The 72,089-nt window shown below is 35.3% G+C and overlaps 1 protein-coding gene and 2 long non-coding RNA genes across 3 annotated transcripts; all 3 read right to left on the reverse strand.

Moving 5' to 3' along the window:
- Positions 1 to 11,080: 11,080 nt before the first annotated feature.
- Positions 11,081 to 15,138, reverse strand: LOC145813554 (uncharacterized). Its single transcript, XR_014356701.1, has 3 exons — positions 12,677 to 15,138; positions 11,932 to 12,292; positions 11,081 to 11,845 (listed from the first exon to the last, which is right to left on the reverse strand). It is a non-coding gene; the product is annotated as an uncharacterized LOC145813554 (long non-coding RNA).
- A 4,222-nt stretch (positions 15,139 to 19,360) lies between these two features.
- LOC145813416 (uncharacterized) lies at positions 19,361 to 21,757 on the reverse strand. Its single transcript, XR_014356452.1, has 3 exons — positions 21,313 to 21,757; positions 20,338 to 20,390; positions 19,361 to 19,571 (listed from the first exon to the last, which is right to left on the reverse strand). It is a non-coding gene; the product is annotated as an uncharacterized LOC145813416 (long non-coding RNA).
- Positions 21,758 to 38,579: 16,822 nt separating this feature from the next.
- On the reverse strand, positions 38,580 to 42,169 carry LOC114320015 (ninja-family protein AFP3). The gene is made up of 3 exons (XM_028267104.2): positions 41,975 to 42,169; positions 41,172 to 41,686; positions 38,580 to 39,679 (listed from the first exon to the last, which is right to left on the reverse strand). The coding sequence occupies exons 2-3, from the start codon at positions 41,680 to 41,682 to the stop codon at positions 39,174 to 39,176; spliced, it is 1,017 nt and encodes a 338-aa protein (XP_028122905.2). The 5' UTR covers positions 41,683 to 41,686; positions 41,975 to 42,169; the 3' UTR covers positions 38,580 to 39,173.
- Between the last annotated feature and the right edge of the window lie 29,920 nt (positions 42,170 to 72,089).

Consider the following 72,089-nt stretch of genomic DNA (forward strand, 5'->3'; position numbering starts at 1 on the left):
GCAAGGAAAAGAACAAGATCAAACCGAACCCCTCTTTATAAGATGCAATCTGAGACTGAGAACACAAATCAAACCATACATACATATATATATATATATATACAGATAAGAAATGAAAGAAAAGAGGGATTTGAAGATGGAGTTTTGAATCACAAATCCAAGAACTCAAATGTTATACATGCAGCAAAATTCGAAAGAAATAGAGCGAGCGAGCGAGAGAGAGTACCGATTAAAGTTCAGAGTTCAGATCTGAGCTTCTGGAAGACGAGAAGAGAGAGTTTTAAAGAGAGAAAGTGTAAGTATATATATATATAGAGAGAGAGAGAGACACGGTGGAGCTCACCTTAGTGAAATCAAAATCGCAGGTGCAGATGATGGTGGCGCTGGAGCTTCGAAATCGAAATCGCTCTGAAATCACCGAAAATATATAAAATAGACATTACGTAGAGGGCATAGTTTCTGGTTACCATTGAAGCATTGTAGCATTAGTATCTTTAGAATTTTTTGTCATCAAGACAAAGTCGAAATTCTGTTAAAAGACATCATATGAGTCAGGATATATCGTAAGAAATAATTCCAAAAACCAAAAACCATGTCAGCAAAAAATGCCTTGCCAACTTGCCGCAATGCAGTGAAGAAGCTTTCCTCCTCTTGACGTGTCCAAGCAGCCCATTACAGTGTTTGTTTTTTCGCTGCACTACAAACTGCATTCCAGAGGTACAATCAATATTCTCAATTCAGTAACAAAAATGACAAAACACCTCAATTGAGACAAATGATTAGAAACTTCGAAATGACAAGCACAAAATATTACCTAGCTGCTATAATCTCTTCATGATTTTGAAGAACCAAACTATGTTTGTTGATTTTGAAGTTTTAGATCAGTGTCATATCAATTTACAAAATTGGCTTTACTACTTAATATAGGGAAGACAATTTTTTTTTTTTTTGGGAGGGTTCTTGCTTGGCTTTATGTTTATGGATCTATACACAAAAGAACATGAAAAATCTCATAGAACTCATTTATTCAAATCTTTAAGCATAAATACTAGTATGGTTTTAAGTAGTTTTAATGGGCATTGAAAGACCTCATAGGAAGATGTAGCAAGATTTAGATTTCACGGTAGCCACCTCAAACCCACAGATCTGCTTCATAAATCCACCACCGTTGTAGCCTCAAATCCACCAAATCTGCTCAGTAAACCCACGACTGCTGCCTCGAATCCATTTGGGTTTAATTTCAAAAATCAATTATAGTTAGATAAAGAAATGGGGTTTTATTGGAGAGAGAGAGAAGTAGCAACCATAGGTACTGCTTGCTGTTGCTGCAAAGGTGAAAAAAATAGAGGGAGAGAGCTTCTTGTAGCCATGAGAAATGGAGGACGAAGATGAAAAAAATAAGAAAAGAAAAGGAAAGAAAAAAAGAAAAAGAAAAAAAAAAACCTAGAGAATCCCAGCAGGTGGAGAGGAAGGCACATCACCGAGGATGTGAATTGCAAAGGTAGACATAGCCATACTTGGTTTAACACAATGGAGACATACGTAATTCACCGAACCCTGCAACAGTGAATGTATAGAATTTTATTACTAAGTTTAACCAAACTTTTCAGTCGTTAACATAATGGGGAAAAAAATCAATAATACAAATCTTATTTCCATTAGATGTAGGGTGCACTACATCTAATAATACAAATCTTATTTCCAATATCAAAGAACAACCCTGCACTTAAAAAAAAAAATGGTGATTAGTAAATGAAACAGAATTACCTTATGGAAAAAAACAGAGATCTTCAGCCATTAAAAAAAGGGAGGAAAAGAGCTTTTTATGCAGAGCTCAAATTCTTACCTACTCCAATCCCAAAAATAAGATAAAATAAATTAACAAAAACTAGATGCAGAACTTTCATTTGTGAAGAAAAAGATGTCAAAAATGTGCAGCCACCAATTTTTCTATAGGATTAAACAATTACTATTTACAAACCCATGAGGCCTATGCTATCTCCTCCATAGACCTCATCAATGTTCCTTGAAACCTTCAAGAGACCAAAGTCAAATTAGGCAAAAAACATTTTGTAACAAAGTCTATGCAAGAAAATAGATAAATCCATTTGAAATAAATAGACCATAAAAATCGAAGAAAAACAAGGCCATTAAAGTTTCATGAAAACAATACCAATTCCTTGCTAAGTTCGACATCAGCTGGGTAGCTGCTCTGCTTGCCGTGGCTGCTCCCACAAAAGACACAAATACTCTTGAACACACAAAGATATATACACACATAGCTAATACACACAAACTTAACTTAACAAGATATCATAACATTAAAAACAAAACTTAACTTACATCATTTCTTATTGCACTTTGTATATTGTTCATGTTGGATATGATGTACAAAAAATTCACACCAATTTATATTTATGTTATGTGATTTGTCTAAATAAGCATAAACTGTTATTAACTCATTGCCTGTAGTGTATATTAACCATAACCTGATAGGTGTTATTACAATGAAGACTCAAAATTTTAAAAAAAACTAGTCCCTATAAATTAAACTATGTACAAAAAGCATACACCATAAAATAAAAGCAAATATAGATGAGGGAAAAGGGGTATATGAAGATGGATACCATACATAAAGATGAACAGCTGGAACAAAGAAAAATCATAAAGGTAAAGGCCCCTGTTTCACAAAGAATAAATTCTGCATCCACTAATAGCAAAAACACAGAATGAGCAATATAAACTGCTATGAAAATCTGTCTACATTGTTTTGGTCAAGAATAGGAAGCCTTGCAATATAAACTTAGAGCAAACATCAAAGGTAGTTAAAGTTGAACAATGCTAAAATGCTAATATTGTATCAACAAATTCATGAGGAAGCAATCACTCAAGTTCAACATCATAGCATTACAGATTGAATTCACGATGTGATAACTATAAATTCATATTCGAATGAACACATGGATTCAAATTCAAATCTCTCACAACAAATTTATAATTAAATATGAACTTCATGAGCAGAGAGAGAATTTACTGCATTAAATCGCAAGGGGCAAGTCAGGCAAGAGGAGAGTTGATCCAAACCCTAGGAGGAGATTCAAGATTGTAAACCCTAGGAGAAGAATCGACCGAAGGAAGAGAGAGAGAGAGAGAGAGAGAGAGAGAGAGAAGAATCGATGAAACTGAGATTGGATTGAAATCGAAATTGTGCAAATGGTTAGTAGACGATGCAGATGGTGGTGGCGGTGGCGGTGGAGCTTCGAAATCAAAATCATTCTGAGATTGGATCGACCGAATGATGAATCATCGAGCTGAAGAAGGTTGAATCGAGTTGAAGGAGCTGAAGGACCTAGAGAGAGAGAGAGAGAGCGAGTGAGTCAGATTTGGGGGATCGGTTTCTATGAGACTGCAGAGTTTCTCAGGTTGAAATAAGTTGGTGAGAGATTTGAGGGTTTGGAGAGAGCAGCAGTGTTAAAACATTCCAAGGCGCTTTTTAAACGACTTCTATTACTTAAAACGGTGCCGTTTTAATTAAAACAAAATGCGACGTTGAGAAAACGTCGTTAAATATTATAAATAGTGGCGTTTTAAAAAACGCCGTTAAATAAACGCCGTTAAATCATATATTTCCTGTAGTGCACCCAAAAGTTCTTTGATTGCAACATCTTCTTCTTTTTTTCCTTCTCTCTAACCCTCTCCCGTGGCTGCTGTTGTTGCCCTATGTGGTGAACAAATAATAGAGTAGGGTTTGTGTTTATTTTATTTTATATTAGTGGTGGGCACACATAGGTCAAATAAATAGATAAATATACAAAACATATGTATAAGTTACATGCAACTCAAATGGTAGGAGTCTTACATATTAACCTTGTGGTCTAGAGTTCAAGTCACACCCTCTTCTCTATTTTTTTTTTTTATAATAAATCTTGCTTCTCAATCAATGACTTTCATCATAAATTTATTTTAGGTTTAAAATTAATTAAAAGATCCTCTAATAATATTTAATTTGCACTTAAAGATTCATAATAAAATATTTGAGATTTGTAAAATTATTATTTAATTATTTACTTAATTTTTATATTCGGGTTCTCACATTCTCCCCCACTAAAAAAAAAGTTTCGTCCTCGAAACTAGCCTGAGTAAATCATGAGAATAGATGTGGGTACTTCTCGCGCATCTCGTCCTCGCATTCCCAAGTCGCCTCTTCAATTAGATGATTACGCAACAGTACCTTAACCAATTTAATGACCTTTGTATGCAACCTTTTCTCTTTCGAATCCAAAATCTGAATAGGTATCTCCTCATACGAAAAATCCTCTCTAATCTAAAGCGGCTCATAATCTATCACATGCGACGGACTGTGCACATATTTCCTCAGCATAGACACGTGAAACACATTATGCACTCCTGCCAACCTAGGGGGTAAAACAACACGGTACACAACCTTACTAACCTTCTCTAATACCTCAAATGGTCCAATGTATCTAGAACTCAACTTTCATTTATTTCCAACCCTGATGACTCCTTTCCATGGTGATCCTTTCAAGAATACCATATCCCCCACATGAAACTCTAAGTCTCTCCCACGATGATCAGCATAACTTTTTTTTTTTTTTTCTACTCTGAGCAGTCAATAATCTCTCTCTGATGGTGATAATTTTCTGTGTAGCATCCTCCACCAAATCAGGTCCCAACATTTGCCTTTCACCAACCTCATACCAACACAAAGGAGACCTACACTTCCTTCCATACAAAGCCTCATAAGGGGCTACTCCCAAACTAGAATGACAACTATTATTATGTGCAAACTCCATAAGCGGCAAATAATCATCCCAATTACCTCTCCACTCCAAAGCATAAGCCCTCAACATATCCTCAAGGGTTTGAATAGTCCTCTTTGATTGCCCATCTGTCTGAGGGTGAAATTTAACCGAGTACCTATAGCTGACTGTAACGCAACCCAAAACTTAGACACAAAACGAGGGTACCAATCTGACACTATTGACACTGGTGCACCATGCAATCTAATAATCTCCTTCACATACAACTGTGCAAATCAAGCTAGAGAATAGGTCATCCGTACTGCAATAAAATGTGCTGACTTGGTTAATCTATCAACATCTACCCAAACTGCATCGTGATTACTACTAGTACGAGGTAATCCGCACACGAAATCCATGGTAATATGGTCTCACTTCCACTCTGATATAGGTAAGGGTTGTAGTTTCCCCGCAGGTTTCTGATGTTCTACTTTAACCTGTTGACACACCAAACACTGAGCCACAAATTCTGCAATATCTCCCTTCATACCATTCCACCAAAAATGTTCATGAAGATCCCGATTCATCTTAGTGCTTCCTGGATGAATGCTGTAACTAGAACTATGTGCCTCTGCCATAATCTCCTTTCTCAAATCACCACTAGTAGGAATACAAATTTGGTTACGGAATCTAAGCAACCTATCATCACTAACCACAAACTCTACATGCTTACCCTCTGCCATCTCTCCTTTAATACGCTCACACGAGAGGTCAATCTTCTGGGCTAAACGAATCTATTCTCTCAAGGCCGGCTGAACTGTCAATTGACTACAATAAGCTCTATCACCAGGCGTAACAACCTCAAGCCTCAAACGTCTCATGTCTTCCACCAAACAACTCTCAATAGACAAAGCAGCTATATCTCCAACTGCGACCTTCCTACTCAAGGCATCTGCAACCACATTTGCCTTCCCCGGATGATATAAAACATTCACATCGAAATCTTTTAGTAACTCAAGCCATCTTCTTTGCCTCAAATTTAGTTCCTTCTGTGTGAAAATATACTTCAAACTCTTATGATCAGTGTAAATCTCACATGACTCTCCATACAAATAATGTCGCTAGATCTTAAAAGCGAAACTCATTGTTGCTAACTCCAAGTCGTGCGTAGGATAATTTCTCTCATGTACTTTCAACTGTTGTGACGTATAAGTAATCTCCTTCCTATGCTGCATGGGCACACATCCTAAACGTTGTCGTGAAGCATCACTATAAATCACAAAACCACCACCATCAGTAGATAAGGCAAGGATTGGAGCTAATATCAACCTTTGTTTAAACTCTTAGAAGCTACACTCACAATCATCATTCCACTCAAACTTTACCTCTTTCCTAATGAGGTTTATAAATGGCAAAGCAATACAGCAGAATCCTTCCACAAACTGTCTACAATATCCAGCAAGCCCTAGAAAGCTACGTACCTCTGTCACAGAAATAGGTCGCGGCCAATCAATAATTGCTATCACCTTCGTGCTATCCATAGATACCCCATCTTTACTCACTACATAGCTCAAAAATGATACACTGCTCAACCAGAATTCACACTTCTTAAATTTTGCATACAGTCTCTTCTCCCTAAGGATCTAAAATACTACCCTCAAATACTGCTCATGCTCCTCTTTACTCCTCGAATAAATTAGGATATCATCAATAAACACTACCACAAATTTTATCCAGTTGGGTCTTAAATACTCTATTCATTAAATCCATGAATGCGGCGGTACATTTGTGAGACCAAAAGGTGGCACCAAGAACTCATAATGCCTATAACGGGTTCTAAAAGCAGTCTTAAGAACATCCTTATCCCTCACCTTCAACTAGTGATAACCTGACCTCAAGTCAATCTTAGAGAATATCTGAGCTCCCTACAATTGGTCAAATAGGTCATCAATACATGGCAAAGGACACTTATTCTTCACTGTGACTTTGTTCGGTTCTCAACAATCAATACACAACCTCATAGACCTATCATTCTTCTTCACAAACAACACAGGTGCTCCCCAAGGTGAAACACTAGGCTTAATAAAACATTTCTCTAACAACTTCTATAACTAAGTTTGTAACTCCCTTAACTCTAACGATGCCATTCTATAGGGCGCTTTAGAAATAAGTGCTGTGTCAGGGACCAAGTTAATGGAAAATTCTACCTCACGATCTAGAGGAAGTCCAGGTAGATCCTTTGAAAAAAAAACATCAACACAAACACTCACAACAGGCAACTCCTCTAATTTCTATTCTGGCAGTTCAATACTCACCACACAAGCTAAATAATCATGACACCCTTTTTCTCAACATTCGATTAGCCTAAAAGGAAGAAGTAAAACAGATAGAAGACCCTTTCCTATCCCCCTGGAAGAAAAACTCAAGTTGTCCCAGCATAGCAAAAACTACTCCCATTCAAAAACAATCAATAGAAGCATGATGCTTCGTCAACAAATCCATCTCCAAAATCACATCAAAATCCTTCATCTCTAAAGAAAACAAATCCACTAGAAAAATCCTACCATCCATCTTTATCTGACAAGATCTACAGACATCTCCCAATATTACTATTTCTCCAAATGGATTACACACAATAATACAAACATCAAAGGCTCTTAAAGAATAGACAATCCGTGTAAATATCTAGGTGTCAACTATTAACCATCAAAACGAAATCAAGAACGATTCAACACAAGTTTAAACAAAACTAACTTAACCAAACACTACTAAGTACTATAGGGACTCGGACCTCGTCTAAATGATGAAATGCAAGGTATGTAACTTGATAAATCTATAGCTCTGATACCACAATTGTCACACCCCAAATCCGGGCATGACCGGCCGTAGCCCACAGGGACTTAGCCCAAGGCACACGTAAGCCTAAACATGAACCCAAACACCACAAAGAATAAATGTGATGATAGCCCAGAAATAAATAAATCAAAACTCAATCCAGACATGTCACAATTATAAACGGCAAAATCAACCGTAATCAAAAACCATCCAAACTTATGGGATATAAACAACCCACAAATCAAAAATAATCCTAAATGAACTTCTATAAGAATAAATATAAATATGCACAAACTTGACATAACACTCTAAACTAAATGAATGCCCTAGAGGTCCATGCAATTGAGTCCCCGCTACGCCATGAGTCCACTCTAAGTCCTTCTAACACCTGGAAGTGATAAAAACTAAGTCAGCTGATAGCTCAGTGAGTAGCAACATGGATAGTAAATACAGTTTTGAAAACAGGGTTCAATTCCAAAATAAGATATATATCACAGAAACTAGATTGGCATACAGTTTGGTAAATACAATCTGTTTCAAAAAGATGGTTCCACAGTTCAACACTTAAAATACTCATGTCTCGCAAGAACATGATAAACAACATTTTCCACTTAAAACAGATTATAACATGAACACCAATAATTTTCTGGGTACCAATAAAAATAAATAATCTGCCACACATTTCTCAGGCTATAAGCCCCGTTGGATCCAATACCGAACTAAGAGTCATCCTCAGGGTGGCACCTGGGCCTTTTCTCAAAGACGATCCGATTGAAGGTCACCTAGTTGTTTTTAAAGGTCTGTTCCTTACAATCGTTGAGCACTAGAGTCATCACGGCCCAACCTGGATCTATTCCCTAGTGGCCAGAGTCACCACACACAGTGGAATAATTTCCCTGGACTAAATACACACATGGTCCCAATAATCAATACACATCAGTTTTCGCAAAACATGGTGGTTCATCATTATAAACATGAGACCAAAACAAATAGTTTACAGTATGCCAAGTTCACACGTGTTTCAGAAATAATTTGATTCAATTGATAATATAATAATTTATCAAAACAGTTTAATCATGAAACAACAATTTAATTTTTCCAACAGTTCAGGGTAAGGGAACATTTATAAAAATACGTAGCATGAAACTACTCACATGAAACGCAATAATATAATCCTCGAATAGAGTGTAAAAGTCCAACTAGTGGCCTGAACCAATATGAAAACTACACGTCACTACTAATTTAAAAATACTAAAGAATACGAACTAAGTAACCCCAAACTAAAGCGCACTAACACGGCTCAACCCAACTCACCGTTACTCTTAAATATTACCTAAGTTCATGTTCTTCAAGGTCTAAAATCACCCAAGACATAGATTCCGATCGAAACTTAACTAAAAATAACTTTAAGATGAAACAGTGTTTTAAACAAGTTTTCCCAATCTATTCGCTAACTTTGAAAATTACAAAACCCACTCCACGCTATTCGAAAAATTCCAATAACCTCCAGATATAATCTAATATATCTTAAGTTTCAAACCCAATTGGTTTCACTTGATTTGCTTATCAAAATAATTTTCTACAATTTATTATATCCAAACAGGTTGTTTTCTGCAGCACTTTAAAGAAATTGACGGTTCTCTTAATATACACGAGCAATCAATGCAAGGCCAAAAACGTATGAAACTAGACTCGTAACCGGTTCTAATGACACTAATTTGATAATTTTTGGATTTATACCCAAAGAGAACAACAATCCCGAATTTACTGTTTCGGACTGGTTTCCTGGACAGATTTGAATACCTCAATTTATATGGATTTCGACTCCCAAAAATTATGAAAAAATTCAGATATGCAATTCAATGTGTAATTGATCTACTGTAAAAATTTCAGATTAAAATTCATCCATTTGATATGGTTTCTTGATTTTTAAAATTTGTGACTTTGTACAGAATTTTTGGACTAAAAATTACACCCAATCTTTACACATAAATTTAGCTCCTCAAGTTTCTTAATAGGATATCTATATACACAATACATAAACCTACAACCTCTCCATCAATGAACAAAATAATTATAGAATAAGGATGAAGAACAAAAAGAAGAGAAGAAAACCAAGGAGGGCTAACCTTTGATGATCACACACAACACAACACACCACTGCTGGAAATGAGGGTTTTAGCGGCGTTTAAAAAACGCCGCTATAGGTCCAAAAAACGCCATAAAATCCTTTCGTGACGTTTAGCACCAAACGCCGAAGATGCGGCCGTCACTATAACTTTGTGGCGCTTCAAAAACGTCGCTATATGACTATAGGCGGCGTTTTCTAAAAACGCCGCTAAAAGTTCTACTAATAGTTCCGTGACGTCACCATGCTATCTAGAACCCTGCAACTTTAACCAAACATCTCTACAAGTTGCCTGAGACAATCTACAACTTTTTAGAGTTTTCCACAAAGAGAAGCCAACTAAGTTGTCTACATTAATTGTTTCAAGCTTTCTTTGAGTCCACAATTCTCTTCCACTATTCTAAAGAATGACTTTTGACTTGGAAGTTGTAAATCAAGATCATATCCTACTTTGTTACTTGTAAGTGCAAAAACAACTTGATCAGAGTCTTCAATCTACTACAGAAATCTTTAAAAAAACCAAGCTAAAGTTCTTTCTTCCGTGATGCATCTAACTGCATCCAAGATCTCTAATTTACTTGTCTCTCTAATAACCATAAGATATCATATTCTCGCCATCTTCTTCCTTACAGAGATTTCTAATGCATGCTTCCTGCCCATTATCTTCATTCACTTCTTTCTGATCAGAGTGCAATGCATATTTAAATAAACGGCAGCAATCCCCGCCACATAGAAAGAAAAGCAATGTTACAGTGAAAGAGCTCTCATAGCCAAAAGTGTTCCTCATTAGAACCACAGAAGTACTTCCCAAATAAATAAATAATAATTAAATACCTGTCCCATTTTTATTCCTTGACTAAAATGAACAAATTCATTCACTGTCCCATTTTTTTCTAAAATCAAGTGCAAGAGATTAATTCATAAAATACTTGAAATTATTGTGTTGTAATAGAAACTGTCAGTTTCAGTTTGTTGATAATTGTTATAGACCAAAGAAGGAATGAACTTCAAAACTTACAAAAGAAGTTTGTTGATAACACCCATTTACATGTGTTTAAATTAAGCTATGAATGGTTATATAAGAAATACTTACATATTCAGGAGAGATGTACTCATTTGGGCAGGAAGGGTACCGGCTAATTTGTTATTCCCAAGAAACCTGAGCATAAAGAAATTAATTCAAGGAATAAAGAGTACACCATAATCACCAAATTTCATCTCAACCCAATTTCTACAAAAGGCATAATCAATTGCATTAAATTGTAACATGGTAAGAAATTCAATTTTTTAGTGTTGAAATCATCAAGAAAGTAGTCATAATGAGGCTCATATTTCTGCCCAACTTCATAGCGGAGAACAAACGCTGAAGGCTTTATATGATTTCAAAAGCAGTAGGAAGAGAACAATACAGTTGTTCATTTAGAATCAGAAGACAGACATGAATACAAAAATAAAGATAAGAAATTTCAATTTGTAATTTCAAAAAAATTGTACGCAATTAAAGCAATTATAGTCCATTTCATTCCATGAAACACCAAACATAAGAAAAATTATGAAAATTAGATTCCAAAGTAGCAAAATCAAACAATACCAAACAATGTCATTGAAATCTCAAGTTCATTTTATTTGATACAAGACACCAAAAACACCGGTCGAAATTGTAAAATGAAGATCTCTCTTTTATGACCAAACTTGTGGAACAAAAGTAAAATATAAACAAATAGCATAACAGAGCCAGCAAAGTAAATCAAATAATGAAAAACCCAAATCTACAGTAGTAAATTAAATCTAAATCAAGTTCCATCAATCAGAACAATAAGGCTTTTACCACAGCCAATTTTTCTTGACCTGGATTGAAATTGCAAGGAAAAGAACAAGATCAAACCGAACCCCTCTTTATAAGATGCAATCTGAGACTGAGAACACAAATCAAACCATACATACATATATATATATATATATATATACAGATAAGAAATGAAAGAAAAGAGGGATTTGAAGATGGAGTTTTGAATCACAAATCCAAGAACTCAAATGTTATACATGCAGCAAAATTCGAAAGAAATAGAGCGAGCGAGCGAGAGAGAGTACCGATTAAAGTTCAGAGTTCAGATCTGAGCTTCTGGAAGACGAGAAGAGAGAGTTTTAAAGAGAGAAAGTGTAGGTATATATATATATAGAGAGAGAGAGAGACACGGTGGAGCTCACCTTAGTGAAATCAAAATCGCAGGTGCAGATGATGGTGGCGCTGGAGCTTCGAAATCGAAATCGCTCTGAAATCACCGAAAATATATAAAATAGACATTACGTAGAGGGCATAGTTTCTGGTTACCATTGAAGCATTGTAGCATTAGTATCTTTAGAATTTTTTGTCATCAAGACAAAGTCGAAATTCTGTTAAAAGACATCATATGAGTCAGGATATATCGTAAGAAATAATTCCAAAAACCAAAAACCATGTCAGCAAAAAATGCCTTGCCAACTTGCCGCAATGCAGTGAAGAAGCTTTCCTCCTCTTGACGTGTCCAAGCAGCCCATTACAGTGTTTGTTTTTTCGCTGCACTACAAACTGCATTCCAGAGGTACAATCAATATTCTCAATTCAGTAACAAAAATGACAAAACACCTCAATTGAGACAAATGATTAGAAACTTCGAAATGACAAGCACAAAATATTACCTAGCTGCTATAATCTCTTCATGATTTTGAAGAACCAAACTATGTTTGTTGATTTTGAAGTTTTAGATCAGTGTCATATCAATTTACAAAATTGGCTTTACTACTTAATATAGGGAAGACAATTTTTTTTTTTTTTGGGAGGGTTCTTGCTTGGCTTTATGTTTATGGATCTATACACAAAAGAACATGAAAAATCTCATAGAACTCATTTATTCAAATCTTTAAGCATAAATACTAGTATGGTTTTAAGTAGTTTTAATGGGCATTGAAAGACCTCATAGGAAGATGTAGCAAGATTTAGATTTCACGGTAGCCACCTCAAACCCACAGATCTGCTTCATAAATCCACCACCGTTGTAGCCTCAAATCCACCAAATCTGCTCAGTAAACCCACGACTGCTGCCTCGAATCCATTTGGGTTTGATTTCAAAAATCAATTATAGTTAGATAAAGAAATGGGGTTTTATTGGAGAGAGAGAGAAGTAGCAACCATAGGTACTGCTTGCTGTTGCTGCAAAGGTGAAAAAAATAGAGGGAGAGAGCTTCTTGTAGCCATGAGAAATGGAGGACGAAGATGAAAAAAATAAGAAAAGAAAAGGAAAGAAAAAAAGAAAAAGAAAAAAAAAAACCTAGAGAATCCCAGCAGGTGGAGAGGAAGGCACATCACCGAGGATGTGAATTGCAAAGGTAGACATAGCCATACTTGGTTTAACACAATGGAGACATACGTAATTCACCGAACCCTGCAACAGTGAATGTATAGAATTTTATTACTAAGTTTAACCAAACTTTTCAGTCGTTAACATAATGGGGAAAAAAATCAATAATACAAATCTTATTTCCATTAGATGTAGGGTGCACTACATCTAATAATACAAATCTTATTTCCAATATCAAAGAACAACCCTGCACTTAAAAAAAAAAATGGTGATTAGTAAATGAAACAGAATTACCTTATGGAAAAAAACAGAGATCTTCAGCCATTAAAAAAAGGGAGGAAAAGAGCTTTTTATGCAGAGCTCAAATTCTTACCTACTCCAATCCCAAAAATAAGATAAAATAAATTAACAAAAACTAGATGCAGAACTTTCATTTGTGAAGAAAAAGATGTCAAAAATGTGCAGCCACCAATTTTTCTATAGGATTAAACAATTACTATTTACAAACCCATGAGGCCTATGCTATCTCCTCCATAGACCTCATCAATGTTCCTTGAAACCTTCAAGAGACCAAAGTCAAATTAGGCAAAAAACATTTTGTAACAAAGTCTATGCAAGAAAATAGATAAATCCATTTGAAATAAATAGACCATAAAAATCGAAGAAAAACAAGGCCATTAAAGTTTCATGAAAACAATACCAATTCCTTGCTAAGTTCGACATCAGCTGGGTAGCTGCTCTGCTTGCCGTGGCTGCTCCCACAAAAGACACAAATACTCTTGAACACACAAAGATATATACACACATAGCTAATACACACAAACTTAACTTAACAAGATATCATAACATTAAAAACAAAACTTAACTTACATCATTTCTTATTGCACTTTGTATATTGTTCATGTTGGATATGATGTACAAAAAATTCACACCAATTTATATTTATGTTATGTGATTTGTCTAAATAAGCATAAACTGTTATTAACTCATTGCCTGTAGTGTATATTAACCATAACCTGATAGGTGTTATTACAATGAAGACTCAAAATTTTAAAAAAAACTAGTCCCTATAAATTAAACTATGTACAAAAAGCATACACCATAAAATAAAAGCAAATATAGATGAGGGAAAAGGGGTATATGAAGATGGATACCATACATAAAGATGAACAGCTGGAACAAAGAAAAATCATAAAGGTAAAGGCCCCTGTTTCACAAAGAATAAATTCTGCATCCACTAATAGCAAAAACACAGAATGAGCAATATAAACTGCTATGAAAATCTGTCTACATTGTTTTGGTCAAGAATAGGAAGCCTTGCAATATAAACTTAGAGCAAACATCAAAGGTAGTTAAAGTTGAACAATGCTAAAATGCTAATATTGTATCAACAAATTCATGAGGAAGCAATCACTCAAGTTCAACATCATAGCATTACAGATTGAATTCACGATGTGATAACTATAAATTCATATTCGAATGAACACATGGATTCAAATTCAAATCTCTCACAACAAATTTATAATTAAATATGAACTTCATGAGCAGAGAGAGAATTTACTGCATTAAATCGCAAGGGGCAAGTCAGGCAAGAGGAGAGTTGATCCAAACCCTAGGAGGAGATTCAAGATTGTAAACCCTAGGAGAAGAATCGACCGAAGGAAGAGAGAGAGAGAGAGAGAGAGAGAGAGAGAGAAGAATCGATGAAACTGAGATTGGATTGAAATCGAAATTGTGCAAATGGTTAGTAGACGATGCAGATGGTGGTGGCGGTGGCGGTGGAGCTTCGAAATCAAAATCATTCTGAGATTGGATCGACCGAATGATGAATCATCGAGCTGAAGAAGGTTGAATCGAGTTGAAGGAGCTGAAGGACCTAGAGAGAGAGAGAGAGAGCGAGTGAGTCAGATTTGGGGGATCGGTTTCTATGAGACTGCAGAGTTTCTCAGGTTGAAATAAGTTGGTGAGAGATTTGAGGGTTTGGAGAGAGCAGCAGTGTTAAAACATTCCAAGGCGCTTTTTAAACGACTTCTATTACTTAAAACGGTGCCGTTTTAATTAAAACAAAATGCGACGTTGAGAAAACGTCGTTAAATATTATAAATAGTGGCGTTTTAAAAAACGCCGTTAAATAAACGCCGTTAAATCATATATTTCCTGTAGTGCACCCAAAAGTTCTTTGATTGCAACATCTTCTTCTTTTTTTCCTTCTCTCTAACCCTCTCCCGTGGCTGCTGTTGTTGCCCTATGTGGTGAACAAATAATAGAGTAGGGTTTGTGTTTATTTTATTTTATATTAGTGGTGGGCACACATAGGTCAAATAAATAGATAAATATACAAAACATATGTATAAGTTACATGCAACTCAAATGGTAGGAGTCTTACATATTAACCTTGTGGTCTAGAGTTCAAGTCACACCCTCTTCTCTATTTTTTTTTTTTATAATAAATCTTGCTTCTCAATCAATGACTTTCATCATAAATTTATTTTAGGTTTAAAATTAATTAAAAGATCCTCTAATAATATTTAATTTGCACTTAAAGATTCATAATAAAATATTTGAGATTTGTAAAATTATTATTTAATTATTTACTTAATTTTTATATTCGGGTTCTCACATTCTCCCCCACTAAAAAAAAAGTTTCGTCCTCGAAACTAGCCTGAGTAAATCATGAGAATAGATGTGGGTACTTCTCGCGCATCTCGTCCTCGCATTCCCAAGTCGCCTCTTCAATTAGATGATTACGCAACAGTACCTTAACCAATTTAATGACCTTTGTATGCAACCTTTTCTCTTTCGAATCCAAAATCTGAATAGGTATCTCCTCATACGAAAAATCCTCTCTAATCTAAAGCGGCTCATAATCTATCACATGCGACGGACTGTGCACATATTTCCTCAGCATAGACACGTGAAACACATTATGCACTCCTGCCAACCTAGGGGGTAAAACAACACGGTACACAACCTTACTAACCTTCTCTAATACCTCAAATGGTCCAATGTATCTAGAACTCAACTTTCATTTATTTCCAACCCTGATGACTCCTTTCCATGGTGATCCTTTCAAGAATACCATATCCCCCACATGAAACTCTAAGTCTCTCCCACGATGATCAGCATAACTTTTTTTTTTTTTTTCTACTCTGAGCAGTCAATAATCTCTCTCTGATGGTGATAATTTTCTGTGTAGCATCCTCCACCAAATCAGGTCCCAACATTTGCCTTTCACCAACCTCATACCAACACAAAGGAGACCTACACTTCCTTCCATACAAAGCCTCATAAGGGGCTACTCCCAAACTAGAATGACAACTATTATTATGTGCAAACTCCATAAGCGGCAAATAATCATCCCAATTACCTCTCCACTCCAAAGCATAAGCCCTCAACATATCCTCAAGGGTTTGAATAGTCCTCTTTGATTGCCCATCTGTCTGAGGGTGAAATTTAACCGAGTACCTATAGCTGACTGTAACGCAACCCAAAACTTAGACACAAAACGAGGGTACCAATCTGACACTATTGACACTGGTGCACCATGCAATCTAATAATCTCCTTCACATACAACTGTGCAAATCAAGCTAGAGAATAGGTCATCCGTACTGCAATAAAATGTGCTGACTTGGTTAATCTATCAACATCTACCCAAACTGCATCGTGATTACTACTAGTACGAGGTAATCCGCACACGAAATCCATGGTAATATGGTCTCACTTCCACTCTGATATAGGTAAGGGTTGTAGTTTCCCCGCAGGTTTCTGATGTTCTACTTTAACCTGTTGACACACCAAACACTGAGCCACAAATTCTGCAATATCTCCCTTCATACCATTCCACCAAAAATGTTCATGAAGATCCCGATTCATCTTAGTGCTTCCTGGATGAATGCTGTAACTAGAACTATGTGCCTCTGCCATAATCTCCTTCCTCAAATCACCACTAGTAGGAATACAAATTTGGTTACGGAATCTAAGCAACCTATCATCACTAACCACAAACTCTACATGCTTACCCTCTGCCATCTCTCCTTTAATACGCTCACACGAGAGGTTAATCTTCTGGGCTAAACGAATCTATTCTCTCAAGGCCGGCTGAACTGTCAATTGACTACAATAAGCTCTATCACCAGGCGTAACAACCTCAAGCCTCAAACGTCTCATGTCTTCCACCAAACAACTCTCAATAGACAAAGCAGCTATATCTCCAACTGCGACCTTCCTACTCAAGGCATCTGCAACCACATTTGCCTTCCCCGGATGATATAAAACATTCACATCGAAATCTTTTAGTAACTCAAGCCATCTTCTTTGCCTCAAATTTAGTTCCTTCTGTGTGAAAATATACTTCAAACTCTTATGATCAGTGTAAATCTCACATGACTCTCCATACAAATAATGTCGCTAGATCTTAAAAGCGAAACTCATTGTTGCTAACTCCAAGTCGTGCGTAGGATAATTTCTCTCATGTACTTTCAACTGTTGTGACGTATAAGTAATCTCCTTCCTATGCTGCATGGGCACACATCCTAAACGTTGTCGTGAAGCATCACTATAAATCACAAAACCACCACCATCAGTAGATAAGGCAAGGATTGGAGCTAATATCAACCTTTGTTTAAACTCTTAGAAGCTACACTCACAATCATCATTCCACTCAAACTTTACCTCTTTCCTAATGAGGTTTATAAATGGCAAAGCAATACAGCAGAATCCTTCCACAAACTGTCTACAATATCCAGCAAGCCCTAGAAAGCTACGTACCTCTGTCACAGAAATAGGTCGCGGCCAATCAATAATTGCTATCACCTTCGTGCTATCCATAGATACCCCATCTTTACTCACTACATAGCTCAAAAATGATACACTGCTCAACCAGAATTCACACTTCTTAAATTTTGCATACAGTCTCTTCTCCCTAAGGATCTAAAATACTACCCTCAAATACTGCTCATGCTCCTCTTTACTCCTCGAATAAATTAGGATATCATCAATAAACACTACCACAAATTTTATCCAGTTGGGTCTTAAATACTCTATTCATTAAATCCATGAATGCGGCGGTACATTTGTGAGACCAAAAGGTGGCACCAAGAACTCATAATGCCTATAACGGGTTCTAAAAGCAGTCTTAAGAACATCCTTATCCCTCACCTTCAACTAGTGATAACCTGACCTCAAGTCAATCTTAGAGAATATCTGAGCTCCCTACAATTGGTCAAATAGGTCATCAATACATGGCAAAGGACACTTATTCTTCACTGTGACTTTGTTCGGTTCTCAACAATCAATACACAACCTCATAGACCTATCATTCTTCTTCACAAACAACACAGGTGCTCCCCAAGGTGAAACACTAGGCTTAATAAAACATTTCTCTAACAACTTCTATAACTAAGTTTGTAACTCCCTTAACTCTAACGATGCCATTCTATAGGGCGCTTTAGAAATAAGTGCTGTGTCAGGGACCAAGTTAATGGAAAATTCTACCTCACGATCTAGAGGAAGTCCAGGTAGATCCTTTGAAAAAAAAACATCAACACAAACACTCACAACAGGCAACTCCTCTAATTTCTATTCTGGCAGTTCAATACTCACCACACAAGCTAAATAATCATGACACCCTTTTTCTCAACATTCGATTAGCCTAAAAGGAAGAAGTAAAACAGATAGAAGACCCTTTCCTATCCCCCTGGAAGAAAAACTCAAGTTGTCCCAGCATAGCAAAAACTACTCCCATTCAAAAACAATCAATAGAAGCATGATGCTTCGTCAACAAATCCATCTCCAAAATCACATCAAAATCCTTCATCTCTAAAGAAAACAAATCCACTAGAAAAATCCTACCATCCATCTTTATCTGACAAGATCTACAGACATCTCCCAATATTACTATTTCTCCAAATGGATTACACACAATAATACAAACATCAAAGGCTCTTAAAGAATAGACAATCCGTGTAAATATCTAGGTGTCAACTATTAACCATCAAAACGAAATCAAGAACGATTCAACACAAGTTTAAACAAAACTAACTTAACCAAACACTACTAAGTACTATAGGGACTCGGACCTCGTCTAAATGATGAAATGCAAGGTATGTAACTTGATAAATCTATAGCTCTGATACCACAATTGTCACACCCCAAATCCGGGCATGACCGGCCGTAGCCCACAGGGACTTAGCCCAAGGCACACGTAAGCCTAAACATGAACCCAAACACCACAAAGAATAAATGTGATGATAGCCCAGAAATAAATAAATCAAAACTCAATCCAGACATGTCACAATTATAAACGGCAAAATCAACCGTAATCAAAAACCATCCAAACTTATGGGATATAAACAACCCACAAATCAAAAATAATCCTAAATGAACTTCTATAAGAATAAATATAAATATGCACAAACTTGACATAACACTCTAAACTAAATGAATGCCCTAGAGGTCCATGCAATTGAGTCCCCGCTACGCCATGAGTCCACTCTAAGTCCTTCTAACACCTGGAAGTGATAAAAACTAAGTCAGCTGATAGCTCAGTGAGTAGCAACATGGATAGTAAATACAGTTTTGAAAACAGGGTTCAATTCCAAAATAAGATATATATCACAGAAACTAGATTGGCATACAGTTTGGTAAATACAATCTGTTTCAAAAAGATGGTTCCACAGTTCAACACTTAAAATACTCATGTCTCGCAAGAACATGATAAACAACATTTTCCACTTAAAACAGATTATAACATGAACACCAATAATTTTCTGGGTACCAATAAAAATAAATAATCTGCCACACATTTCTCAGGCTATAAGCCCCGTTGGATCCAATACCGAACTAAGAGTCATCCTCAGGGTGGCACCTGGGCCTTTTCTCAAAGACGATCCGATTGAAGGTCACCTAGTTGTTTTTAAAGGTCTGTTCCTTACAATCGTTGAGCACTAGAGTCATCACGGCCCAACCTGGATCTATTCCCTAGTGGCCAGAGTCACCACACACAGTGGAATAATTTCCCTGGACTAAATACACACATGGTCCCAATAATCAATACACATCAGTTTTCGCAAAACATGGTGGTTCATCATTATAAACATGAGACCAAAACAAATAGTTTACAGTATGCCAAGTTCACACGTGTTTCAGAAATAATTTGATTCAATTGATAATATAATAATTTATCAAAACAGTTTAATCATGAAACAACAATTTAATTTTTCCAACAGTTCAGGGTAAGGGAACATTTATAAAAATACGTAGCATGAAACTACTCACATGAAACGCAATAATATAATCCTCGAATAGAGTGTAAAAGTCCAACTAGTGGCCTGAACCAATATGAAAACTACACGTCACTACTAATTTAAAAATACTAAAGAATACGAACTAAGTAACCCCAAACTAAAGCGCACTAACACGGCTCAACCCAACTCACCGTTACTCTTAAATATTACCTAAGTTCATGTTCTTCAAGGTCTAAAATCACCCAAGACATAGATTCCGATCGAAACTTAACTAAAAATAACTTTAAGATGAAACAGTGTTTTAAACAAGTTTTCCCAATCTATTCGCTAACTTTGAAAATTACAAAACCCACTCCACGCTATTCGAAAAATTCCAATAACCTCCAGATATAATCTAATATATCTTAAGTTTCAAACCCAATTGGTTTCACTTGATTTGCTTATCAAAATAATTTTCTACAATTTATTATATCCAAACAGGTTGTTTTCTGCAGCACTTTAAAGAAATTGACGGTTCTCTTAATATACACGAGCAATCAATGCAAGGCCAAAAACGTATGAAACTAGACTCGTAACCGGTTCTAATGACACTAATTTGATAATTTTTGGATTTATACCCAAAGAGAACAACAATCCCGAATTTACTGTTTCGGACTGGTTTCCTGGACAGATTTGAATACCTCAATTTATATGGATTTCGACTCCCAAAAATTATGAAAAAATTCAGATATGCAATTCAATGTGTAATTGATCTACTGTAAAAATTTCAGATTAAAATTCATCCATTTGATATGGTTTCTTGATTTTTAAAATTTGTGACTTTGTACAGAATTTTTGGACTAAAAATTACACCCAATCTTTACACATAAATTTAGCTCCTCAAGTTTCTTAATAGGATATCTATATACACAATACATAAACCTACAACCTCTCCATCAATGAACAAAATAATTATAGAATAAGGATGAAGAACAAAAAGAAGAGAAGAAAACCAAGGAGGGCTAACCTTTGATGATCACACACAACACAACACACCCAAAAGTTCTTTGATTGCAACATCTTCTTCTTTTTTTCCTTCTCTCTAACCCTCTCCCGTGGCTGCTGTTGTTGCCCTATGTGGTGAACAAATAATAGAGTAGGGTTTGTGTTTATTTTATTTTATATTAGTGGTGGGCACACATAGGTCAAATAAATAGATAAATATACAAAACATATGTATAAGTTACATGCAACTCAAATGGTAGGAGTCTTATATATTAACCTTGTGGTCTAGAGTTCAAGTCACACCCTCTTCTCTATTTTTTTTTTTTATAATAAATCTTGCTTCTCAATCAATGACTTTCACCATAAATTTATTTTAGGTTTAAAATTAATTAAAAGATCCTCTAATAATATTTAATTTGCACTTAAAGATTCATAATAAAATATTTGAGATTTGTAAAATTATTATTTAATTATTTACTTAATTTTTATATTCGGGTTCTCACATGGTTTCTTCAATATGTAACTGCAACAGTTCTTCCTCTGGATGTTTTAATCTTGTGATATTCTGTTGACTGCTTCTGCATAGTCTTGTACTTAGAAAAAAATTTTGCATGCTTCTTCGTGTTGCTTCCTTTGTGCAATCTTCTCGGGGTTACATACCTCGGGTATAACCATAAAAACTTTTATTTCGGCAAGATACTGTCCTGCAATCTTTTCAGAAATTTCAACAAGTATAGAACATATATTTCGGAATGTAAACTTTGCATGCTTCTTCTTAAGTTTCAACAAGCATTAAATGGAAATCTTAGTCTTACCTACTTATAAATTGCTACAAATTTCAACAAGTAGTGAGTAATATACTTAGCCTTTACTTTAACCTGTAATTTTCTGTATACCTCAGTGGGTGATCATATGTCGGCTTAACATAAACTTGTAAATTGCTACAAATTTCAACAAGTGTTAAGCATCTTCTCTGGGTTTTAAACAACCCACATATTGCCATGAGAATTTAAGCAATAATCTCGGCCAATCTTCGACTTGTAAAAAACAAGTGAAGATAAGGAATCAGCTTAATTCCAACTTGTAAATTGCTACAAATTTCAACAAGTGAATTAAGGAATAATCTCGGCTTAACTTCAACTTGTAAATTGCTACAAATTTCAACAAGTGAAGATAAGGAATCAGCTTAATTCCAACTTGTAAATTGCTACAAATTTCAACAAGTGAATTAAGGAATAATCTCGGCTTAACTTCAACTTGTAAATTGCTACAAATTTCAACAAGTGAAGATAAGGAATCAGCTTAATTCCAACTTGTAAATTGCTACAAATTTCAACAAGTGAATTAAGGAATAATCTCGGCTTAACTTCAACTTGTAAATTGCTACAAATTTCAACAAGTGAATTAAGGAATAATCTCGGCTTAACTTCAACTTGTAAATTGCTACAAATTTCAACAAGTGAAGATAAGGAATCAGCTTAATTCCAACTTGTAAATTGCTACAAATTTCAACAAGTGAATTAAGGAATAATCTCGGCTTAACTTCAACTTGTAAATTGCTACAAATTTCAACAAGTGAAGATAAGGAATCAGCTTAATTCCAACTTGTAAATTGCTACAAATTTCAACAAGTGAATTAAGGAATAATCTCGGCCTAGCTTTGCCTGAGTTTGATATGTCTTCAGTAAACATCCATGCATAACTTAGTCAATCATGCATGTTGAAAGGATTCTTGAAAAGACTTTATTGATGATATCGGCCAAACAATGATGTTTTATCTAATGATAGAAAAATTTCAAATTACAAGTATTCCAAGGTCTGGGCAATGCTTTGCCCTCATTATCCTCAAGCCAATAAGCTCCATTGCCTAATACTGAAGTAACTCTGTAGGGTCCTTCCCAATTTGGGCCAAGCTTGCCCTCCCTGGGATCCTTCTTGTTCCCGACGACTTTTCTTAGGACTAGGTCGCCAACTTGAAAATCTCTTGGATTAACCTTCTTGTTGTAAGCTCTGGCAAGCTGTTGCTGGTATACTGCGAGCTGAATTGCAGCTTTCCTCTTCGTTCTTCCAACAAATCCAAGTCTCGGGCTAAGAGTATGTCATTGGTGCCATTCTCTACTCCCTGGGTTCTGATCCCTGGGATGCCGATCTCTAATGGGATGACTGCTTCTGTGCCATAGGCCATGGCAAAGGGGGATTCTCCTGTTGATCTTCTCGGTGTAGTCCGATATGCCCAAAGTACGTTGGGCAACTCGTCCACCCACTTTCCTTTTGCTGCCTGCAGCCTCTTCTTTATTCCATCCAGGATTACTTTGTTGGATGCTTCTGCTTGCCCATTGCTTTGAGGAAAACTTGGTGTTGAGAAATAATTCTTGATCTTGAATTTTGCACAAAAGTTTTTGATAAGTTTGCTAAGTTTGCTGTCGAACTGTGTTCCGTTGTCGGCAACAATTGCTCTTGAAATCCCGAATCTGGTGATAATGTTTCTCCATATAAAATTCTTGACGTCCACATCTCGGATTTTGGCAAGAGGTTCTGCCTCTATCCATTTTGTAAAGTAGTCTGTTGCTACCAGTAAGTATTTTCTTTGCCCAGTTGCTTGGGGAAGTTGTCCAACCAGATCCATGCCCCATTGGGCAAACGGCCAAGGGCTGGATACTGGGTTTAGGTCGGCAGCTGGCTGATGTATCAAAGGTGCAAACCTTTGACATTGTTCACACTTCTTTACATAGGCTTCGGCATCCTTTTGCATGTAGGGCCACCAATACCCCTGGGTAATGGCCCTGTGGGCTAGCGATCTGCCCCCAGCATGGCTTCCACAAATTCCTTCATGAATCTCGTAAAGAAAATCTTCAACCTGCAAAGGGTGTACGCACCTTAAAAGTGGTCCAGTGAAGGACCTCCTGTAGAGATGGCCTTCCGCTGTTAGACTGAATCTGGCCGATTTCAGCCTAATTTTATGTGCTTCTTTATGGTCTTCTGGCAGTTTCCCCTCTTTTAGGAATGCAATGATTGCATCCATCCAACTTGGTCCAAAGCCCACGCACATTGCTTCTTGTTCGGTGCTCTGTTTATCTATGCTCGGGGCCGACATGTAGTCGATCATAATTGTCCTTGTTTTTCCAGTTTGAATTGAACTGGCCAGGTTGGCTAACGCGTCGGCGTGGGTGTTGTCATCTCGGCTAACTTGGAGTAATCTGCAGTTCTGGAATAGGGCTGCCAATCGGATGACTTCCTTTGCGTATGCCGACATTCTTTCGTCTCTGGCTGCAAATTCTCTTGTTGACTGGTTAACAATCAGTTGTGAATCACAAAAAACAATTACCTCGTCTGCCTCTGCTGCTGCTGCTAGCTTTAGCCCTGCAATTAATGCTTCATATTCTGCTTCATTGTTGGAGGCTTTGAACCCCAGACGGATGGACTGTTCCACAATTTCTCCATCTGGAGATATCAGCAGTACTCCTGCTCCTGCTCCCTGGCGGTTTGAACTTCCATCGACGAATAGTCTGAATGAATCGCCGATGTAGATGCTGCATGGTCTGAGCTTTTCTTTCTCTTGCTTTTTTGTCTTTGACTGGGATTCTTTTTGCTTGTTGGGGTGATGCTCATCTTGGCTCGACGGAGCCCGAGGTGTGATGGCTTCAGGTGTGAGTTCTGCGACGAAGTCGGCCAAAACTTGGCCCTTTATTGCTGTTCTCAGCCTAAATTCTAGGTCGAACTGGCCCAGTGTTACTGCCCATTTTGCTATCCTTCCTGTTAAGTCTCCTTGATGTAACAAGGACTTCAGTGGGTGCTCTGTTAGGACCACAATCTTGTGTGCCTGAAAGTAATGACTCAATTTTTTTGAAGCCATTACCAAGGCTAGCATTAATTTTTCCAGTGGTAGGTATCTTGTTTCTGCGTCAGCCAAAGTCTTACTTACATAATAGACAGCCTTCTGCTCCCCTTTTTCCTCTCGGATTAGCACTGCACTGACTGCGTGTTCAGAGACTGCTAAGTACAAAAACAATTCCTCCCCTGGAACTGGGTTAGAAAGGACCGGGGTTGTGGTCAAGTACTTTTTTAGGTCGGCTAAGGCAGCTTCACATTCTTCTGTCCATAGGAAGTCTGTGGCTTTTTTCACCAGGTTAAAGAAGGGTCTGCACTTGTCTGAGCTTCTGCTGATGAATCGGTTTAGGGCTGCGGCCCTTCCAGTGAGCACTTGAACTTGCTTTGCCGATGTCGGACTCTGTAGTTCCAGGATGGCCTTGATTTGGTCTGGGCTGGCCTCAATGCCCTTTCTTGTTACCAGATATCCTAGAAATTTACCTGACCCAACTCCGAAGGCACACTTCGAGGCGTTGAGTCGGAGCCGATATCTTTTGAGTATGTCAAAGACCTCTTTTAGGTCGGCAAGATGACCTCTTGATTCCTTGGTCTTTACGACCATGTCATCGATGTAAACTTCTACTGTTTTGCCAATCAGGTGTTTAAACATCTTTGTTACTAACCTCTGATAGGTTGCTCCTGCGTTTTTCAGCCCAAAATGCATTACCTTGTAACAGTACAGGCCTTTCGGGGTGATGAACGCGGTCTTCTCCTCATCTGGAGGGTACATAGCAATCTGGTGGTACCCTCTGTATGCATCTAAAAAACTCATCCTTTCATGTCCCGAAGTGGCGTCTACCAGTTGGTCGATTTTGGGCAGTGGAAAGCTGTCTTTGGGGCAAGCTTTGTTGAGGCTGGTGAAGTCTACACAAACCCTCCACTTGCCATTCTTCTTTTTTACTACTACTGTGTTGGACAGCCATGTTGGGTACTGAACTTCTCGGATGGCCCTGGCTTCAAGGAGTCTGTCTACCTCTTCCTCTACTGCTTCGACGTGCATCAACGTCGGCCTTCTGGCTCGTTGAATCACAGGCTTTGCCGATCTATCGACATTCAGACTGTGGCAAGTGACCCCGGGGTCAATGTCAGGCATTTCATAAGGTGTCCAGGCGAACGCCTCGATGTTTGTCCTTAAAAAATCTTTCAGTTCCTTTTCCTCTTCTCTAGCTAAGCCTGAGCCGAGAAGAAAAAATCGTTCTTCGTCGCCCTCCTGGACGAGGATTTTCTTTAGTGCCTCTTCGCTTTTCTCGGCTGGTTCTTTCCCGACGTCTTCTAGGACTTCTATGTCCTCATCTTCAACTTCTGCTTTCTTTGGCTCCCGTATACTACAGGTGGACTTTATTGCTGCCATGGAGCAATTTTTGGCTTGTAGTTGATCCCCTCTGACTTCTTCAATCCCATGCTCTGTTGGGAATCGGAGCAGTTGATGCAACGTCGAGGGAACTGCCCCCATTGCATGCAACCACGGTCTTCCCAAGATGACGTTGTATGGTGAGGGTGTGTCAATTACCAGGAATTCCGTCCTGATCTTTTTAGTGCCGGCTTGTACTTCTAAGCTTGTTGCACCCAGTGGCCATGTCGGTGTTCCATTAAAGCCGACCATCAGGCCGCTTGATTGTTCTAGGTCATCGGGGTGAAGGCCTAGCTCTTTGTAACATCTGACATACATGATGTCACAGGAGCTGCCTTGATCTATTAGGATGCGTTTTACTTGGCACTCCCCAACCTGGAGGGATTCTACCAAGGCATCATTATGTGGATGTTGGACCAGTTCTAGGTCGGCTTCAGTAAAGGCTATCATTGGCCCTTGGCATTCTTCTGGCCGATGTCTCTTTTCCCCGACTTGGTAGATATGCTGTAAATATCTTACCCTCTGGGTTTCTCCTCTGACTTCGTTTTTGTTGACCCTTGAGTGAATCACATTAACCACCCTCGGTTCTCCTGCTTGTGGTAGCTGTGCTAGGGGAGGGGGTGCTGCTGGTGCTTGAGGCAACCTTGCCTGTTCTTCCCTTGTTCTGGCCTCATCGACCAGGTCCCTCAGAAGGCCTTGTCTTACTAAGTCCTCCAAGTGTGCTTTTAAGGCTCTGCAACCTTGAGTTGGATGCCCTTCTTCATTGTGGTAGGCACAACGTCTACCAACGTTCCTTCCCATGAATTCCCCCGGTGCTCTTGCCGGAGCCCTGAAATAAGGTTGATTTCGAATCCGATCTAAGATTTTATGGATTGGGATCCGGAATACCGTTGTTACCGCCTGTTTATTCCTTAATTCTATTTCTTGTTTGGTCGGCCCATTGTTAACTCGGCCTCGCTTTGGCGAGCCGTTTCCCTTTTCTTGTTTTACCTCTTTGTTTCCCGATGTGTCTTCCTCGGCCCTGGCGTATTTCTCAATTCTTGCCATGAGTTCTTCCATGCTTTTTGGCAATGTTTTTGCCAAAGACTTCCGTAGTGGGCAGTCATCTTTCAGGCCGTTTTTGAAAGACACGACTGCTACTTCCTGGTTGCATGCGGGTATTCGGTTGAACACCTCGTAGTACCTCTTCGCATAGGCCCTAAGGCCTTCTTCCTTGGTGATTCTTAGAGCCATCAAAGCATCAACCCTCAGGGGTTGCAGCTTGTTGGTCACGAACCTGGCCACAAACATCTCGGCCAAGCCTTCCCATGTCTTTATGCTTCCTTTTGGTAACTTATGGAACCAATCAGATGCGATTTCCCCAAAGGATGAGGGGAATACCTTGCAGAGCAACGGCTCGTTCCCGCTATATAATGCCATTGAATTTAGGTATAGTCCAACATGAAAGTTTGGATCTGACTTACCATCATAGATTTGAAACCTCGGCATACTGAATCTCTTGGGCGGTTCGAATTTGTCCAGTTCCACCGAGAAAGCTGTCTTCGGTTTTATTGGGGAGTTTACCTCGGCTTCTGCATTCTGCTGCCTCCTTTTGAGGTAGTCCCTTAGGTCTTCTTTGCTCCTCCCTGGAGCTCGGCTGTCTTTGGATTTTAATCTTTTTGGCACACTGCTTTCGGCCTCGATGTGGGTCCGTTTGGGTCTTTCTTCATGGGTTGTGTCAAAGTGGAGTATTTTCCCCTGAACATGTCGATGTTCTTTGGGGTCTGGATTCTTCATGTGTTGCGTCCTTCGGGACTCTTCTTGCCTCGGCTTTTCCCGCCCGACTTCCCTGGAAGGCCAGTGAGAATGCCTTCCGCTCCTGGTATGCTGAGGGACCTCGGGGATTGTTTTTCTTCCACCCTTCTGGGTGTTGGTCGCTGGTATCGGCGTATCTTGCAGCGGGTATGGTGGCTGCATTACATTATTTTGCATCATGAAGTTGACGACTGACTGAAGGTCTGCCAACTTGTTTGCCAATTCTTTTACTTCCTCATCCCTCCGTAGGCACCTGTCCCTCTATACCTGGAGGTTATCTTCATTGTAGTACTTTCCTTGGTTTGTTCTTTTTGACGTGTCGCCTTCCAGGTTTACGTCGTTCTCTCTGTGACCCTGGTCACGGGCTTCTGTATTGTGGTTGTTTCCTTCAATGTCAAGATCAATTGGTCCGTTACTCCCAGAAGGAGCGTCATCCCCAATATTTTCCTGCTGTCCGTTACTGGCCATCTATTCTTCCTTCGTTCCCACAGACGGCGCCAAATTGTGTGGGTGAAAATCTGACCACACTGCCCGCTTAGTGATCAGCTGGTGAGCACAGGCAGAATAGATGGTTTCAGCAACCAGTAACAGAAAGAAAAGGCTCCGGCGGTGGTTCTTCCACCCGGGGGCACTCCGACGATCAAGTCAGTATATCTCTCAAAGATAAATCAAGTGTTAAACTGAATACTCAGAATATAAATTGCATACCTTAGACCCACGAGGGTGCCTCTCTTTTATAATATACCCAATCCAAGTCCCACTAGAAGTATGACTTCTATGAACTCCAATTTACTGTTTACTCTGGACTCTTTAAGAGATAAAGATAAACTCCCTAAGAGCTTTATCCTTATCTTGGTTAAGTCCCCTCCTTGCCTTAGGACTCTTGTCCCTTATCTCGGATTCCGATATCTTCGGAGATAACCTCGGCTTCTTCGAGATTATCTCGGCTTAACTACCAGGACACGTGGCACCTCGGCTGACACGTCGGCGTCACCATGCCACGTGCTGGTATTCAGAAAATACATCCCCACAGATAGGATTAGGGATACAAAAAAAAAAAATTAAAAAGGAAGAAATAAGAAATAAAGAAAAATGAAAATATTGGAGAAGAATAAGATAAATAAAAAATCAATAAAAAGAGATAATGAGTCTTCGATAATAAAAAGATTTTAAAATTTTAAAATTTAAAATAAAAACAATAGTAAGAGAAAAAAAATATTTCTTATTGGAGAAAAATAAGGATGAAAAATTAAACACATAACTCTGAGAGAGCAACATGTAAGAAATAGAATCTTAACTCTACTTAAGAATTGAGTATAGAGACTTTAAAATTTTTAGAAAACACATTATATTTACTTATATATATAGTATTGATATATACATAGGTAAAAAGATAGATATCAAATCTAATTTGAAAAATAAAGATAAAAGTAAAATAAACATCCTACAAAAAAAAGAAGAGAGAAATGTGGGAATTCGGTTGTTGATAATCAAAATTTTAAAAAGATAAAATATTTATGAGAGATTACGTATGAGTAAAAGATAATTCAATTTTGTTTGTTATATCAAAATAAAGGCATATATATTTTATTGAATAGTAGCAAAATAAATTTACTTTTTTAATAAAGTTGTAATAGAATAAAATATATTTAATTTTTAAATTGCATGCTTGATGATGATATTTTCAAAAAAAAAAAAAAAAAACATTGATAGAAAATTTTAAAATTGATGGTAGTCAATTGTTATCATTATAGCCTACAAAAAGAACTTTGGATAAAATCATGGATAGCCAATAAAAAATCAACACTTAGCATTAAATTTTGCAAAAATTAAAAAAATAAAAAATTCAAAGCAAAGTATTGGAATTCCTCTAATCATATAATTAGACATTTTAGTTAATTTTAAAATTTAAATGTTAAATCCAGTAAGATTATGCCATATGAGTTAATTCAAAATTTAGATAATACACTAATAGATTTGAACCATGTTTTTTAATATTATTAAAAAAAATTCAAAAATTTAAATTAGGTATGTTTAGATAGAATTTAAACATTTTAAAATTTTAAAATTAAATATTGTTAGATGTACCTATCACTTTAAGCCAAATATATTTTTATTTTTAAAAATTTTAAAATTGAGAAATTGTGTTTAAGGTTTTGAAGCTGTTTTTGTGTGTGTATTTAACTGGATGTATATTGCTTGTAGACGATTGAGAGAGCTTGAAGGAGCAAATGATCTGCTTGATTTCGAGAGTTTATCTGAAACTATTAATGGGTGTGATGGTGTGATAGATATGAGATAAAATAAAATAAATTAAATTCAAGATTTGATGAGTTTCAAATCTGATTAAATTGAAGAACAAACGCAATTCACAATTTTTTATTTTTTATTTTAAAAAAAAAAGCAAGCCCAAATCATGTAAAATATAATAATGAAAATGATGAAAAGATGTGTAAATGAATTGAAAAATATTAGGGAAAAAATATACACACATAAAAGTAATAAACATTGGAAAAATATATATAAAGTAGGAAATAATATTAGGATCATAAAAATGGAGAAAATGAAAAGATGTGTAGATGAATTGAAAAATATTAGAAAAAATATATATGCACACAAAGTAATAAATACTAAAAAAATACATAAAAAGTAAAAAATAATATTGCACTGACCTTGTAATGATTTTCACAGATAATCAAACTTGCAAAATATAACAATCGAGAAGATGAGTTATTTTGAGAAAAGATAGGTAGATGAGAGAATGATTGAATGTAATAATGGAGAAGATGAAAAGATATGTAGATAAACTGAAAAATATTGACAATATATATATATATATATACATACAAAAGTAATAAACACTAAAAAAATATATATAAAATAAGAAATAATATTAGGAGCATAAAAATGGAGAATATGAAAAGATGTGTAGATGAATTGAAAAATATTAAGAAAGAGAAATATATACACACAAAGTAACAAACACTAAAAAAATACATATAAAATAAGAAATAATATTACACTGACCTTGTAATAATTTTTTTTAGATCATCAAACTTGCAAAATGTAACAATGGAGAAGATGAGTTATTCTGAGAAATAAAATATGAATAGATGAGAAAATGATTGAATTTGATTGGAATAAATTGAATAGAGGTGTGTATGTGAAAGTTATAGGAGTTCCGTTTTTTTTTTTTTTTTATTAAATTGAGATTGAGAGTGAGATAGATATTATTGTAGGTGATGGATATGGATGAATATTTTATTATTTGGGAATAAATATTATTGTTGGTGATGGATATGGATGAATATTTTAATATTTTATATTTTATATAGGGAGAGAGAGTGTGAAAAGGCTTGAAGAGGGAAAAGAGAGGTGAAAGACAGTGTCACGTAATTTTTTTTTTCTTTCAAAATTATGAGAATTTAGGATTCAATGAAATTTTTTTACTTAACAACTACATTTGGTTATATATATAAATATAGATATAGATTCCAAGCCTTGAATTCATAGTGATCCAAAATCATATTCTGACTCCCATGAAAATTCAGGGAACAAATGCAAACTGACAAGCACATTTGAACAGAAGTCAAAATTGACAAGCATACTATACCCTACTTTATATTTTATTTGATCTTCATTTGCACATTATTCACATTTTATTATAATTTTTTTTTTAATCGAGCACATTCTAAGCCAGGAATGACAATGGCACCTTTAAACTCTACCATAAAGAAGCACACCGTGAATCAGTTCTGATTATGCAAAGAAAAGCGATGGCCAACCAAAGAAACAACGATAAATGAGAATAAACAAATGCAAACAATAAACAAAATAACACAAAATTATTTTTCACATTACTCACCACTTCCTTAGAAGATGGGACATCATCTGATGCTTTGTGCTTGGAATGATCACCATGCAGTCTAACACCTGATGTGTTTCTTCTGGTAAATGCTTCCACCGCACCTGAGAATCTATCCCGAATCTCTTGTCCCACTAAACTCATCACAGAGCAAGCATTTGAATCTATGAGATATTGAACAAATTTCTTTCTCCTATATTTAAAAAAGATACAAGCTGCACTGCAACACCCAAGAGTCTATCATAGTGACGTGTTTCTGAAAGTGCGTTTGTTATCAATTTCAAAAACTCTTTTCTTATCTGAAAACTCTCACAATCAAATCAGTGGCATCTATGAAAACATAGTTGTCAGAATCTTATGATTCACGATTCATGTATAGATCGATGCAAATGAATAGATAAATCTATTTTGTCGGAGATGAATGTTATCATTTGCAGTTCACTTCACAATTTATGATTTATACGACTATCGGGTCTTATAGATCTGAACCGTTTTACTACTTTTTTTTATTATTTTTCTGTTTTTTGTGGAAATGCCATAATACCACTTCTAAGTGTTTTATGTGATAACGACTAATACTCATGTGTAATTTATTATTCGTTTGATGATTACAGGATTTAATAGGAACTAGTCAGACTCATTATGTTCTTAACCCTTTCTCTTATTTTTTTTCCAGAGAAAAAAAGAAGTCAAAATAAATCTTCTATGGATGTTGTTGGTACCATAAATTTGCAATTTTTATTATTTATATAAATTGCAGAACACGTGGCATTCTCCTACTCGTTTGGAAGTTATGAATCATTAAACATATGTGAAAAAATAATGGAGAAATGTAGAAGATCATGGAGCATAATGTAGAAGAACATGGAGGACAAAGTGGAGAACATGAAGCATGAATTTGAGGTTAAAGGAAGTTACGAAGACATGGAGGGATATGTGGTATTTTGTGGGAATGAAGATGGAAGAGTGAATAGTTTTAGGTGGTTATTGGGTAGTTTTAGGTAATTTTTCCTACAAATGTTTACTTATAAATAGCCATTCATGGCTATATTGTAAAAGATCCAAAACTTAAATAAAAAATAATTGATTTCAATATTTCTTGTCATTTTCCTTATCTTAAGAGTAATTTAACATAGATTTATATTTCGAAGCATTTATTTTCAGCATTTTCTTCAAAGCATTTTATGCACTTTCTTTTCAAAGCATAAGAGTAGAGATAAGTAATTATTGGCTTCGTTTGGGAAGTGGCTATTTTTTAGGCTTTTTGGCTATTTAACTATTTTAGTAGGCTATTTTAGTTTTTATGTTTGGAAAGATATGATGAATTTTAATTTGAATTGTTGTATAGAAAAATGTGTTTGAAATGATGTTTAAATTAAAATGACAAATTTGTCCCTCACTTTATTTTTTTCGAAATTACTATGTAGGGGTAATATTGTAATTGCACCTGTTTGCAGCCTACACTGTTGGTGGCAATGTAGGCTACGTGCTGCAGCAGCCGAATCATTTGACTTTTTTTTTTTTTTTTTTTTTTTTTTTTTTTTTTTTTTTTTGTAAAAATCATGCACAGGTGAGTTTTTTGGCTATTTTCTTAAATGTGGCTAAAATAGCCTAACCCAAGCCTTCCCAAACACCCCCATTATTTTGATTGTTCACTCAATCATCTTTCTCCGTCCCTCATTCTTCTTTTAATTTTTTTGTTCTCTACACTTGGCAATTTTGAAGTTCTCTTTGTTGAGGCAAAAGAACCGTCAACGCAATCGCTTGATAATTAGCTTGAATTTAATCTGTAAGGGTTTTTCAATCTTTGCTGGCACGCTCGCATTTATGATATTTTCCTTCGTAGGAAAAATAAGCCAACATATGTTAAAGACTAAGATAACTTCAACCCATAAATTATCTATTGCTATTTTGGTAAAATAGTCATATTTTAATATGATATGGGTCAGAGCAATTGGAATCAACAGTCCTACAACATTTTTAAAATTTTTCTGAACAGCAAGTATAGAAGACACATTTTCAGGTGTGTTAGACCATCTCCAACGGTTCACCAAACTTGATATCAAATTTAAATTTGATGAAAAAGTTACTATTTGGTGCTCCAACGGTTGCACCAAATCGATATCAATATGAGATTTTACCAAACGATTCATCAAACTGAGGACAGGCTTCGCATTTCACCAAAACACTGTACATGACTATTAGGGGAGACGAACCGGTCGACCAGCCGGTTGACCAACTGGTTGTCCATGAAAAAGTTCAAACAGTTCAACATTTCTGGTTTAAACAATTCAAAAAAAAAAAAAAAATATAATTGGCTTACCGGTCGACCAGCCGGTCGACCAACCGGTTGTCTCGAAAAGAGTTCAAACAATTCAACATTTCTGGTTCAAACAATTCAAAAAAAAAAAAAATTCCGCTCTGGTCGACCAACCGGTTGTCCTGGGACAGATTTGGTGAAAGGTGAACCGTTGGAGCATCTGGTACCAAATTGGGAAAATGGTGATTTTTTTACTCAAATTTGGTGAAAAGTTTGGTGAACCGTTGGAGATGCTCTTATGTTTAAACTAGTGATGTCCACCGGCTCTCTCTTATTATTTTATCGACTTTAAGGTTTCTAGGTTCATTTTTCCAATGTCAAGAGGGAACATATTAAGGTTTGTAAAGAATCATATGGTTAGTAGGATTTAGGCCCATATCTCCTACATTGAGGGCAAATGTCTTTCCAATTATACAACATAACCATTTACTTATAAGAATACTGAAATAATGATTCTCTAGAATGTCTGGAAAGCTTGTTTCCATATGACATCTGTTTGTCCATTTTTCAATATAACTCCTTAAACATGATACCAAACAAGGCCCAACAGGAAATACTTTACGAGCTATAAGCTCAACCTAAAGATCAGAACTTCGTAAACACATGAAAACTTGATCAAGTCTGATAGTCAGTAGTTCAAACTTGACAATACTATCGGAAACCTTGCTTTGTCCGCGAAAATAAGCTACGCTACAAAAGCACCCACACCTATACGGCACAATCTCCGAGACAGACAACTTTTATACATGTGTGTATGGCCACCTTAGGTAGCATTTGCTAATGCTGCCAATTTTCTATTTTCTGTTTATAAAAAATAAGAAACATGATTTTGTTTCTTTTCTTGTTTGATAAACACATGTTTTCAAATCACAAAAAAAAAAAATAAGAAAGCATGTTTCATGAGTTTCTGGAAAGGGGAGGATGGCCAGAGGTGGTTGCCGAAGGGGGGGAGGGGGCTGGAGCCTGGAGGGAGGGGTGAACGGAGGTGGCTGTCAGGTTCCTAGACGGGCCTTTTTTCTTCTTTTTTCCCCAAACTGGAACAAGTCTAAAAATGGCAAGAATTTATTTAATGACAAAGCAGAATGACAAAAAAATATTCATGTAGCCGACCCCACCTTATTGGGACACAAGACTTAGTTTAGTTCGGTTTGGCACAAGTATGTAGATTGCACACCACTGGCATATCTTTTTCAATTGTTCTCTTTAACAAATTTGGAAATCAACTAATGGTTGTTGTCTATTCATTATGCATCCAATATATGTCAGATTGGAGACAGCTAATATCAAAAAAAACGTCAGCATCATATTGAAGAATAGACAGTCATGGGTGGAGCCACACGTGACAAAGCACAGCAAGTGAACCATCTAAAAGTTCTAAAAGAAATATGAAAAATAATTTAGAAAATAAGAAGTGATATGACACATGCATGGTAGTGCTCATGCTGATTAGAGTAGAACACACCTGAAGGCCTTTCCACTCTTTCACCAGATGGTCCAGCATTTAAAGCTGGTTTGGCCGCTGCTTGCTGAAGTAGACACGAGCAATAGACTTAATAAATAAACAGAATTTGAAGTCAAACATTACAACATACAAGCACTGACCCTTTGTGTTGAATTGGCACCAATCTGAGGATACTTCAAAATTGTTCAATCAAATACATAATCAAATTGATAGTCTGCACTAGTACATCAAGGAATTAAATTTTAGGACAACACTCTTGAAGAATATCAACAAATGAAACAACCGATACAATTCCTTGTTCGTGATGTATGAATTTTCCCCCTTGGTTTCAAAATTTCAATCCAATTTCCAATCCATTCAATTTAAAATGTTGGCAATCTGAATCCAACAAAATAATTGAAATGGCCTTCTTTTTCTTTTAGAAACAAAGCCCATTAATTATAAGGCACATAGTTTAAACTAAGTATTGAAATATTAGTTGGCAATTGATTTAGTAGCTTGCCTATGTTGATTCCTAAAACTGGCAAGACATCTGTGGCAATTGTTTATCAGTAAATCTCAACAATCCAAAATTTCAGTTCGCCTAATAATGAAAATAAGTGAGAGTTTTGCATGGATCTTAATGATGAGCCCAATGCATGCCCACTGAATTAACTTGTATAGAACTCTGAATTGGTAAAGTAGGAAAAAGGTTTTGAAATTTGAAAGCCAGAATCATTTTACTGCTTGTTGAATCAGCAACCCTTTTGATTTGTTAACCAGATCAATTTCCATTCTTTCACGACAGGCAAGTCAGGTTATCAGCTTGAACACTTGAAACTTAAAGACCCACATATGGCAACTGCTTTTTCTTTCCCGTCACCTTTAAAGGCTCAAATCCATCCAATTCAAATTTTGTTTCAGGGCATCGTTTCAGCGGTGTTTGTACTACCAATGTTGATCGGCAAGTCAAAGTACTACCACATTGTCCATTTTACCTAGTTATATATATATATATATATATTGTTGGTGAATTGGTTGTATCCATCGGAGTGCTCCACGGAAAGGTAGGTAATAAAAATTAGTTCCCAATAAATAACACTATGCAACAATATAGATTTTTTAGAGAGTGTCAAGACCCAATTGCAGATCTACTACTTTTGTCTTGTTGTCCAACTTTCCAGAACAAAAATTGATATTCATTCCACAAAATCTATGAGCAAATATATAGACATACACATACATATACATATATAAAAGTTGAACTTGAATAATAAAAAACGTAATCAATAAAGGGGAGAAGACAAAGACCCAGCTGTGGATAGTACACTGGTCCGAGCTCCTTAAGGGTGGTGTTTCCTTTGCTCTTCATTGAATTCTTTTAGACGTTTTTCACAGACGACACCAGTTGTGAGACCAGAAAAATCTTCTTACATGGATTATAGAAATCTAACAAAGAGATGAGCTTTGCCTTTGTAAATCTTCAAAGATGAACATAGTCGGGTCACCTAACCGGGATTGCTGGCGGGAGACACTCCGATGATAAAGTTAGTCACTGCATTAAGAGAAAGAAGATGAAGAAAATGAAGAGCGTTTTTACTCCTTGGGATTCCCTCCATTTATATAGATGAGAGATGTGATATTTATTTGGTGGGCTTGCTTGTTTGGGTAAGCCCATTGCCAGACCTTATTTGAGTTCGTCCCAATAAGTTGATATATATTTTTTTCGAACTCTCATACTAAGTATAATATGGAGATTCTAAATAAATTGAACATAAATTCCATACTTTAAACTTTAATTTTAACAATTAGAATTGATTTGCCTTTAGTCTCTTATTCTTCTTCCAATTTCCAACACAAATGTAAATTTCTTTTTCTAAGATGAGCTCTCCATCTCTCACTCAACTCTCTCTCTCTCTCTCTCTCTGTGTAAGCTCTCCAGCACACTCAGCAAACTTAACCCACTCTTGACTTAACAAAATCTCAGTACAATATACATGTACACACACCCTCGCTTCTTTGACTATGCAACACGTGCACACACACTACACAAGGGTACATTCCTCTACACATTACTTAACAATTAATCACATGAATAAAATTAGCTTACCTCTTAATTGCACAATTAGCTTGATTAAATCACACTTAACCACACTAGTCTTAATTAATCAATTCTCACATAACTCAATTAGTCTAATTAATCTCAATTAAATCCCAATTTATCATATTTAATTTTACCAATCTAAATCAAATTTTTAATTAAACTCTCAAAAGGCTCCCGATATTCAACTAAACTTATTAAGCTCATCAATTTTGATTTCTCAAATCATTTAAGTTTTCAATTTTTGATTTGAAGCAAAATTTCTATTAATAAATTACACATACAAATTAGACACATTACAAATAAATTTAATTCAAAATAATCACTATTCTCAATCTCATAACTTAATTAATTCCAATTAGGACTCAATTTAATCAAATTTTAATTTTACTAAACCGAATCGAATATTTACTTAAACTCTCATATGATTCAATATATGAAATTAAATTGATTCAACTTATCAATTATACTTTCTTAAACTATTTAGGCCTTTAATTTCTGATTCACAAATAAATCCTTAACAAAATCATATACGAATCAGACACAATAATGCTATTAAATTCCATAATCAACTAAAATTCAAATCTCCATCACGAATTAAGTGTAGAATAATAGGCATGGTGGGGTTGTTACATTACTACAACAAAAAAATATGAGAGAGAGGAGAGAGAAACCTTTACAAAATTGCATGGGATTGCATGGGAAGGATTCACATTTTGACAAGAGTTTCCTTGCAACCTAGAAAAGAAGAAGAAAGAACCCTAGGTTTCTCCTTTTCTACCTTAATATATTCTAATAGGTAGGAAAAAGGGAAAAAATAAACCTTCGCAAAATTGCTTGTGAAGGATCGACACTTACAACTGTTTCTTTACAGCCAAGAAAACAAACAAACAAGAAACTTATAGAAAGATGACATAGCTTCCTCATTTCCTACCTAACAACAACATTCCACAAAGGTGTGAAAAGCCACCACTACTGCTTAAACTTAGGGTTATGTTTGGATCATAAATTTAAGTAAGAATTTGAGGAAAGAAAGTAAAAAGAGACAAAAAATTTGTTTATATTTTTGTCACTTTCTATTTTTATTTTTTTCTTTTCTTTTTCCTCCACAAATTACTATTTAAATTTATGATTCAAACACAGTCTAAAATGTAGCAGGTAAGACATTAATATGCTTCATGGGGTTCACCACTTCAGTCCCACCGGCGTGCTTCACAAACTCCGCCGGAGAGAGAAAGTTGCCATGACAAACACAAACTATACTCACTTCTGCTTTCGTGTACCGGTACAAAAACCCTTCTATTTTCTTCCCATTGGGCCCGTCACCAGTAGTCGTTACGCTAGGCATTAGTCTCATCATTTCCGCCATCGTGATGTCTGGAATGCCATTGGATGAAACTTTAGCCTTCTTAGATGGTCTCTCATGCTCGGTTTTCGCATGTTCAACTGGTTTTCCATTTGATATTGTCCTGAAGGAGACCATAGAATCCTGGTGAGAATTAGCGGTATTGACTTGTTTTTTATTTATCATGTTTTCAAATATGACTGCCGGTGTGGAGCGATAGGCTGATTTTCCATTTTCCATCGTTCTGGAGGCGACTGGAGGGTGAGAAAGGGTAGGAACTTTATCAGCAGCTGAATTTTCAAGACCTGAAATGAATTTGTAGTTAATTGATAAAGTACTAATCGAAAGTAATCAATAATAAAAAGTTAAAACACAGGACTATTTTAAACTAACCATTTGATTGAGCTAAACTAAGGTTGTATTTGATTGGGAGATTTGGGAAGAGATTTGAAAAAGAAAAAGGAAAAGGTATGTAAAATGTGAATAAAATATACTTACATTTCACCTAATTTCACACACTTTTCCTTTTCCCTTTCCCTTTTGAAATTCCTCACTAAATCCCCTAACCAAACACTGTCTAAGTAAAATAGTAGGAAAATCTTCTATCAAATGTGAAAAAAAAAAGAAAAAAAAAGTGCATCCACTTACATTTGTTGTTGTTGATGTTAAATATCTGTATTAAGAAGATGGAAATTATGGGTTGCTTAAATTTTCTTCTTAATAGATGTAGGACTAGAATTGCGTTGTTGACAAACTCGTACTGTTGTTTTAAATTTTCTTCTTAATAGATGTAGGTCTAGAATTGTTTTGTTGATAAACTCGTACTGTTGTTTTTGTATGAGAATTGAACTTGAGAGAAATTATTGATTGCAACCCAAGACACAGAATGGAAACAACTCCAAACCGTTAAAGAAGGAAAACAAGAACATGGATAGAAAATTGCGGAAAAAGATATACCAAAACCACGATGACAAATTTGGGCCAAACTTTATATTAGAATTTTCCGTGGGACTACGAGATGATTTTCTTTCTCAATAACTAATTGAATTTAGTTTCTAAGTTTGGCTATTTTTATTTGCTACTTTCCAAACATATTTATGTTAGTTTGATATACATTGTTGGACACATTTCTTAACAGTTTAAGCTTTTGAGACAATTGGTGATCTAACATGGTATTGGAGCTCCGGTTCTAGGAGATATTTTTTTTTTATTTTCCCCCTCATCTAGTCGCCCATGTTATCTTTGTTATTGTGCACTATCTTGCCACTTGTGAGATGGGATCGCACATGAGGGAAAAGTGGGGATAGATGGTGATCTAACAATTTCAAATCTAGTATTTAACTAAGTGGAAATGGAAGTGCCTACATCTTTCATATTGACCAATTGGCATGCTAGATGGACAATCACAAACCAAACATGCTTGAGGCGGCACTAGAAATTTCATGTCTGTTTGCTACATCTTTCTCCTCTTAGTTCTTTTTATTTCATTACATTTACGAGCAAACCTATAATTCAATATTCTTAGAATCTAATACAAAATCAAATTCGCTTCCTTTTTTAAAATCAATAGGAAGAAATGAGAAAAAGGTGCATAGTGCAACAGTAAGACTCGAATCTAATGAACAACAAATTCAATCTAGCAATGCTAAATTCTACATCATTCTAGCAATAAGGCATACATATCAAATAATTTAAAAAACATGAAATCAAACTAGAATAACTAAATAGATGAACAAAAACACAAAATTATTACTAAATATTAATAAATAAATAGAGTTGTTAAAACACAAATTTCACCTTGAATTGTTAGTTTGGGAGATGGAGTGGTATTGGCATTGGATTTGAGTTTCTCAATGGCTCGACACAACGCGGTATTATTCGAAGCCGATTCAACGGCCCAATTGGAGAATTGAGCCTCCGCCGGAGCTTTCTCTTCCTCAGAACCACCTCCCCTGCTATGGCGGTGCTTCTCCACCAGTCTCTTCTTGGCAGCCATTCTCTTCATGGCCTGAAACTCCTTCAACTTCCTCACCTCTTGCTCTGCCTCCGTCGGCATCGATGCCGATCTCGAGAGGGAGAGAAACCCTCTACCCTCATTCTCAAACAGAGCATTCAAGTCATGGTTCAGTGAAGCTGATCGAATTAGTGGGTTTTCTTTGGGGATTTCTTGGGTGTAACAACCACCCAAAGAGAGTCCTAAATTGAGGTCCAATTGAACTGAATCTGAAGATTTGGAGGTTTGAAGTGTGGATTTTTGGAAAAAGTTTCTGGCTTTAGAAACCCAATCTCTGTTTGCTTCTTCACCCATTAAACTACAAACAAAGTAAACATCAGCACTTCACATACATACATACATATATATATAGACGTAGAAATCACAGTTCTTCTCTCTGTGTTTCTTCAATTTTTTATTTTTTATTTTTTACCTGAAATCAAAAGGTAAGCCAATATTTTTATGAGCTTATGTGGTTATGTAAACCACAATATTTAAAGAAGATATCATGAACAGAGCATAACTATTCTGGGGTCCATAGACCCAGCATAAAAATGGAAAAAAAAAATAGAGAGACAAAGACAGAGAGGGGTCCAGATGAGCTTACAATTTTGAAACTGACTTGAACAACGATTGTCAGAGAATCTCAGGAGAAGAATTCCGGCGACAGGTCTCGCCGGAGACACAGAAGCTGAGATAGAGAGAGAGAGAGAGAGAGAGAGAGAGAGAGAAATTTTATTTAAATCAAAAGGGTGAGCGAGATATAAACTTATCGAGTATTTTTAGTTTTTAATTTATTTTATCACATCTTTAATTATATATATATATATATATTTTTTAAATTAATTTTTCAAAACAAATCAGAATATGTAATAAATTATTTAAATTTGATTTTAAAATGTAATAAATTTTAAAAAATATATAATTTTAATTTTAATTAATTTTAACTAAATTTTTAATTAGTCAAACACAAGTCAAGTTCAAATAATTTAATTCGTTTAACAATTTTATTTATTTTACATTTTATATCTAATATCATTATACTAATAATTTTCTTGAGGCCTCATTTGAGAACATATTTTTTTAGTAATTTTTTAGTTTTTTGACTAAAATATGATGTAAAAAAATTAATATGTTTGGGATTATTTTTTAACTTTTTACGAAAAGATGTGTAAAAAGTAGAGAGAAAAAGGACAAAAAAAAATGATCTAAATTTATTTATGATTTTAATCGAGTCCGAATCTAAAAAAGGATCCCTCACTAATATATATATTTACATTAAAAATTAAATTTATATGATTTAAATATCAGAGATTTTTTTCTTTATTTTATTTTATTTTATTTTATTTTGTACAATACAATAGGATGTTGTCAGGTTAGTAATATCACCCATTTGTTTTGGGAGATAGAGGTGAAGTTGGGATTGAGATGGAGGTAAAACTCACTGTATGTTGTGTTTGTTTTGGCATATGGAGAAGCGATTTATAATCTCATGAGATTAGGATGAGCCTTGGTGTTGGGATTGAGATGAAAAATGTGAAGATAGTATTAGGAAATTAGTCCTATGGAATTAGAATTTTTTATTTTTTATTTTTTATTTACATATTGGGCATTTTTTTAAACATTAATATTTAATATTTTTGTAATTTTTTGTTAAGTAAAAATCATAATTTTATTTATTTTAATAATTTATATTTCTTTTATAGGGTAATAATTTAACAAACCTCATATTAACAATTACCAACAAAACAAATATAATTTTACTTAATTCCTTCACTAGCAAAAGACAACAGCCAAGGCCAACTGCCCTGCTCTAATATTTGAAATTAAAATAACATAATTAATATATTTTAAAATCAAAAATATAATTACAAAAACAACCCTGGTTGGTAGCTCGAAATTCGTGGGTCGAATTTGGCTCGACACCAAAACGACGTCGTTTTGGTGTCTGTTTTTTTTTTTTTTTCCTGTGTTTAATCAAAAACGAAGAAGAAGAAGAAGAGAAGGGAGAAGAAGAAAGGAAGGGAGGAGGAGGGAAGAGGAAGAGGACTGGAGGGGCCCAAATATTAAGGCTGGAGGCGGAGGCGACGAGCTACGAAGCTGCGACGAGGACAGCGGGTGGAGGCGACGAGCTCCTCACGACGGAGGCACAGGAGGGCTGCGACCAGGACGGCGAGGCGACGGCGTCGACAGAACCAGCACCCGCTGTCTCCCTCTCTTCTCCTTCTCCTCTCTTCTCTCCCTCTTCGAATTCGACCCAAATTCGACTCACGAATTTCGAGCACCCACCTATTTTTCTTACAAAAATATATATGTATATAATTAACCCTAATAATAAAAGGTGATAGATTAGATATTAGGATTTGATCCAATATTCTAATAATAGTTTCATATTTTTTTTTATTATTTTACAATTTATCTCTAAATTCAAAAGGAGCAATGGTAGAGGGTCACAAAAAAGTGTAGTTCAAATGGCTTAAAATTATTAAAATGACATCGTTTTAAACGTAAAACGACACAAAACGATATTATTTTGACAATTTTAAACCATTTAAACTATACTTTTTGCGACAGTCAAACATTTTTCATTCAAAAGCTATGTAGTGCACAGTGGAGAGACATTGGGAAACAGATCATGGACGGTTACGACTTTAGATTGACTCCATTTTTTTCCTTTTGCACAGATGGTGCCCTTCAGTTACTTTACTCCTTGGGATGGGTCATGTAATTTTTACATAAAAGCAAGGGCATTTTAGATAATTAGATTGTTGTTCAGCTTGCTAGTTGCAAGAATGCGAAGAATCTGCTCTCGCTAAGACACGTGTCGAGACAGAGTGACACGTGACATCAGATTAATTCAGTACAACCTACGACTAGTTTCCAAAAGTACAGTACAAATAAAATTATTAAGAATTAAAACATTGGAGAAAATTATGGTGGTGTGTGGGAAGTTTAGTGTGTTGGGGTTTTTTTGATTTTTTATATTAAAATATAAATTTTTTATAAAATAAAAATAATAAATTTAAATAAAATATCACATCTAATTTTATAATTATTTTATTTTTTTCTCACAAATATCACATCTAATCATAAAAAAATCTAACTATTTTTCAAAACACTAAAAATTTTTCATCTAATAATATCTTATAAGGTGGTGTTTGGCAAGTTGGGTTGGGGCTAAAATAGCCACAAAAGACAAAACAGGCTATTTTAGCCACAACAAACAAAACATCACATCCAACCCATAATCATTACACTCTTCTCTCACAAAAAAAAATCAAAAAAACCAAAAAGTCAAAAAACCCTTCCCAAACCAAACTTTTTAGCCCAGGCTAAAATAGCCAAAAAAGTAAAAAAGCTAAAAAGTCGACCCACTCCCCAAACGGAGGCTAAAAAAATTGACATAAAACCACTATAAATAAGCAGAATAGTTGATAAATTATTAAATTATAGATGAATTTTTTTTTGTAAAACAACTCTGACACACATAGTGATGACTGGCAACTTGCTTCATTTTTTTTGTATGAAGAATTTGGACCATGTATATAGAGGATTTGCACTATATATACACAGTAAAATTATATCATTATGAAAATATAAATAATTCTTTACTGTTTCGTTGATTTACAATTTTTTTTAAAAATAAATTTATTTTTGTTTATATATATAAATTTTTATTTTTAATGTCTTTTTAAAGTAACTAAGGACTCGTTTGATAACCTTTAATTTTAGTTATCAAAAAATCACTATAAATTATCGCATTACTCTTTTTATTTTTTTACACATCTTTTTATAAAAATTTAAAAAAGTTACTAAAATATTCTGTTCCCAAACGAGACCTAGACCTTTGTTTGGAAAAAAAAATAATTTAGCTTGACCTTTTGACTAATTTAGCATGGCTAAATTAGCTCTATTTGACAAGAAGTTTTGATTTTTTTGGTTTAGATGTGATGACTATGAGAAGAAAAAAAAAATGATTATGATTTGAATATGACATTTTATCTTATTAACTAAATTAGTCTATTTTATATTTTTTTGCTAATTTAGGCTCTTTAGTCCTTCCCAAACAAGGTCTAAAATACATTTATTTTGACCATAAATGAGTTAAATGAACTAAGTTTTTTTATTCAAATATTTTTTTCTTAATAAATTAGTTTGGTTAACTATAACCAAAAAGTCTAAATTCAAAATTATTTGAGAATAATAATTGATACGATGGTTCTATATTTTAGGTTTTGTTTGGCATGTGTTAAAATAGTATACATTATTTTAACACATTATCTTATTTGGTTGCAATTATTTTATTTCGGTCGAATCATCTCTATACTGCATTACTTCAAATTTAACTTATATTTCACATTTTTTCGTAAAAAATTAAAAAATATACTAATTTAATACTTCTCTCAAACAACCCCTAGTATCAAATTTTAATTGTAAATAAGGTTAATTACATCAGCCCCCTCAACTATTAGTATCCTACATCTATAAATTTATATATTTTGGCCATTTAATTATGAAAATATATCAATGTCACTCTCTCCAAATCACTTCTTGGAATGCATTACGAAAGTATTAGTATAAAAGTTAAAGTGTAAAATTCATTATTTTATATTTTCAACCGCGCTACATACCCCCAGTGGGGGTTGCGCCCTCAGTGACGTGGCGCGCCCCCACTGGCTGAAAACTTAAAAAAAAAAAAAAAAAAAAAATAGTTTTTTTTTTTTGACCAATCCGAGGCCGACACCTCACTGGAGGTCGACCCCCAGTGGGGGCAGGAAGCATTAATCTTATATTTTAATGATACATAAGATCAGATGATAAATTTTGATTATTTTTCCTTATTTTCTGTTTATTTGTTGAATTGATTTTTATTTTTTATTTATTAGGGTTAGTCTGGCCATTTAATTATGAAAATATATCAATGTCACTCTCTCCAAATCACTTCTTGGAATGCATTACGAAAGTATTAGTATAAAAGTTAAAGTGTAAAATTCATTATTTTATATTTTAATGATACATAAGATCATATGATAAATTTTGATTATTTTTCCTTATTTTCTGTTTATTTGTTGAATTGATTTTTATTTTTTATTTATTAGGGTTAGTCTGGCATCTACTAAATAATACAAAAAGCCAAAAAGTCATTATCCTATTTAAGTCGCATCATCTTATTTAAATCACATCACCCCTCTAACACATCACATCAAACCCAACCCATATAAGCCAATAAGTCAAAAAGTATACTTTTTTAAAACATCTCAAACCAACCAATGGTGGACAAATATTAGATTGAACTCGAGTGGGTCAGGTTAACACTATATAATAAAAGTATATGTGTTATCTCAAGTTTGACTTGATCCAACTCAATATCAAGCCTAATTTAATCATCGCAAGTTTGGTTTTCAAAAAATATTTGAATCTCAAGCCCGCTTACTTAAATCAATGGATATGAACTTTTTTTTTTCCGTCTGTTAAATTATTTAAACCTTTTTAATAATTATTTAAATTTAAAATATTAATAAAATTCAATTATAAAATAAATATAATTTAATTTAAATTTTAAAAAGAAGTATATATATATTATTTTTAAATTTTATTTTGTAACTAAATAATATAAAAATTAGTATTAATATTTTCTAAACGAATTGGTTGAACTGGATTAAGCTAAAACACATTATCTCAAACTCAATTAAAAAATTAAATAGGTTCAAAAACATTATCTAACCTGGTCTTATGAATTAAATATAGTTTTTCAAATTATAAAAATATCAAGTTGGACTATTGGACCAATAGCCACAACTAATTTCTAGGCATGTGTTAACAGTAAATTTTATTTTATTTTATTGATGTAAGGCTTTTAATTTAAAGTCTTACATATTTTAAAATTAAGTTTTACAATATTTTTTAAAAAATATTTGCCTAAAGTGTGATGTTATTGGGGGTAATGATTCTCTCGTGTGATGTGATGCATCACGACGGCAATGGTTAGCTATTGTGGACTCGGGTACTGCCGTGGTGTTTGGGTAGAGATTTTTTAAAATTTTTTTTAATAATTTAAATTATTTATTTTATAAAATTTATAAAATATATTATTTATATGAAAATTATATTAATTAAAACAGTTTCATTACAAGTATTGTTAACTTTTTAAAGAAAAATATTAAGAATTTTAAATATTTTATTAATATTTTTATCAAATATTTTATATGAATGCAAAATTTACATAAAATTCACATAATATGAATATAGAACTGGAGTAGGTTTAATTAAAACCGGTTCAATTGTTGCAGGGGGTTTTGGTTCGAGTTTGCAGCTTTTCTTAACATGGGATACCATTTCTTCAATACGTGTAAGCTGCTTACCTGCTGTTTGACAGAAAAGGTTGGTATAATTATTTTGTTTTAAAACAGGAATTATATCTTGAATATGAACTGGATCTTTGTATTGGCTCCTATGAGGCATATCTGTATAAGCTGCAATTGTCGGTTGAAAATTGTTCTGGATCTCAAGAATCTCGTGGGGAGACAGAGTATCAAAAGATTCTGTATGAGGAGGATCACTGGAGAGTACATTCACCTGGGATGTACTTGTCGGAGGTGGTTCACTTATATGTAAATTTTTAATACGGGAAAGAAGAGTATCCATGAATTCAGTTTCTTCTTTAGATTTTAATTTAAAATCTTTTAGAACTGGAGTAGGTTTAATTAAAACCGGTTCAATCGTTGCAGGGGGTTTTGGTTCGAGTTTGCAGCTTTTCTTAACATGGGATACCATTTCTTCAATACGTGTAAGCTGCTTACCTGATGTTTGACAGAAAAGGTTGGTATAATTATTTTGTTTTAAAACAGGAATTATATCTTGAATATGAACTGGATCTTTGTATTGGCTCCTATGAGGCATATCTGTATAAGCTGCAATTGTCATTGATTTAGTGTTTGTTCGTGTAGGTTGAAGTTCTAAGGTTTGGGTAGGAGGATGGATAGTATAAATCTCTCTTCCATCGGTGGTTACCCATTTTTGCTGAATCCCTTCTAAAACATTGAGTTGAGAAGCTGGAGGGAAAATATTCTGAACATACCATAGAGGGAAAGGGAATAAAACTTGAATTTCCTCAAGGTAAGAATAATACTGAATTTTATACTCCTGTATTTGTTTTTTACTATGAACAGTAAAATACCATTTTCTAAATTCTGCATATTTTTCCTGAAACAGATTCTGATTGAGAATCTTGCGGTTTTCACTTCCTGGTGTAAAATCCATCTAAAGTCTGAAATCCATATCACTGGCTGTAGGGCTATACTGGCCTTTACTGGATGTTCTTGGATTAGGATAAATGTTTGGAGGTATTGGTAGATCATAAACTCCATGGGGTATGTGCTGATTAGAATACTGGACACCTCTGACTATGGGATCTTGGTCAGATGAGGCATCAGTTTCAACAATCTTTTTCCATTCTGGATGAGGTAAACATAAACACGGTAGAGTTTGAACTCTAGCTTTTATTTTCTTAACAGCAGCAGTATGTTCTGGACCCCAAACAGGAGGGTTTTTCCGAAGACGATTATATAAGACTAATAAAGAAGAACTTTTACGTTTTCATTCCGGTATTTGGCATAATGCTGCTAAAAGATATCCAACAATTAAAAAGGAATGTTTAGCCATCATTAAATGTGTCTTGGGGTATGCATCCCCATGTTACCAGAACTCTTGATATCCATTCTAAGGAATCCAGATACAGCTATTGGGATTATATCGATGATACTCATACCCATGAGTAAGAATTCTGATAAGTCTGGGAATTTTTGATATTCTCGCTCTCTCTCTCTCTCTCTCCAGGTTGTTTTCTTTGTAAAAGGTTGAAGCATAATAATAAAGTTTGCTATTTTGGTTGTAAGTATTCCTTGGCATTAGACATACTCCTGGTTAGCTGAATTGGAGGTCTCTGGAATTGAAGGTAAACATTACCTTGATGGGTCTGGATTATATCATCCAAATTGTGACGGACAATTGGTCTAGTAGGTACAGCATTAGTTATCTTCCATCTTTCTGGAAAAGAAATTTTTTCCCATTCAATTATTTTGGGCACTGCAACTTGGGTACTGTAAAGGTTAGTTTTATTCCCTTTCCCTCTATGGTATGTTCAGAATATTTTCCCCCCAGCTTCTCAACTCAATGTTTTATAAGGGATTCAGCGGTTGGCAGTGAGTATATTATCCCACCATCCTTTCAGGGCACCGGTAAAACCACTAACAATATAACGGGCAACTTGATGGTCAGAATTATTAGCTTTGGCGACTAATAGTTTCATCAGATTAACTGGGCCAAATTCAACTCAAACTAATTTCGCTTAGCCTCTAAGAAAGACAAGTTACTGGGAGTAATTTTAACTTAACAATATAAGTTTAGCATCAACAACTCATTTAATGTTTTCCAAATCGCCTAACTGTTCAATTCTCGTGTCAGAAAGCATTAATTTGAATTTGCGTTAATTATATCATCTTGTTTCCCTTCCTTTTCTCTAACCTTCTCTCCTAACACTCAAGAAGAAAGTTTCTCTCTAACTCTCTTCGTCCTTCTCCATCCATCTGTCTTTTGTTCTAGGAACAAATTTGGTTAGTCAACTAATAGTTTATTAGCTTAAGTGGCCAAGTTTAACTCAAACTAATCTTAGTTAGCCTCGAAAAAACAGAATTTACTAAACGAGATTAGTTTAACTTAGGAAACTCATTTAATGTTTTCTTAACCAACAACGTGCTCAATTCTCACGTCCAAAAGGATAAATTTAAATTCTCTTTAATTTTCTTCCTATTTCCATTTATTTTCCCTTACTTTCTCTTCTAATTCTCAAGAAGAAGGTTTCTCCGTAACTCTATCCGTCCTTCTCCAAGCTTCTTCTCCCTTATGTTCTAGGAAATAATTACCTTAGGCAACTAATAGTTTCATTGGCTTAAGTTGCAAAGTTTAACTCGAACTGATTTTGCTTAGCCTCCAGGAAAGAGAATCTACTGAGTAATTGTAGCTTAACGGTATTGGTTTAACTTAAGCACCTCATTTGAGGCTTCGTAAATTAATTTAAGCACCTCATTTGAGGTTTCGTAAATTAATTTAAGCACCTCATTTAAGGTTTCGTAAATCACCTAAGTGTTCAATTCTCAAGTCCAAACGGATGATTTGAACTCGTTTTAATTTTAATCCTATTTCCTTTTCTTTTATCTAACTTTCTCCTCTAGCTCTCAAGAAGAATGTTTCTCTTGAACTCTCTCGGTCCTTCTCCTCCCTTCACTCGTTTGGTCTCGAACTAACTAAGTTAGGCAACTACTAGCTTCATTAGCTTAAGTGGCCAAACTTAACTCAAACTAATTTTTCTTAACCTCCATGAAAGAGAATGGGCAAAGTGATTGTAGCTTGACGATAATAGGATTACTTAAGCAACTCATTGAAGATTTTTTTTAAATCAGCTAGGTGTTCAATTGTTAAGTCCAAAATGATCAATTTGAATTCGATTCAGTCCTTATCCTATTCCCCTTACATTTATTTCTCTCTAAATTTCTCTTTTACCACTCAAGAAGGAAGTTTTTTTCTGACTCTCTCCGTCCTTCTCCGTGCTTCTCTCTTTTGTTCTAGGAACTAATTAGCTTTGGCGATTAATAGTTTCATCAGACTAACTGGCCAAGTTCAACTCAAACTAATCTTGCTTAGCCTCCAAGAAAAAGAAGTTACTGAGTAATTGTAACTTAACAATATAAGTTTAGCATAAGCAACTCATTTAACGTTTTCTAAATCGCCTAACTGTTCAATTCTGCTGTGAAAAAGCATTAATTTGAATTTGCTTTAATTATCGTCCTATTTCCCTTTCTTTTCTCTAACCTTCTCTTCTAACTCTCAAGAAGAAAGTTTCTCTCTAACTCTCTCCGTACTTCTCCATCCATCTCTCTTTTGTTCGAGGAACTAATTTGGTTAGGCAACTAATAGTTTCATTAGCTTAAGTGGCCAAGTTTAACCCAAACTAATCTTGGTAAGCCTCCAACAAAGAGAATTTACTTAACGAAATTACTTTGAGTTAAGAAACTCATTTAATGTTTTCTCAATCAACAACGTGTTCAATTCTCACGTCCAAAAGGGTAAATTTGAATTCCCTTTAATTTTCCAACTATTTCCATTTATTTTCTCTAACTTTCCCTTCTAATTCTCAAGAAGAAAGTTTCTCTCTAACTCTCTCCATCCTTCTCCAACCTTCTCTGCTTTGTTCTAGGAAATAATTACCTTAGGCAACTAATAGTTTCAATGGCTTTTTTTTTTTTTTTTTGGGGTGAATAGTTTAATTGGTTTAAGTTGACATGTTCAACTCAAACTAATCTTGCTTAGCCTCCAACAAAGAGAATCTACTGAGTAATTGTAGCTTAACGGTATTGGTTTAACTTAAGCACCTCATTTAAGGTTTTTGTAAATCACCCAAGTGTTCAATTCTCAAGTCCAAACGGATGATTCGAATTCGCTTTAAATTTAATCCTGTTTCTTTTTCTTTTATCTAACTTTCTCTTCTAGCTCTCAAGAAGAATGTTTCTCTTGAACAGTCTCGGTCCTTCTCCTCCCTTCTCTCTTTTGTTCTCGAACTAATTAGGTTCGGCAACTAATCGCTTCATTAGCTTAAGGGGCCAAACTTAACTCAAACTAATTTTTCTTGGCCTCCTTGAAAGAGAGCAATTGTAGCTTGACAATATTAGGATTACTTAAGCAACTCATTTGATGTTTCTTAAATCAGCTAAGTGTTCAATTCTCAAGTCCAAAATGACCGATTTGAATTCGATTTAACTTTCATATTATGTGAATTTTATGTAAATTCTGCATTCATATAAAATATTTGATAAAACAATTGAAATTTTTAAATTTCGTTTGGAATGTGGGTTGGTTTTTTAACTTTTTGAATTTTTTAGTCTGAAATTAAAAAATCTCATTTGGGATGAGTTTTTGGTTTTTGTGCTAGAAAAAATATAATAATCATAGATTAGATGTGATGTTTTGTTTTATTAGGTTAAAAATTTTATTTTATTTTATTTTTTGACTATTTTAGTAAAAAAGCCTGAGACTTTTTCTTTCCAAACAAGCACTTAATATTATGGACTGCAACGATTGTTGTACGGAAAAATGGGTCCATTTTGATAATTCAAACAGTTCACATTTTAAAATACATCAAGTAGAACATGCCTACAAAAAATTAAATTAATCGGATATCTTTTACCTATTCATCTACTTATATTTGTATTTATTTTAATATTTTAAATCACAATTATTATTTATTTTTATAAATATAAATGTGAGTGGATAAATAAATAAATAATATCCAACTAACTTAAATTTTTACAAATATATTTTACTTAATGTATTCTAAACTATAAATAATTTAAATTATCAAAATAAATTTCGAAATAAACCTTTTTTTTTTTGTTACAGAAAAATCCTACCACTCTCCCGCAGGTCCAAGGCAGCGCCCCTTGAGGAGATCACCAGGGTGTCCTGTTGTCCGTTCCGAGTAAGAGACTATAACCTAAAAGTTTGTCCCGACCTCCAAAGACAAGTTCTGCTTAAGTCAGGACTCGCATAGTAGGAAAGTATTAAACCCACATCAAATTACTGATTAAATATCCTAAAATAAAGCTCTTAACTAACTATACTACGCCCAAAAAATTAACTTAAAAAAAATTGAACCCAAAATCTAGGGCTTAGACCCCAAACCCATACCATGTTGTCACTTACCCCTGGGTTTAAATAAACCTATTTTACCACACGGTAATCCGCGTAGTAGCATCCCCACGTCTTAACATTATTCATGGAGATTTTTTAAGTGTGTGGGACCGATAAAGAGAGAGAAGAGAAGGCCACTTGCACTTTCACTTTATGTAGAAGGAGGCTGAGGCTGAGGGAGGGAGAGAGTGAGTGAGGAGTGTACGGCTGTGTCAGCAACCTTTTTGACAGAGAAAAGGAAAAGTGAACCACGTGTTGGAATGTAGTGGCATAGGCACACGTGGCATGACGACGTTTTTGAGCATACAGCTCATCCTTCTGCAACTTGTGATGGCGACGTCTCTTTGGGGTTTTGCCTCCAACCTCTTTCGTCACCCCCAACACTAAGAAATTCAAAAGAGGTAATTGATGTTATAAATAAATGTGTTTTTTAATTTTTTATAAAAATATATGTAAAAAGATATTGATTGATGTGATTAAAAATAAATAAAAAATGTAGACTTATTTAATTTTTCTAAACCAGGCTAGACAGAAAATGAAAAAAATTATCTATATCAAGGGTGGTAAGTGACACTTGTATTTGTATAAATTTTTATTTGTATCTTATTACAAATACACTTGCATTTAGAGTCACATACGAATCGAGTCGAGTTGAATTTTACTGAGTTCGAGCTCAGTTTGTTTACTTATCGAGTTCGCTTATTGAGATCTCATTATAAATACACTTGCATTTAGGGTTACAAACGAATTGAGCCGAGCTAAGTTTTGCTGAACTCGAACTCAACTCGTTTACCTATCAAGCTCGTTTATGAAGCTCGAACTCAACTCAATAAAAAACTCCACTCGATAAAAAATTAGGCTCGAGTTCGACTCGACTCGATTCAATAATTTTTTTTAATATTATTTAATATATAAATAATGTATTTATACTATTATTTATATATATATATATATATATATTATTTAATTTATAAATAATATATTTATTAGATAATTTAAATAAAGATAAATGAGCCAAGCTTGACGAGCCGAACTTATGCGAGTTCGAGCTCGGCTTGTTTACTAAACAAGCTTAATATTTGAGTTCGAGTTCGACTCGTTTACTAAACGAATCAAGTCGAGCCTTTAACGAGCCAAGCCGAGCTTATTTATGAATAGTTCGATTCAATTGCAGTCCTACTTACACCCCAATTGTAATGTTTGAGAAGTTAAATTTGAGTTTTTTTTTTTTTACTAAGGCCAAGTTTGGCATCTTCAAAATAAGTCAAAAAGTCAAAAAGTCACTATCTTATTTAAGTCACATCATCTTATTTAAGTCATATCACCTCTCTACCACATCACTTCAAACCCAACTCATATTTCATAAAAAATCAAAAAGTACACTTATTTAGAACATCCCAAACAACTCCTAAAATTCACAAAAAGATAAAATAATCAATAAGACAAAATGTCACATCAAACTTATAATAATTTCATTTTTTTCACTCATAAATAGCACATCTAATTACAAAAAAATCTAACTCTCTTTCCAAGCACAAAAATTTTAACCTATTTTAGGGTTGGTTTGGGAAGCGGGTTGGCTTTTTGACTTTTTTAGCCTGAGTTAAAAAGTTTAGTTTGGGAAGTGCTTTTTGGCTTTTTGGATTTTTTTGTGAGAGAATAGTGTAATAATTATAGATTAGATGTGATGTTTTGTTTGTTGTGACTAAAATAACCTATTTTGTCTTTTGTGGCTATTTTAGCCGCAAATCATCTTGCCAAACGATGCTTAAAATAGTCAAAAATTAAAATAGCTTACTAAAATAGCCAACTTCTCAAACAATACCTATGTATTTGTAATTTTTTCCCTTCTCCCACCTGCATATAGTTCCCTCAATTCAAAATAGAAAGGCACACATTAATCACAACAATATTTTTTTTTTTCCTTATAACAAATAATAAAAAGACATTATTAAATTTATATATTTTTTGTCACCCGATAAAATATAATATTATAATTATTGTGAGATTTACAACAAGGTGACTTATGAATTCATAATCAACATAATTCTCTTAATCTAACAATAGGTACAAACAAGTAACTAAATTTATAATTAATAAGTTCAATATTATCAATTCAACTAATAAAAAGAAATAACTAACTAAATAAATTTCATAATGAAAAATAAATTGTTAATTGATTTAATTCTTACTTTTACTTATTAAGAATATTAAATTGAGGAAGAAAATATAATAAAATATTTTTAAAATTTTAAAAATATAAAGAATTTGAAGTAAAAATACTATTATAATTTTATTAAGGATAAATAATATATAACCTTTTTATATAGGGATGGTAATCTCATTATCAAAACTTCAAAGAGGCACATCACCCCTCGTTTCTTAACTGGCTCCACCACTAGTGCACACTCACAAACGACCAATTTTTTTGTAGTTAAAATTATTATAAATAAGGACAGTCTTAAAATAATTGAACATATATTTATTAGATGTTAGATTATTAGTAAAATTATGTTACAATTAAAGGGATTGTTAGTATTTCATTAGCTTGAATTTTTTATTTTTATCTCAGTACAATTTAAGATGTGACTACAAGATGACTGACTTAAACCCAAAGTCTTATTAAAAGACTTACACCACTAAAAATGAATCTACTTTTTCACTGTGCAAATAAAATGGGCCATTCTAGTCATTAAGAAACACCATAAAAAGTATAATCAAAATAATAATTATAATGAGTCATAATTAATAGTACAATAAATCATAACAAAATACAACACATGTCATAATTAAGGCGTACAATACATGTGTTTTATAAAATTTCACTTTACAGGTAGAATATAAGAAAATTATTATATATGCCGGGTGTAATGTGTGTATAGAAGTAGGAGAATTCTACAATACAAACCTCTTACCATATGCACCTTTAGTTATGTTATTTTTTTCTTTAATTATTCTATTATTTTCTTTAGTTATAATCAATTTTTATGATATTATTTTAATATATTTAATTATATCTCATTTAGTGTTTGATTATGATTTATTTTTTTATTTTTAGTTATGACTTTTAATATAAAATTATATATATATATATATATTTAATTATAAAACATATATGATACATATCTTTTAAAAGATATGTACCTAGTCTTCCCATATAAGTACATAGATGCCACACAATTATGTAAACCACATTGCTTTTTGTGTTTAACAATGACAAAATAAGTAAGAAATAAAATAATATATATCCTTTAAAAGGTATGTACCTAGTCTTCCACATATAAGTAAATAGATGCCACGCACATTTATGTAAACCCCATTGCTTTTTGTGTTTAACAATGACAAAGTAAGTAAGAAATAAAATTGTAATATGTAATCAAAAAAATATATGTTCCACTAGGAAAGAGAATCTTTTGGGTCCATGATAGATTTACATCTATTGAAAGTGAGATTTTTCCAACTGTTCTTTATTGATTTGAGATTGCTTGTTGAAAGTAAATGCAAAGAGATCAAATCTACAATTGCAATTACAAAAATGCCTCTCCCCCTCTTCTCACCTCTTTCTTCCTTTCTCTTTCAAGAGGTACCCCCATCCCACTCCCACCCCCTTACAATTCCGACTGTACAAAATACTACTCAATTCATTAAAATCATATTGATTCGCACTGCTCTATCCGTTAATTGCAATTTAAACTTTAAAATTTATAATGTCTTCAAAACCGTTCCATTCCGCTATAATTAATATATATATATATATATATTTAACCTATAATAAAACATCAAGATAAAAATGAATGTAAAAAAGATTTAATATGATAAATTTATTACAAATTAATAGTTATATATATGAAAAATATTATGTAAAATTAATTCGTGTTATATATATAAAAAATATTATATTTAACCTACCTGCAACCACCACCAACCTCCTTCCCTACCTCAGCCCCCTCCACACCACCTAGCCATCCCCCAACCCCCTGTCCACACTGGCAAACTAAATTCACAAATCCATATACATGTATATATATACACATATATACATACAGAGTTCTCTTGATCTGAATTATAACAAATCAGCTATGGCTTCAAAGTCATCAAACAGTGGATTGAAGTTGATAAGAGTAGGTGTCGGGGTAGAGTTGCATATTAGGTGGTGGTTCAGTGGTGGAATCAGAGAGAGAGAGAAGAAAACTAGGCTGTTGGGAAATTGTGTGCATACCAATATCTATCAGCCAGAGGAACAAAGTTAGATCACAAACAGAACATAGACATATATCTACTGGAAAAAGAATCCTAGCACTCTCCACGGCACGAGGAAAATGAGTTAGACCCCCTCAAGGAGCCATCCCCTTTGACCCCCTCTTTTTTTGATTGGCCAGTTTTTTTTTTTGCTTTTTCTTTTTTTCCTTCTCCTCCAATCACTACCCGCCACGTGTGTGGGGGGTGGTGGGGGTAGTAATTGGAGGGGGTCTCAATCACTTCCCAAGGCACAAATATATAATCTCTAAAAAGTTGAGCTGTCAAACAATTATAACCATCATAACTGGAAGTTATACACTGAAGCTTTTCTTGAGGAAACCTTAAAATCCATAACATACTCAACTGAGGGGTGGAATAGCCAAAATAGAAAATTAAACAAAAGAGAAAATTCCATTAATTGCTAGGGTAGCTGACATTTTTCGATGTAGAGATAGGTTGTCCATCTTATATGGCCATAAGATCACCATATTTGCGCATCAAAATAATGGATCCAGCAAACAGCCCTGCAGCGCGGAGCAGTTTCTGCGGGGACGAAAACAACAGAAAGAGAAAGAAAAAGATGAATACAGAGCAACAAACAACACTGTAACAATTATTGTTTAAAGCTGCCTCATAAAACTGAAAAAATAAAATGCAGGGCAAATTACAAAACACCCCCCTTGAGGTTTGACTAAAACACGGATTCCCCTTGAGGTTTGAGAAATTACAAATTGCCCTCTGAGGGTTATATTTGCATAACAAATGTAGAGGCAATTTGTTATGCAAATATAAACCTCAGGGGGCGGGATGTAATTTCTCAAACCTCAGGGGAGAATCCGTATTTTAGTTAAACCTTGAGGGGGGTGTTGGTAATTTGCCTTAAAATGAAAGAAAAGACAATTCTCAATGTAGGCTGTACTTGCTTGCTAACATAACAAGCGCTTCTCATTAAACGAATGGTTGTTAGAGCATAGGGATGGCAATATCAACCCGGCCCAACGGAGACCCGTCCCGTCCCGATAAATAGGTTTTTCCCCGAAAATTATTCCCCATAGGGCCGGGGCTGGTATTAAAAAACACATCCCCAACGATTTTCGAGCCGGGAGACCTCACCCCCGAAATTTCCCCCAAGCTTCCCCGTGTATATACCACTTATTAGTTGTATTATTATTATATATCTCTTTCATACATCTCTATTCTCTGACTCTCATCTCACTCTTTCACTCTCTCATTCGTCTCTTTCTCACTCTCTCAACTGTCTATCTCTCGTTCTTCTCTCCCTCACTCTGTCTCAACTCTCGTTTCTTCTCTCTGTCAACTCTCGTTCTCAACTTAGCCCCGACACCACCACTACCGCTGGCCACCGCCACCGCCACCGCCACCGCCGAAGAAGCTCTGTCTCTCTGTCACCACCGCCGAACCCACCGCCACAACCAACGACTGTCAATCTCGAGCTCAAATCTGTTAGATCTGAACTAAGATCTGTTATGTCTCTCTCTCTCTCTCTCTCTCTTTGTGATCTGATCTGTGTACTCAGATCTCTCTCTGGTATTGTTGTTGAAATTAGATTTTTTTTTTCAGATTAATTTTTTTTTTAAATTTAAATCTCTGTGTGATCTGATCTATGTACACATATTGATTTATTGATGATGATGAAAACATATTGTTGTTAAAAACAGATTTTTTTTTCACATTAAATTTTTTTTTAATTTAAACCTGTGTCTAATCTGTGTACACATTGATTTGTTGTTCATGACAAAACATAGTGATTATATTGATTTGTTGTTGTGTTGAACAAAATTCAAAAAAAAGCTCGGGGATTTTTCGAGGTCGGGGAAACCCGATTCCCGTTAGGGGATGGGGACGGGGACGGGGACGGGGACGGGGAGTTGATGGGTTTCCCCGCCGGAGATCGGGGGCGGAGATGGAGATTTTTGAGCCTTCGGGGATCGGGGACAGAGAGTGTAGTCCCTGGCCCCACCCCGGCCCGTTGCCATTCCTATTAGAGCATTACCAAGTGACATATTTAACTAAAATGTTTCTTTTCAACAGGTAAGCTCTTCGTAATACTTCAGGGTCATGAACCAATGGGAATAGTAAGTATTAAAGAAATCTTAAGTAAATATTTTTAATTTCCTCTTCATTAAATTTTAGGATAATGAGAATGCTGAGCTAATCCTTTGATATCAAGTTTCGTGAGCTAACCCTTTCAACCCAAAGCCTAAGGAATACTTAGAAAGATTCTTCTTGTCCTCTTCTGACTTTCTCTTCCACATACAACCAAATTAATATCAACAGCTCTTCAAAAACCCCAAATTCAGCCACAAAACCCCATTGTATCATCCTATTCTCTCCACGACCCTCTAACTTCTCTTCTACCTTTTAGAACACTAAATCTATATTTTTTTTTGACAAGTAGCTTTCACAATTCTAAATGAACAAATTGACCTTGATCTAATTGTATGTAAAAACATTATTCCAATTTCCAAATCATTGCCTAAATCAATTTGGTAAAAAAGCCAAAGATAATTTATCCCCTTAAGTTACAAGTTTCTTTATTCATCAATTTGGAAGGCACATCTATGTCTTCAAGCCCTGTATCCAGCCTGTCCTGCCCCGACTATTCGGGAATTGAACAACGGGTCGAATACTCTCATCAATATTAACAGCCAGAGACCATGCTAAGCAAAACATTTCATAGTTGAATCTGTGAATTCCTAAACGTGTACAGAGTAGAAGGAGAAGTGATGGAGCCTGTGTTACATGGACTCTTCTATTTCCTCCACAATAACCCGTGTCCACCAGATATGACATGGGTAAGTGTGTGAGGTATGTGTCCGACACTCAAACCCAATTTAGACACTTAGATCCTTTAATTTGTGACAATACATGAAGAAGAAGAAACTCACATTTATTAGTAAAGCAATATTTTTAGCCTCTCAAATGAATTAGATATAAAAATTTCATATTTTTCATGAATCCTATTTAATTTCTAGTATATTTCTACATAATTTAAAACATCTCATCTGAAAATATTATATAATATGCGTATATATGTGTATATGACGTGTCCCCATACCCATATCCAATTTTAGATAGGTATCCCAAGATCCCAAAATTTAAATTTATGAAGGTTTTACGCTTGAATACACACCTGCACTGCACCCAATACTCTTACCCGAATCCATGCAACATAGGATGGAGCCACAAAAAAATTGCATGAAGAAGGCCCAAAGGCAAGGTTTTAAAAAGCGGCCGCAACCGTTACGTAACGCCGTTACGTAACGGTTTTGGTGGTTACCGCCACCCGTTACGGCCGCTTTTGCAGTGTGATTAAGATTCACAGGTGTGTCGGTCGTAGCGGCTGTCGTAGCGGTCGTAACGGTACTGTAACAGCCGTAACGGCCTGTTACGCACCGTTACGTAACGGTTCCAAACTGTTTCTTTCGAAAAAAACACACAAAAAAGAGCTGAAAATAGGAGAAGAGGGATAGAGAGAAGAGGGAAGATAAAGAGAGAAAATAGAGGAGCAAGAGATAGAGAGAGAGGAGGGAAGATGAAGAATATGGTATTGATTTGTTGAAATTGTAAGACCTATGCTATTCTATTTAGCTGCTATCACTAAACCATTTTATTTGTGTGTGTCTATCTATATATTGTTTGAAAATAATAATAATAATAATAAGCGTGGTCATTATCTATTTGGCTTGGTTAAAATATGTACATATATATATTTAAGCTCTTATTAATTCTCTTACTTTTGTCATTATTTATCTTATATATATAGTTAGTGATTGATTTTTTGTATAATATAAAGTCATTAATTATTAAAATAAAATGTAAAAAACTCAATTTATAGTGATTTAAAAATATGAAATATATTGGATCATATTTAAAAATTTATAAAAATTGATCAATATTTATTTTTAATCCAATAAATATGATCATGGAAAAAAAATATGTGTATCGGTAAGTTTTTTTCAAATTGTGCGAAAAATAAAAAAATTCACGGTTCCGGTTACCGCAACCGTTACACTACGGCTTTTACATCCCGCAACCGCAACCGCGTCACCGCCACCGTTACGGCGACCGCAACCGCTTTTCAGAACCTTGCCCAAAGGTATGTATTTGTACATAAACATTGAGAGCAACAAGAACAAACTGTTAGAATTTACCTACACCTACCACCACCTACTACCACACCTACTACACCTACCACCAATTTACCCTCACCTACTACCCAAACCCTCTCCTATATAATGAGCTACTCTGATTTGTAATATTACAATCAATCAATATATCAATCAATAATACATATATTTTTTACATGGTATCAGAGCAAGGTTAAGAAGCTAGTAATTCTGCTTCACCGGCGGGCGGCAGCCTCGCCTTGGCCGCCCGCCGGACCTCTACACATACCTTGACTCCGCTGCCACTAAACCCAATTCAACATTCACTTTCCAGATATTTATTTAGCCCTTCAATGGCCCCTGAAAGATTGCCTTGTGCCTTTGCCATAGCTGCCCTCCTCTTATGCATTACTTGATCCATTGCATTATCCTCCAAATGGCTTGAATATGCTATTTCTGCCTCAGCCCAGGATCCTTTTGCTTCAAGCAACATTGCTTCTAACCTACCAACCCTTTTGCTCCCAGGAAATTTTTTTTTTTTTGCAAGACCTTTATGCAGTCCTTCGCAACATCAAGGCATTGACAGTCCATGGCTGCAATAGCAACCTGCTCGTACACAGTCCATTCTTCAGAGCCTAAGGGTAGACCGCTTGGTAGGGTCGTTCCAGATGGACAATCCGTGCTTCAAAACCTTATCAGATCTCGATCCCTCCGCCGTGCACGGCGTCACCAAGTTTTTCGGTCTCACTCCGGTGGAGGTGTGGGTAGGGATCGGCTGCGAGGCGGAGTTTTCACCGGCGACATTGTCATCGGGCTTCGGACTACCGGTAAGGTTAGAGCCGTTGATTTCGATCACCGGACGGAGTTTTTTCGTTCTCTGAGACTATTTTTTTGGGACTCTCAAACTGCTTCAATGGCTTCTTTCATGGTTGGGTGCTGATGTTTATCAGCTATTATGTCTTGGAAATGAGAACCCCGGTTTGGACTCTCCAAGGAAGTAGGCGCAGCTGCACAGGAGGAGAGAGACAGTTCAATGGTTTGGTTGATGTCTACAGGAAGACGATAAACAGATGGTATTGTTGGTCTTTACCGTGGGTTTAACATTTCATGTGTTGGGGCACTAACCCCAACTTTATTTTTGGGCACAGATAAATCCATTGTTTTTCTTATCACTTCTTCTCACTCTCTCATAAAATAATACTCCACCTCGACACCAACAGGACGCATGGGAGCCTCACCATATCTCTAGCAACTTTTTCTTATTTTATAATCATAATACTTATTATTATTATTTTCTTTTCACTCTCTCTCTTCTAGAGGCAGCTGTCTCCCACTCTCTCGGGTTTGGGGTGTTGCCGAACACAAAAAAAAAAAAAAAAAAAAAAAAAAAAAAAAAAAAAAAACACAAAAACACAAAAACAAAAACAAAACAAACGACCAGATGCACATGCACTCCACTTTCTCTTATTTTAATCTCTTTATATATATATATATCTCTATGTTTATTTTAATATATTGCATCGACCATCATCCTCTTATCTTTCTCGGGGAACACAGCATGCTTTTAAAGAATAACAACACACACATTCTTCTTTATTTCTTTCTTTATTTTATTTTTTTATTTATTTATTTTTTATTCAAAAAAAAAAAAAAAAAAAAAAAAAAAAAAAAAAACATAAGAGGAAGAAGACGAACTGCACACCAACTTATTTTATTCATGTCGGGGCTCACCCCGATCACCATTTTACACCAAAAAAAAAAAAAAAAAAAAAAAAAAAAAAAAACCAAACCAACATAAATCGGAACAGTGGGATTTTTCTTCTCTACTCTGCCGGTCTCTTCTTCTTGCTTCCGTCCTGAGCAGCCCTTGCCGGTGTTGCCTCCGTGTTTCCCACTCCACTGGGCACGATCACTACTCCCTGCTCCTCCACTGCAGCATATGGCGGCCCTCCAAATCGGAACATCACGGTGGCCTTCCGCTTCAGCTCCTTGTTTTCTGCCCTTAGCACGCTTACCTCTGCTCGCGCATCCTTATACATGCGTTGGAGCAGAGCCAGCTGGGAGTTTAAATGCTGCACCTCATTTGTCCTACTCTGCAGCCGGTTCGACAAGTTTGTGACCGCCGTCATGCTTTCCACACATGCCTTCAGAGTATACTGATTGGCCTCCACATCCGACTGCCCTGCCATTCTTTGCTCCACAGACCGCATCGGAAAGTTCAACGGGGCAAACTCCGGGGCGCTTGGTTGAGGTTCCAGTGCCACCGCACCAGTTCTCTCTCTTGTTGACTCGTTGAGGTCGGGAAAGAGGGTGAGCAGTCCACGGGAAGACGAAGACGAAGCCATTTTCTGGGCAACAGAGTGTTATACAGAATCTCTCTCAGAAATCTCTCTCAGAATATCTCTCACAGGTGTTTTTGCCTCAGCCTCAGCCTTCGTCTTGGTTAAATAGCCGAGGCAGCCACGCGTATCGCGCGCCTCTTGCCGCCCGACAAACTGGCCCGCCTTTTCATGGCACATCTTTTGATAAAGTGGACACGCCTTTTGATGGCACGCCTTTTGATGAATTGGGCACGCCTTTTGATGGCACGCCTTTTAAAAAAATTGGGCACACCTTTTGAGGGTACATTTTTTAAGGGTCCGACAAGACTCTGTAAACTGTCCCGACATTAATTTCGGTTAGTTCCTTTATGGGTCCGACAAGACTCTGTAAACTGTCCCGACATTGATTCCGGTTAGCTCCTTTATGGGTCCGACAAGACTCTGTAAACTGTCCCGACATTGATTTCGGTTAGTTTCTACATGGGTCCGACAAGACTCTGTAAACTGTCCCGACATTGATTCCGGTTAGCTCCTTTATGGGTCCGACAAGACTCTGTAAACTGTCCCGACATAGATTCCGGTTAGTTTCTACAAGGGTCCGACAAGACTCTGTAAACTGTCCCGACATTGATTCCGGTTAGTTTCTACAAGGGTCCAGCAAGACTCCGTAAACTGTCACAACAACTGTCCCAACATTGTCTGCTACAACGGTCCGACATGACCCCATAAACTGTCTTCTACAACGGTCCGACATGACCCCATAAACTGTCTTCTACATCGGTCTGACACCGCCATCCAGTGTCCTCTACAACGTTATGACACCCCCATACAGTGTCTCCTATCCTTTTTTATTTTTTATGTATTTTCTTGTTTTGTTCCTCTCTCCAAACTCAAGTTGGTTAGTTTCTATCCTCCTTGAGTTTGCGGGGGGCTGTTAGAATTGAGCAAGGATCCTCTAGAGTGATTTTTCCCTAAAGTTTCCTAGAGTGCTACATTGTGTGGTTGAAATTTACTGGCAAGTCACATCAATTTTTCTGATGTGACTTGCCAGTAAATCTCAACCACACAATGTAGCACTCTAGGAAACTTTAGGGAAATTTCACTCTAGAGGATCCTTAGTGGTTAGAATTTACCTACACCTACCACCACCTACTACCACACCTACTACACCTACCACCAATTTACCCTCACCTACTCCTCACCTACTACCCAAACCCTCTCCTATATAATGAGCTACTCTGATTTGTAATATTACAATCAATCAATATATTTTTTACACAAACTACATAATCTGGTCTGTTCCTACTCATTACAAAATCATGCATAAGAACCTACCCTTGAAACTGGATGAGTAAGAAGCTTCAACACAGCTAACCTAGATACATAATACAGCTTTGCATTCCACAGTAAAACCAATAAATTAACAACGATGATGCTATCATGAGTAACAAAAATTACGGTTAGATGGTTGGAGGGAGCATCCCCCACCATCACCGTACACATTTATTAACTTTCATGCTCCAATGACACAAGCAGTAGGGTCTTGCAAGCTATGAAGCGACAAAGTCTGGGCCATTCACAATTTTGTTACAGAAATTGTGATTTCCTTTCCTTATATTACAGTGAAAATTTCACCCTTTTAAAAAGTCAGTTTTGCAAAGTTAATAAGGAGCAAGCAGTCCCCAAGGTACAAAGCAAAATAGGAAGAGAAAAAGAGGAGGGTAGGGGGAAGAGGATATCCAACAACATCACCCAAATTCTTCTTTCATGTATCGTATTGATGACCTCTATAAATCTCATCATCATAACAAAATGCCCCATTGAAGGCTTTTCCAACTAAATCCTTCCTCAAAATCATATCCAAAAGAGATCAGAATAAAAGTCACGATATACAGAACTATACCAGGAGATGCGAAGTAACAGAACGTTTATTCCAAAAAGTTTAGATGAGATAAAATCTAAAAATATAAACCACAGTGGTTATTTTACTTTTGATAAAAACTTAATGAAAAACGCATTATAATGTTCATCAAAAAGCTGACATATATACATAGCAGACAAATTTTAATAACAATGAACTACATTCATTCTTGAATGATTGACGAGATGCCAAATACTGAACTATTATTACACACAAATGGCAATGATTTTAGAATTAAAAAAAAAAGTAAAATGGAAGCACATATGACTACTTAAAGAAACAGTGCATGAAAGCATTGTAAATGATGCACTGTTAATTTACGCCCATAAATAACCCCTATTAGAAATACTCAATTTAAAGGGCTTCACGTACCATAGATCCAACCCAAACAAAACCAATATATATATATATATATATTCATCTTTTAAGTTATTTTTTCTGAAGTTATTCTAAAATTCACCCTTTTAACTTAAAAAATACCAGGCAGGACTTAGTGACCAGAGAAAAAAAAAATACTAAATTGACCCCAAAATTGGAAAAAAACACACACACACACACAAAAAAGAACCGGGAGCTCATGTTACGGATATTGACTACACATTGAGTGGTTCGAATGATTGAAACAGGACCCGTGGTGGCCCCACGGGCCCAACAGCACCATCCAGGCCACTGTGGACTGGAGACAAGCATAACCCTTATTCAAAATAATACCGCAAGGAGACCCCTTGCTTATCAATAACTCAGAATACCAAATTCCTGCATTGTAAAAATTTTATTTTCTTATGTTTGTTGTTGTTTTGTATTACAAATTGTACTTCCATAATTGACTTGTGTCGGCTTCAATTAAAATGCAGATGTCTTCTATTCTTTCTGATCCCAAACAAAATTGGGGGAAAAACATTATATGCAAAAAAAAAAAAATCCTTATGAGAACATTAGCAGCCCATTAATTAATCTTATAATTTCTATCTAAATAATCACAGGGCATAGTCATGACTTGCATTATGTGAATCAACAATTACAAGAAACCCAGATATAATATGAGAAATTACATACATATATATATGTATATTCATATGGAGTTCGAATATAATCAACATACATGTATATATATATATATAGAGAGAGAGAGAGAGAGAGAGATTACCATGTTGAGAGCCCACTTCTCTTCGTTGTGAACTTGGGAGTTCCAGAAAGTCTTGATCTTGTCCATTGATATCACTGCGTCCACCATTGAAGCAGAGAGAGAGAGAGAGAGAGAGATTTGGGTTTAGGGTTTTTTGGTTCGGTGGTTGGACGAGTTTTAGGGTTTTGCGTCTCGGAGGGACGGCAGGTCAATTAAACGGAAGGTGGTTGTATTAAATTACTGAACTAACCTTGTGATGCTTGACAACATCTCTTTACGAGTAAGGGTATTTTCGTAAATCTAGTTTAATCCAATGGGTGTTGTTTGGACATTGGAACTAGAATTTCCTCCAGTAGTATACGCAAATCCCAATCCTGGGCTGGTAAACACTCAGTCACGAAACCAAACATAACCTAATATTGGGGATGTTTGGGAACCCACTTTTGAGACTAAAATAGTCTCAAATACTAAAAAAGTCAAAAAGTCTCAAAAAACCTAAATCAATGATTTATATTAAAAAAAAGAAAAGAAAAAAAAGCAGCAAAGTCGGCAACAGTGGGCAGCCTATACTGTCATGACAGTGTGTAGACACAAAATTGTGACAGCATAGTCTTTGAGGCTGAAATGACGATTTTGTCTCTTTAGATTAATTTTGAAAAATGTGAGGTTAGGGACAAAGTTGTTATTTTAATTTCAAACATCATTTCAACACATTTTTCAAGACAACAACTCAAATAAAAATTCATCTCATCTTCCCAAACACAAAAACTAAAATAACCTACTAAAATAGCCACTTTCCAAACACCCATATTGTTATCTTTTCTATGTTGGGTTTGAGTAGGGATAGTAATTTGAATCCAGCCTGACGGGGATCCAGTCCTTCAATCTCGATTAGAACGGTTTCCCCTGAAAAATACCCCCAATGGGTCGAGGATGGTATTCGAAAATGTATCCCTGATAATGTTCGGGCTGAAGACGATGATACGTTCCCTAGCCCCGACCCTGTCCCCGCCCCCGTTTCCCTGAACTGAAATTACTATTATGCCCCTCTATATATATAAACCAAACCCTAACATAATTTATATAACACAAACCTCAAACACACACACAACCTCACTGTCTCTCTCTCACCTCTCTTTCAGTTTCTCTCTCTCTTTCTCTCTCTATAAAACCCTTATATCACGCCTCCCTCCCTCCGATCTCCTTCATTCTTTCCTAAAATGAGGTTGGTTTGCTTCTAATTGCATCCGCCAAAGCCACCATCGCATACCAACGTAGATCCCAAATTGGGTTTCACCAACGCGAAATAATGAGGCTAGTGCTGATCTGAGGAGAAGCACAGATACCCATCCATGTCGCCGCCGTGGGTGCAATCTTGCCTTTGCTCGTCGTCGATTGTAACGTCTTCTTTGTGGCTTTCATCTTTTTGTGTAAATACATATAATATTTATAGATCCACACACAATCAATCCAGTTCAAACTTTCTCTTCTATAGATCTATTTTTTTTGTTTTTCTTTTTGTTGCTGATATCTCATTATCATTGTTCATTATTTTATTCAATTAAAGATTTCATTATTTTATTACTGTTTTATTATTTCTTCATCATTGAGTAGGTTGGGTTTGGAGAAGTATTGATTTTTGATAGTATATGGAAAAAGGGGTTGGCTCTATAACTAGTTTGTTTTGTGGTGGGACTGTTCGCCATTGCAGTTGCTTTGTTTGTTCAAGGATTTGCAGGTGATTGATTCTTTGATATCCATTTTTTTTTTTTTTTTTAGGTTGGGAAATTTTCGAGATCGGAGAAATCCGATCCCTGTTAGGAGGCGGAGGGAGGCGGGAGTGGGAACGGTGATAGGTTCTCCGCTGGAGATCAGGACTGGGGACGGGAGAATTTTCACTATCGAGGATCTGGGACAAGGAGGGGACTGGGAGTGTGATCCCTGGCCCGTTGCCATCCCTAGGTCTGAGGAAAAAATGATTAATTTAGGAAAAAATTTACTTTATCTCTTGTTGTTTGGGTTATATGCGATTTACCCCTAATGTTTGGTAATAGCTACATAATCTTTACGTGGTTGGTGGACTAAAGTGCACTATTAAAATTATGTTCAATATAACACTAAGGCCTCGTTTGGCAAGTGATTTTTTTAGTCAAAAAGCCAAAAAGTCATTAAAAAAATCAAAAAGCCAACAACTCATATCAAAAAGTTAAAGATTCCATTTTCTCTCTACTTTTTGCACATTTTTTCACAAAAAGCCAAAAAAATTATCTCAAGCATACTAATTTTTTTTACATCACATTTTAGTCAAAAAGTCAAAAAATTACTAAAAAAGTCTGTTTCCAAATGAGGCCTTATGTGAAACATGTAGCAGATATAAGAGGGTTATATACTCATTTTTAAATTTTAAGGGGGTAAATCGTACATGGAATAAAGTACAGGGTTAAAATTCGCTTTGCTTTCCAAACAAATGACGAAAATATGAAGGTATTTTAGTCTTTTTTTATTAAATTATTAACGGACCTAACAGTGCACTTCAATCCACAAACCATAAAGAGGTTACGTGGTCAATTCTAAATGTTAAGGAGTAAACCGCACATCACCCAAACCATAGAAGGTAAAGTGATGTTTTCCCTTTAATTTATTATGAATTTCATATTGATAGTATGAAATACTCATTTTGTAAGACTCTTAATACATATATTATTAATAAAAAAGTTAAGTCAATCAATAATTATAATTTTATTATTTTATTATATTTGTTTTTGAAAAAATAAATGTCAAATATATTTTTGAAAATAGATTATTTATCTTTTTGGAGATATATACCATAAAATGAAAATGCTATATTTACCTGATTGATCTAATCTTTTTCGTGAATATTAAATACGAGGAATCTTATAAAATAAACGATTCAGACTATGAAAACGAGACTGTAAGGCATCACAAATCCCTTATAAACTTGAAAGAAGTGCAATTCTATTTCTATGTACTTATAGGTATGTTAATTTGTTTTACAAATAAAGTTGATAAATTTGAAATCACTGCTAACCAAGTGGTTGATTTTTATCAGCTAATTACAGGAATTTTTAATATGGGCATGGCTTCTGTCTAGTCCTTAATCAGACTGGACCGTGCTGTTGGGCTCGTGGGGGTCCATCACGGGTTCCGTTTTGATAAGCTGAACCGGCAATGTGTAGAACTCGTCGAGTACTATAAGCCTGTAAAAAATCATGTTGATCGGATATCGGTAGCTATGTGATCAAATCAGTTTTGTATAAAAAAAATAGACGGTGAATAAATTAACGGTTGACAAAAATCTATTTTGATCACATAGCTATCGATATCCGATCAACGTGATTTTTTATAGGTATATAGTACTTGATGAGTTCTACACATTGAACGGTTCAGATTATCAAAACGGGACCTGTGATGGGCCCCCACGGGCCCAACAGCACGGTCCAGTCTGATTAAGGACTGGACAAAAGCCACTCCCTTTTAATATACACTTTTTAAAAAAAGAGAGTATTATAGGTATTTTTAATTATATTATTATTTTTAATTATGATTAATTTTTATTTTTAGTTATGACTCATCATATATATATATATATATATTAAAAGTAGTGTTTTTTTCTTGCTTAGGTGGCACATTCTAGAGGTGAGTCTCACACCCATGTGAGACATTTGGTAAAAATTTTGGTAGAATTTTTGAGGTCGATAGCATTATCTAAATCACTTCTAGAAACAATGGAACTCAATATATTTTTTTGGTTAAGTTTTTTGGAATATAAATTAACAAATGTCAAATGATAAATAGTGTGGAGTATTATTAAAGAATAATGATTCATCAAAAACAATTGCATATATTGTATATAGTGTGGAGTATATTTATATGATTTGAATTCATAATTTTTTATGCATTAATGTGAATTATTCTTGCGATCTTATTGGCATAAACATAAATCCTACTTTCGAATCAACTCACTTTAAGCACTTTTCGTGTAATAAAATATTTAAATATTGTCATAGAAAAATATTATAATAGATCATAATCAAACGTCACTTAAAGCATAATTAAAAATTCAATGCACCACTTTAGATATAACCAAAATATAAGAAATTGGAAAAACTTTTTCGATTAATAACTCAAATAATACATCATGAGTTATAATTAAGTCATAATTTGTATATTATAAAATTTTCTATTATTTTTATTTTTTTAAGAAAAAAACATTTTGATACAAATGAAATTCATGATTTTTAGTAAATTTGATTAATACAAATGAGAATTTGATTTTAAGTTGATAATACACTTTTTTTATAAAAAAAATTTGAAAAAATTATTTTTATGAGCTTATTTTACATAGCATCACACACAATAACAAAAAATTTCATCAGTCATTAGCAAATCTCTTCGTATTTGGTTTTCAATTGTTAGAATTTTCTACTTAAAGTATTAAGACTCAAAATTAATTTTTTATTTTAAAAATAATTTCCCGTGTGAGAAGGAGATTTATAATCTGGCTTTGAGCCGTGGAAGAAGCCGGATAGGATGGGGCCGAGCAAGTTTGGGCCTAGCTAACTTGGGCTTACCCGGGGCTGATCTCGTTCGGTCGTGGCCAGGGCCTGAGGACGGTCTCATTTTTTGGACCGAGCTTCCCCAGATTAGAACTTGCTCAGTCGAGGCCCATCCCTGAGGTCCACCTTTGCCGAGACAGGCTCTTGCTACCCGGGTTTTGTGGGAGCACGATTAGCTCGATTTTTCCGGAATGCTACCAAGCTCGGCTGTATGGAGTTCGGCGAATGGAGCACTTGTGTGCGCTGCGCGGCGCGGTCAGGAAAGGCCGAGGTGGTTCCGCCGGTCTGCCGGGCTCCGGTAATCCAGCCTGACGGTTTGGTTAAGTGGTGATCGTAAGATTTGTGCTGACAGATGGGAGAGCAGCACTACGTGTCAAGAGACTAATGGGAGCAGATTTTGGCGCAGAAAGTTTATAAGCGAGTCTGCGCCTCCCATGCCTGGGATGGAACATTTTTTGGTGAGAACAACCTAAACACTCAACTCTCTCTTCTTTCTCTAGATCCCTAAGTATGTGCTAACTTGACCGTGGGAGGGGTTTTCCGGTTACACACCGCCGGGTAGCTCACCGTCGTTATGTTCGTAGGTCGATCAGACAGACAAGGAGCTTGGTGAAAATGAGTACGGGCTCTGCGAAATATTTGTTCCCCGTACAATTGGCGCCGTTT

This window comes from Camellia sinensis, chromosome 15 (assembly GCF_055761805.1).
Source record: "Camellia sinensis isolate YWXY chromosome 15, ASM5576180v1, whole genome shotgun sequence".
Lineage (NCBI taxonomy): Eukaryota > Viridiplantae > Streptophyta > Magnoliopsida > Ericales > Theaceae > Camellia > Camellia sinensis.

What these genes read in the sequence shown, in the direction of transcription:
- LOC114320015 (XM_028267104.2), bottom strand. Translation starts at nt 41,682, where the DNA reads ATGGGTGAAGAAGCAAACAGAGATTGGGTTTCTAAAGCCAGAAACTTT. An exon ending in TCCCAAACTAACAATTCAAG is followed by an intron (nt 39,680 to 41,171) that starts GTGAAATTTGTG and finishes AATTCATTTCAG; the next exon opens with GTCTTGAAAATTCAGCTGCT.